Source organism: Zosterops lateralis, assembly GCF_965231275.1.
Source record: "Zosterops lateralis genome assembly, contig: HAP1_HAP1_SCAFFOLD_213, whole genome shotgun sequence".
NCBI lineage: Eukaryota > Metazoa > Chordata > Aves > Passeriformes > Zosteropidae > Zosterops > Zosterops lateralis.
The window spans coordinates 1-58227 of record NW_028154480.1 but is presented as its reverse complement, the minus strand read 5'-3'; the positions used below and the strand labels follow the sequence as shown (position 1 = coordinate 58227).

At 38.3% G+C, this 58227-nt stretch overlaps 3 protein-coding genes and 1 long non-coding RNA gene across 7 annotated transcripts; 2 read left to right on the top strand and 2 right to left on the bottom strand.

The window, feature by feature from the left end:
* The first annotated feature begins 2563 nt into the window (after window positions 1-2563).
* Window positions 2564-9033, top strand: LOC310923700. Its single transcript, XR_014592679.1, has 3 exons — window positions 2564-3544; window positions 5026-5103; window positions 8466-9033. It is a non-coding gene; the product is annotated as an uncharacterized lncRNA (long non-coding RNA).
* Window positions 6078-20275, bottom strand: LOC310923699 (vacuolar protein sorting-associated protein 37A-like). 3 transcript variants are annotated; one of them, XM_083885626.1, is made up of 12 exons: window positions 20143-20275; window positions 16648-16722; window positions 15553-15667; window positions 14578-14678; window positions 13454-13670; window positions 12379-12449; window positions 10123-10250; window positions 9973-10031; window positions 9812-9880; window positions 7730-7873; window positions 6908-6988; window positions 6078-6717 (listed from the first exon to the last, which is right to left on the bottom strand). In XM_083885626.1, exons 1-11 carry the CDS (start codon window positions 20265-20267, stop codon window positions 6908-6910), a joined length of 1185 nt encoding a protein of 394 aa, XP_083741752.1. In that variant the 5' UTR covers window positions 20268-20275; the 3' UTR covers window positions 6078-6717. The 3 variants fall into 3 exon arrangements, with proteins under 3 accessions (XP_083741752.1, XP_083741754.1, XP_083741753.1); XM_083885628.1 differs by lacking the exon at window positions 20143-20275 and adding an exon at window positions 19779-19797; XM_083885627.1 differs by lacking the exon at window positions 20143-20275 and adding an exon at window positions 18756-18871.
* A 279-nt stretch (window positions 20276-20554) lies between these two features.
* On the top strand, window positions 20555-42004 carry LOC310923702 (CCR4-NOT transcription complex subunit 7). Of its 2 annotated transcripts, XM_083885630.1 has the most exons (7): window positions 20555-20639; window positions 21232-21440; window positions 21694-21887; window positions 24758-24919; window positions 30321-30465; window positions 36133-36243; window positions 39637-42003. In XM_083885630.1, exons 2-7 carry the CDS (start codon window positions 21324-21326, stop codon window positions 39763-39765), a joined length of 858 nt encoding a protein of 285 aa, XP_083741756.1. In that variant the 5' UTR covers window positions 20555-20639; window positions 21232-21323; the 3' UTR covers window positions 39766-42003. The 2 variants fall into 2 exon arrangements, with proteins under 2 accessions (XP_083741756.1, XP_083741757.1); XM_083885631.1 differs by lacking the exon at window positions 20555-20639 and having other exon boundaries at window positions 21264-21440; window positions 39637-42004.
* A 7060-nt stretch (window positions 42005-49064) lies between these two features.
* On the bottom strand, window positions 49065-57380 carry LOC310923701 (palmitoyltransferase ZDHHC2; the record flags this gene model as incomplete). Its single annotated transcript, XM_083885629.1, has 7 exons — window positions 49065-49502; window positions 52372-52449; window positions 52891-53000; window positions 54062-54154; window positions 54318-54444; window positions 56356-56488; window positions 57260-57380. Coding segments are annotated over 6 exons (625 nt in total), but the record flags the coding sequence as incomplete, so codon positions are not given.
* Window positions 57381-58227: the final 847 nt, after the last annotated feature.

The window sequence follows — 58227 nt, the reverse complement described above, 5'->3', positions numbered from 1 at the left end:
GATTTTATTATTCAGTCTGCTTTTCTGGAATGGCTTTTTATTCTGTTCTGTAAACATGTTATTAAAAGTGAATAGGTAAACTTCAGTATTATTACTATCCTCTGAAGGGAGTTGCTGTCTTTGAACAAATAATACTTAATAGCAAGGTTTATCCTAATGTTATATTGGAAAGGCCAGATCCTCAATTTGATAAATCACTATAGCTCAATTCAAATAAAAACAACTATAAATTATATTCTGTTGAGAATCTAGCCTTGTGGTTTTTAATCTTTATGAATCTGTATTAAATTAAACCCCTGATTTTAACTGCACTTTAAAAAGTGTTTTGTATTTTAAACATACCCTGTAAACTTTATGGCATTAAAGGAAACTTTGAATGGATTTTCTCAAATAAAGAAACATGCTGCAAAGTCAGCAATGAAAAGAAAACACTCAAATATTCTGCTAAAAAAATCTTTTGAAAATGGGCAATGTTATTGTACATCTTTAAAATGTAAAATTGTATATGATGATACTGTGTACAACTAGACATGTCTAGAAATAAATGCAGAAGAGCAAGATATGTAAATTCAAAGCACTGTGTTGGTGTTGCTTATGCAACTCGTTGTAACTGGCTTTGCAATTAAAATATTAACGTACTAACATCTTCTATATTAAGCCTTCACTTAGCAGCCCTCTGTGACATGTCTTTTAGTCCTTGGAATTTTGCATTAACTGCTACTGCTTCCATTACTGTATGTATTTGTGGCATTATCAGGCTAATGAGAAACACCTTCAAATAAACACTTAGGTGTTCTTAAATGTTATTTCACACCAGAGAATGAAACAGGATTGCTTTCCTGATTTTTGTGATAGATTTCTTCATTTATCTAGAGTCACTTTGTCACTGAGATCAAGGGATTCTTATATCTTCCCTACTCTGGTACTTGAATCCAGTAGTTAAGAGTTGTGAGGAATCTACAACAGATAACTAAAAAACCTGAGACTCTCATCAATTGTGTTAATTATATGGGGGCATGTTATATCCCTGTATTTTTTTTTAGGGAAGAAAAAAAGAAAAAATACGAAAAGACTTCTTTATTAACTACATTGTTTTCTTGTATCCTTGCTGCAAATCTTTGCAAATTTGGCCCACTGCAATAAATGCACTGTAATTTGAAATAGGACACAGATGAATGTAACTAAACTGAATCACTAAGTTCAGGCTGCTCTTTACTATCAGAATGTGCCTCTAAGGCACAGTGAAGGCAGTGGGATCAAACAGCTGAAGCCTTCTTTTCAAAAGATCATCATCTGAAGCACAGAAGAAAAACTATTTGCTGGCTGCTTTTATTGGTAACTCTATACAAGAAACAAATGTGATAAACTGGTAATGGATTCTAAAAAGCTGAGAAATAAAATTAATTAGTTGGAGGGCACAACAACACAATATCATTAAAAATAAAAAAGCAGAAACAGAAAGTAAAAGGAGGAAGGCAGGGAAGGAAAGCTCTTTGTAAAATCAGCAAGTAAGGCAGGGAACCTGTTCTTTGAAGACACAGGCAAGCCACAGCACGGGTTCACAGCGTGAAAGATATTTAATGACACAAACCAACAATTAAATCACAGCAACAAAGTGGGGACAGCCTCTGCAATGAAAGTAAGAATGCCATTACTATTGACCAGCTAACTTAATGATTTTATCTGGACACTGCCCTGATCTGCAGACAAGAGTTCTCAAGAACATCACAAATACAGCCAAGGCCAGGGACTGCTTCTGGGTGCAGGCTGAAGGCTGAGTGCAACTTTTAGGTTGGCTGGTCACCCTTACACTGTAGTGCAGGGACAGGTAAACACCACAGCGACTGAAAAATCCTCCAAGGACAGGTAAGTAGCTGACAATTCATCTGGGAAGGGAGGAACATGTGCTGGGTGAGCTTGAAGCAGGTCAACTTATGACGGTACTAAGACACATGAAAATATGCCAAAAATCTAGAGCCAAGTGTACTGCAAACCCTCAATTCAGAGGGTGCAAGAGTGCGATGAAAAGAAGATAAAATAAACATTCAAATTTACTTTTATTATTTAAATTGCCAGTAAAACACCTGTAACCAGCAATTCAAATCATGTTAAATGTTAAAATAAAATGTACTAGTCTTGTAATATAAATAATTATTGTAAAGAAGCTAATGAAGCTTCATAGGTCCATCAGAAACACAACTGAATTCAGGCAAGGACTAAGTCTGTTGCTAAGGTTATTCAGATGAATTTACTCCCTTTCTGAGGACTATAAAACACGGTTATTTATGCTGAGGTATTCTATTATTATTGAAATATAGGCTCTCTTTATAGCTTATTACTGCATAGAAATGTGATGTCTACAGGTATCTGACTAAAACAAGGCATTTTCAAAAGCCATAGATGCAATACAGGTTTTTAAAACCCATTTTAGTGAAGGTAGCTCCAAGAATTACTGCTGTTGAAACGGTTAAACAGGAAAAGCTCAAACCACTGCACATGTAGATAAAAAGTTTGAGTATTGTACTGCATCCGCTTAGAACACAATTCTGTATCCCCTCAAAAAGTCCTGCAATGTCTAACTGTAAGTTAGATGAATACAAGATATATTAAAATACTAAAGCCTTTATTTTTAACACATTACAGTATTTACTGTTCAAAATAATTAAGGCTGTGATACTTGACTTTGTTGCCAGAGTTTTAACTGAGTTTTACCTGAAGGTCTCTTAAATCTCTGTTTTACAAAAATTTATTCTAGTATTTGAAGGGAGGAGTTAGAACTTGGACATGTATAAAACTGTAAGATTTCTACCTTCCGCATTTGGTCCAGGTCCTAAATGGCAAAGATGCTTGAGTATAAAGAGCAAACAACAGAATTATAGTACATACTGCTTAGAACTGACTTTATCACAGTCTCTTGTTTGCAGTGATGGCTGGCATACTGACTCCTCAGCAAGTTCACTGATGACACAAAGCTGAGAGGAGCAGCCAATACCCCAGAGTGCTGTGCAGCCCTTCAGAAGAATCTCGATGGAGTGGAGGGATCGGCAGAGGAACTTTCTGAAATTCAACAAAGGGCAAATGCAGGGCCCTGCACCTGGGGAAGAATAGTTTTGGGTTCCTCAGAAAAAGGAAGACATGGAGCTCCTGGAGTGGGTCCAGCAGAGGACAACAAAGATGAGTGGAACACCTCACTCAGGCGAAGAGGCTGAGGGAGCTGTTTAGGCTGGCAAAAACTGAGAGGGGACCCCATCAATATCTCTTAAGTATCTGAAGGAAAAGTTGTCAAAAGGATGGAGCCAGGCTTTTCTAGGTGGTGCAGAACAATATCACAAGAGGCAAATGGCAGAAACTGATGCCCAGGAAGTTCCACCTGATTATGACAAAGGTCTTTACTGTGTGGGTGACTGAGCACTGAAACAAGTTCCCCAGACAGGCTGTGGAGTCTCCCTCACTGGAGATACTCAAGAACCATCTAGACACAATCTTGTCCCATGTGCTCTAGGACGACCCTGCTTGAGCAGGGAGGTTTGACAAAAAGACCAAGGTATGGACCTTTCCAATCTGACCCATCCTGTGATTTAGAAGTAAGATCAGGTATTAAAATTAGGTAAACCCCAGATTAGCAGTTACAACACAGAATGTACACTCCCCCCCCCCCCCCTCCTCCCCCACCAAACTACTGCAATATTAGAGCCAGAGCCATCTTCTTACTCTTCTATTTCTTGTTCACTGAGTTGACTTTCCCACTGGGAGAACACCTGACCATGACATTGTGCAAAGCTCCCAAGAAACATGTCACTGTACATAGCATGTCATTCCAGATTGCTTTAAAGTTCATTTGACATATTTCAAAACTCTTTAGAATATACATCTAACAGCTTGGCCTTTATGGGAAACCGGATTTTAATCCACCCTCTGTATTTCAGCAAAAAGTGAGGTAAAGAATGTGTTTAACAGTGAACTACCAGCATGCTAGAAGCAAAAACCCCTAACTCTGATAGAGTGTTATCAGTGTTCTACCTAGTCTTCTGGAAAGTAGATCAGGGAAGGCACAACCAGTGTAGGACTAAAAGAAAAGAAAAATAAAACAACAACCCCCTCAAAAACCACCCCAACCAGCAGCACATTGGCCCTTAAAGACCAGAAACAGTCTGGACATTCTTGGACGTGACAGCATTTCTGCAGCTAATCCAGTATACACCATCACTGGATACAGACATCTGTGCTTCTTCTCCAGAGGATGGGGTTTTGACTGCAGAAGGGGCTCAACAAAAGGGAAAAATATCCAAAGAATAGTAACAATGGTATCAGAACAGAAAGGGAGAAAAGAGAACTTAACTTTCAAATTCCTGAACAACAAACACTGAAGTTGAACAGTGACATTTTCTTGTAGATTCTACTCCACTACCATCAGACAGACTCCATGGAGAAGTTGTCAACTGGAAAATCTCCTCACAAAAGTAACGTAAGAGGAAAAGCTGGTGTTCAGAACTTGTATTAGCAAATTCCCTGAAGATGACCTGGCTAAAGTGTTCAGTGACAGCAAAGCACCATAATACCTGGCAGATGAGAACAGAAACCTGTCCTCCCATGCTGTTACAAAATGTATAAAGAAGATACTAGCCCAATACAGCACGAACATCAGGTGTCGGGTCATCCATGCCTTTCTCTGTTCACAAGAAACAACAATAAAAAAAACAGCTCTGTACAGAATTGTGTGTAGTCTTGAGTGTTAATTAGATCCTCAGAAAGGGATCAGAAACAACAACTCAGCACAAAAATAGATGGGATTTTGCCAAGAAGGTAACAGTGATGACTTATATTTAACTCTTCTCAAGAGCTGCAGAAATCACACTACTCATAGACACAAGTTCAGAACCACTTGGATGCTTACATAATCTAAGGCTTTAGTTAGCACATTAGCACGAGTGCTATGTCAATATACAAGCAGCACATTTTTGGAATAAGATCCTCTAAAATTATTGCTTAACCACTCCACTTACAAAGTGCTGATTTCTTTTTCAGACACCTAAGTATCTTTGACTTGGACCACAGATCTATTTTCTTGGGACATCTAATCTCAGAATTTGGATCAGCTTTAAAGTAAGTCCTATAAAATACCAGTGAATGGTTTACTCACCCTGAAAAGCAACAGCTTAGGACAATCACACAACTGTAACAAATGGCAGGGCTGAGACTGAAGACCCACTAGCCTGTGGAACAGACTTCTTGCACTTATATGATTTTCCTCACTCACTTTTCTCCATTCAGAAGAAATATCACATTTTGCTGGAAGAATATCAAATTTAGGACTGAAGATCAGTGATAAAGAAAAGCATATGCTTGGACTGTAGTTTGAGACTCGAACCTGCCATGTTCTGTGATCTTATCTAGGTAACAGAGAGGTAGAGTCTTGGCTAAGAGGTTTATCTCCAGACTGCTTCCTGACAAGAAAGAAGCAGGATTTCTGATACATTACTTAATCAGCACTTTATCCTATTTAACTCTCAAAACTGTACAATTCCTTCTACTCCTACTTCCTCCTTGACTGTCTAATGAAAACCTAATGCATTGAGAAGGTTTAAGAATGTGTCTTCTTGCAATAGCAAGAGAAGATAGATGCATGTATTTAGGGGCTGCATTTTTCTCCTACAGAACATTGTATCCTGTCCATTTTCACCAGATATGCTCCCATCCCAAAACTGTCAGCTTACCAGAGGCAAGATTCATTAATTAAAGTGCAGAATTAGGTTTCACTTCCAAATTCGATCACTTGCCTTATCCCATGACACTATGCAACTCCAAATGAATTAGTTTTTTGCTTCTTAAAATTAGGAAAAAATAACTGTTTTCCAAAGAACTTCAGAACTAGTTTTTGTAAAGTGTTTCTGAGCTCCTCACAGGATGAACACATTTATATTGCATAAAACAGAAACGGGAAGGTGACCTGATTATTATTCCTTTATGAACAAAGAAAAAGAAAATGAAATTGTTAGATGAAAATTGTGTTTAATTAGTGGTAGGTACCAAGCCACTCTTGAAATCAGTGCATCAGTGCTACTAAGCAACATACCAAATCTATGCAGATATCATTTATTCTATTTTGATTCCAATATAATTTGTTCCAACACATCCTTTGCTTAATCCCCAATCTATTTATCCAAAACACAATACAAGCTATACTTAGTTTTCTATTATTATTTAGAAGTAAAAAAACTTGTTCTTTAATATTTTGGCTTCAAGAAAAGACGGCTTGTGAATCCACTGTCAATCTCCATTAAGAACTTCTTTAGTTTCCAAAGTCCTATCAACACTTAAAGTCTTCCACAGATTAAGCCAAATCTATGGTTAAAGTTCAAAATACAAAAGATATGAATTATGTTTTTATAAAAATGTAAAAAGCTAGTCAAAATTACATGTTTAGATATTTAATCTCTGAATAATGGAGTATAGCAGCAGGGAACTTATAATATTATAACTATCAACAATAAATACAAGAAATTAATGCAAATATTTGCAATAGAAGGATTTTTGAGTACAATGAGAATAGAAAGAGACATTCTAATTTGTACAAAAACCATCCCAACTCTGTATACAATCTCTTCTATAAATACAACCAGATAAGATGAAATGCTTATTTGCAAATAATAGTTATTAAAAAGTGTGCTTTATTGAGTTTTTCATTCGTTCTCTTGGCAGGTGTAGTTTGCAGGAAGTCTGTAAAGACAAATTTCCATAATTAGATATTTTAATTTCTCCAGAAGTTATATTTTAAATACAAGTACAAGATGCAGAACATACTTGATTTCCACAGGAAGTGTTATTAAAACACTAAACACTGTAACAAATCCATTTGCAGTTACCAGGTGGGAACAATAAGGTAAATTGTTTAATAAACCAAGTTTACCTATAGCGGAGCATGAAATTGGCTGTGCATTGCTATTGCCTGTTGAAGTTTTTCCTCTTTGGCTCGTCTGCAGTGGCAGAGCTATGAAACAAGACACACGAGACTGAATTTTAAATGCAGATTTTTATAATTCATGCTGCACTTTTTTATAATGCATTAGCTATTTTACAGGCTCTCTTTAAAGAAAGAAAACCCGCCTGACTTACATCCCTTCCAAGCTTCAGGTTGAACAATGGTCTACATTGATATAACATTATTCTATCCAAAATTGCTTACAAAAGAGGCTTGTTTTTAATGTTACAAAATGCATTTATTGAGCATCTTTAAGGAAAGGTACCCTACTTGGTAAGTTACTTTTGTCACCGCATGAGCAAGAATGGTGGTTTTCGAACCTCAGTTACTTATTTGATGATACCATCAACAGAATTTGTTTTATAGGTTTAATAAATTAAATGTTAGGGTTGTTTAATGCAACATGTTAGTTTATGTCAACCTTCCAAATTTGAAATTTATAATGTGGCTATCTTCCCCTATTATCTATACAAGATATAGAAGAAATTGGCACAAAAATATCTGCAACAACACACAGAGTCTAATTAATGCAGGAGACCTTTGCACTCCCAAATTAAAAGTATGTGCCTTTGAAATGCAGATTATAGTTTAAATAGACTGAAGCCATTTAAGGATACTTTTTTCTTCCGTCAAAGCTCACTAAATCACTGTTCTGCATCACAGAACTGCTCAAAATCTTAAAAAAAGTCCTAAATTTATTCACTATGTGTTGTACATGTCTAGAAATACAACTATTTATATATTACATACCGTTCTCTTTTCCATGAAACTGCTAAGAAAGTCATCTATCTCTGTTTTGCCTTCCAAGAAGTCTTCTGCAATAGTGTCAGACTCCTCTTCAGCTTCATGAGCAGCTACTTTAAGTCTGGCCTGCAGAGCACTTGGACTGCAACTCTAAGAAAATAAAAAGTCCAATGTAATATTAACCTGTCCATTAAAGCATACATTTCCAAGAAGACAAATGACTATATAAATATGGAATTTGTGGATAGAGCACTTTTATTACATAAAAGCCTAAGTAACCAGAGGAAGTACCATCTCCAAGTTACAGCACAGGTTGCTAAACTAGAAAGAATTCAATGGAGAAAAGTGTTTAGGTCTTGATACACAGTCATTCACACAAGCGAATAAAATTTTTCAACTTTTACCCTACACTGTAGAAAGCATCCAGCTTGGAAATCTGACAAGTTCTCAAGTGCATAATTTTTGAATAGAACTAACATTTCAAGTGTTATCAATAAATAGGGTCTACTTTTGAAAATCAGTTAACCTGAGAAGTATAAAAAGGTAAAAATGCACTTACTGTTCAGCTTTTAAATACCCTTGAAATGATTGTGGAGAAGACAGGAAAGCAGAAGGCATTTACTCGGGAAGTAGATGGGCTGCTAATCTAAATCAGTACACTCATTTTTCTGTTGTTATAAACCTCAAACCTTACTTCTGTTTATTGCATACAATTTCATTATTTTTTCTCAAACATATCTAGGCAGTTAATCAGGACATGATTCACATCCAGTAGGAGTCTGTACAGAGCCAGAACTGCAAAATTAAGGTATTTATAGATTTTAGATGCTTGGCCTAACCTTCATCTACCCCGTGAAATATCTTTTATTTATGTACTTTAAAACCTTAATGTAATCAAAAATTTCCTGTTAAATTAATCTTGTACAAAATATGGAGAGTTTGCTCTAATAAAAGATGACTAAAATTCACTCACAGTACAAGTAAAATTACTTTTCTGGAAATTTGAAGGAAAGAGAGCAGGAGATACCATGCAGCACACAGCAAACATCAATACATGATATAGCATATATGGGAAAAAAGCAGAAAAATTCAGCTGCTACTCCTCAACTCTCAGGCTCCTATCCATCATTAAATTGAATCAACAAATCTAACTTAGAAAAAAGAAAAAGGAGTACAGCAGTGGGATATTATGTCTTATTCTTAAGTGGTTTCTTGCAAAAATAGGAGGTTTATCTATGTCAACTGCCTCTGCCCACTTTAAAGTCAAAGGAGGCAGTAGGAATCACAGTATTCTGATTTTCAAGTGAGGAAACAATGAACACATTTAGACCACCTATGAAATCATTTGGTTTGCCATCACAAAACTTTTTTACCTCGTTTTTATTATTTTGAATTTTGTTATTTTTGAGGGCATTCTGAAATTCAGGTACTAATTTATGCTCATTTGATAGACTGTTGCATTCTCAGGTGACGAGTCTTGCAAATGATTAAGATTTTAGTGCAGAAAGTGGTTTATTAGAATTACATCTTCTAATGAGTACCCTGGTAAACATACCAAGAAATTATTATTTTTCTCCAATTCTTTCTCAAGTAATAACTTTCTCCCCTATCTGCGCTGTAGAATGTGCAAGATTTGACAGCACATACAACGTATTGCCTGAAGTAAGCATTCCCAGTGAATTGCAGAATTCAAGATCCTGAAGTTATTGAGCACTTTCATCTGGTACAGTTTTACAAGCTCATTATGTTAAATGAGTACCATTAATTAAACAAGCCTTCTTTAAAAATTGTTCTATTTTTAAAACTGGTTTGGACCAGGACTGTACTAAACAGCTCTAGATGCGCATCCCTCTTTTCTTCCAACTTTGCTTCTCTTGTAGCAGTAAAAAACAAAAACCCAACCAAAAACCCCATTGTTTTGCTTTCAACTTTTTGGTACATCACCCCATTTTTTTCATACTTGATGAAGTACTTAATCTACTTCATATTTAATGAGAGTTTAACCAAAAATATTCTTAATGGTTAAAGATACAAATCAAAACTTCAGATTTACTGAAGTGTTCAAAGGATGACATATAGGAATTATACCTCACTAAGTTCATGCTGTCTTTGCATCTTTTTTTCAAAGGCTGCTTTCATTTGTGTGAGTTGCTCATACTGGAAGGAAGAAGAAAAAGAACATTATCACCTTGAAAAAAATCCAGATATTACCACTAATACTTCTGAAGATGATTTTACTATTCACTTACTTTATCCAACACCACCTGTCTTTTTGCCTCGAGACTAGGCTCCAGCAGCAAGTTTTTTTCTGGAAAATAAAACCACCATTACTACTTTTTTTAAAAAAAGGATTTAGTTCACAGAACACAGGCACACATGTTAACATTTTGAGAGCTTACTTGCCAGCTCTTCAATGCTTTTCACTAACTCATCTCTATCAGAAATGACTTGCTTCAGTTGTGGAAGAGTCACAAACTGTTCCAGTAACACCTCCTCTTGCTCATTCATACTGGTCAGCTGTGATATACTGTATTCAAACAGAAGGAAAGTACAATTAAATCTAACAGGAAACACCACACATAAAGTAATTAATTTCTACCAAAGTCTGAGGCATTTTTTGGGACTTTACAAATACATGACACTTGACCACAGGTAATTTCTTCCCTTTCTCCTGGATTGTGGAATCTCTTATATGCAGCAGTGATTTTAAAAAGCAACATGTTAAAAAGTACCTCCCATTTCAAGCCTTACTTTCCATAATGCTACTGTGGTGGGTTGACTGTGTCCAGCTATCAGATGCCCACTTAGCTGCTCTCTCAGTCCCCCTCAACAGGCTGTGGAGGAGAATCTCAGGGGTTGTGATAAAAAAAATGAGATCACTTACCAATTACGATCACACAAAAAAACACACTCAAAAAAATTTCACTGAATTTACTGTCAATTACAGTAAGAGTTGGATAGTGAGAAAGAAAGGCAAAAACTACAACATTTCGCTCCATTTTTCCTCAAGCTCAACTTCATTCCTTCATTTCCAACACTACCTCCCCCTGCTTCCTGCTCCTTGGGGCAAGGGGGAATTGCAAGTGTAACAGCCAGTCTTTAACAGTTCATGTCTGCTTCTCCTTCCTTCTCACACTTCACCACTCCTGCTCCACAGACTGCAATCAGTTCCTGGCAGGAGAGTCTATTCCAATCTGGGTAATACACGGCTGCAGTTTCCTTCAGGGTATATCAGCCTGCTCCAATATGGAATCCTTTCTGGACTGCAGTCTGGTAACTGCTGCAGCATAGTCCTCTCATGGCTACAGGGTACATTTTTAAAATACCTGTTCTACTGTGGTCTTTTCCAAAACTTCTGTAGGCTGCAGAAAATAACTGCTTTGGCACTTGGTGCACCTACTTCTCCCCCTTCTTCTCTGACCTTGGTGTTTGCAGGATTATCACACTTTCCTATTCCTCTCCTCAATCCTCACTGCCTCTGCTCTTTCTAAAATGCCTTTCAGAGGCAGTGCCTGCTTTACTTATGGACTCAGTTGTCCTGCAGTGGGTTTGCTACCAAACCAGCTGTGCCTGGCACATGGGCAGCTCCTGACCCTTTCTCACAAAGGCCACTCAAAGGCCCCCCAGCTACCAAAACCATGCCACCCATACAGAACAGAACTATTCAGAACAGCTGCAATACCACTGTCATTCAACTCAACTACCAACAAAAGAATCATGGAATTTTAAACCAGTCTTCTTGAAAGGACCAGGCTTGATTAGACTGTTTTGTTTAAACAAATTACACTTCCTGCCAAAACATCTTAACTTGCTGTTATGCAACAAGGATGCTGCTAGAACTTAAAAGGTAAGACAGCTAAATTAAACAGGGTTTTTGAAAGGTGTCAAAGGAAAAGAGAAAAAAAAAAACAGTTTAAAGAACAGAGTTTTGAATTGCTTAACTACAACACCACGAGAAAGATATGAGATCTGAAGAAGTTTATAGTGAACTTGTAACCTATTCTATCCCACCTAAGTGACCCTGGAAGCTGTCTCATTAGATTTGAACAAGCTGCTGGGAGTAATAACTGATACAGTTTGTTTGAATAATGACAAGGTGATGAAAATATTTGTGTATAAAGTATTGAGATGTAGCAATGATTTGCACTGGGACAGTTGGCACATTTACCACCTGGATTTGTCTAACCTAGCCTCCCCTGAACATGCTGAGCTGCTCACAAAACAGTTCACCATTTACCTTGCACTACAGTCCTTTGGAGTTTAAGAGAATGTTAACATTTGAACCAGCCTCCAGTTGTCCCATTTCCTCCTTCAAAAGTTATGTTTATTGCATTACTAGAAATTAAGTCCTTGGCAAGGCCTCAGAAAACAGCATAACACTGATAGTTAGAAAAAGTAAAAAAAAAATACTCTTTTTTCTGGTGCTGAATCAAGTATTGCTCCTGCCGACAAAACCCTAAAGAAGCAGCACATTTGAATACAAAGAAGGGTTATTTTCTGATTCCAATATTTTAGTATGTGGTAGTTCTCCTAATTATAATTTCTCCAAAACCCTTTCAGTGATGTGTACAGACTTCTGACAAAAATCTGATACAGGCCAGCAGTAACTGCCTTTTAATAACTATGGAAAGTTCAGCTACCTTCTGAAATTTTACCTTAGTTCTGAGAGTTCTGGAAAGGTATCAGGAACATCAGGCATCTTGTATGTAAATCCATTCTGGCCAACCTGAATCAAAGTTTAGAAATGCTTAGTAGGTCTTTGAAGCGCAATTTCTTGATATCTAACCTGATTAATCGAAAACTGAAGATGAATATTTTCCGGCAACAAGAAAAGCAGGAAGAGCAGTAAGAAGCAGTAGAACTCATCTCTGAACAGAAAACAACTCAACCAGTGCAACAAAATGCTTGAAGATGTTTGTGGTAGCATGTAATAAAAGATGATTCAGTTTTGAAGGAAAATAATTGTTTTGCCACGTCCTTCATTTGAAAACAGTTGGATGTTGGATGACTGAGGAAATACACAGGAAAAGTAAAACTGAGGGAAGTGAGAACAGAGAAGGAGATTGACATTTTGATCTCCTTCATGTGGTTTTTAAAGCTTTAATCCCTCAGAAAAGAAATGCTTTAGACAAGGAAAAAACAACTGTCTCCACAGAATGTAGAAAACTTAAAATTCTACAAAGCCAGAAAAGTGCCTTCCAAGCCTAAAAAACCTTTTATTTTTATAAACATGATTTGATTAAAGACTAAACATTTAGAAAAAAGTTTTATTAAAACTAAAATTCCTTCCAGAGTTCATCAGCAATAGGGAGTTTGACTATAAAAATACAAGATAAAACTCTACATATAAAGTCTTGAGATTGCACATTGCCCTCACCTAATAGGTTCTGAGCAGGAAAGAAAGAAAAAAACATTTTCTGTGGTTGGAAATACAGCTACAGCTGCATTATGGGGGAGTGCAGCTCCAACACAAAACCCCCTATTAATCAAAGATCTTTAGCATAACACTAGTTTCATTGAAACTCAGACAAACTTGTTGCTCTGATTTTAAGTTCTAAAAAAATTCTTCATCAAAGCCAGAATGACTGTTTTGTTTCCCTAGCATCAACAAAACAATGAAGTGCACTCACTCAAGGGCTTCCTTGAGATTTACAGCAATGCCTTGTGTGCCCTTAGGGGAACTTAGAGCCGGTGTCTGACAACTTAAGCAGCAAAACTCAGCACACAGACCTGAAGCACCGCTTCTGCTGTGGGAACAGGCAGTGGCAGATCAGCAATCAAGCCATAGGAAGGAGCAGCAGGCTTGTCTGTAGTGTAGCTTGAAGAAACTGATTCAGAAACGGGCATGGCTGCCATTGTTCTGTTTGTTTCTTGAGGTGGATATGGAGGGAGAAATGGAAACCCCTGAGGAGCAAAAGGAGGCATTCCAGCTGGTTTGTTGAAAAGGCTAAAAACAAACAAAACCACAACCATGAGCAACCAACTGCTTAAAGCACATTTGTTATCATTTGAATTATAACTACCAGACCACACGTAAGATATAAGAATGACTTTTCATTCGTGTGGCCATGAACTTTGCATTTTCTGTTCTCAGTTACTTTCAATGTAGTAAGTCTGTCTAATACTGCAATATAGTATAGAGCTCTATTAACCTGCAGTTTTGTAGAACAGCCACATATACATTTACACTCTTAATTACGATAAAACTACTTCTCAAAAATTTATGACAGCGTAATTTTAAATTGTTTCCACATGAGAAGCTGTGAGAAAAGCATCTGTGGCATCCATTACTTCTTATTTATGGTATAGCATTTACTAGCTTGGGCAACACACACAAAATTACTTCTAAATTACATGAATGATTTTTTTTAAAATTCACAACTGCAGCACATCTAAACTTAGTATTACTGTCACCCAAGAGAACCACAGTTGTACTGATACAATTTGAACTTAATACAACTCTTTAAACCACACAATTTCTGCTGCACATGGTGCAACAGCAGCTGCCCTAAGCCTGGGACATTATGAACAGAATATGAAAAAACACAACTGCTCAGGTCATGAGCTACAGCAAATTCCAGATTTCATCTGATAGTGTAAAAATGTCTTTTTCAAGAAAACAGATATAAAGCTACATCAGGCCTGTTGATACAGTAACTCCAATGAAATCTAGTGTCTCTTCTCATAACAATCAGGACATCAAGCATGCACATGAAATTGTGCAAGGACAGGAAATCTAACTCTTCCAATATATCCATTACTTTACTCCTGTCCCTGCCCTCCTTATAATTGCTTTAGTCTCTTTTTAAAAAATTAATAGACATAGGTCCATTTGTTATGTTTAGATAACTTACTATGGAAATGATGTTGAGCTAGGAGCCAGAACCGGAGGATTCTTCCAAAACTCATCCAGTAAACTCTGAATAATTTTTCCAAGATCTGAATGCATTGTAAACTGGGAAAACACAAAACAAAACACAATCAAGAAGATAAATGATGTCTAGAATCCAAGAATTTCAAAATTATTGAAGTGTTCAAGTGCTGAACTTGATTGTTTATTACACCCATGTGACAATGCTGAAAAGCTATTTCAGACACACCAGCTAATCCAAACCATGTACATACAAGCACCAAATAAAGTGATAAAGCCACCCAGAACTGAACAGAAACTAAAAGTCTTTTGTATATTCCATTATCAGTGCAGAGTCAATGAAGTACCACACTTCTGTTGAACAACCAAAAAATCCCACTTTAGTTACCAAGTTACATTTGTACAAACAACAGGAAGAGAAAAAAATTTAAAATATCCGAGGACAAAGGAATTAACTGCATTCTGAAAGGAGTCAAAACCTCCATTCACTCCGAAAAAATAACACATTCTTGTTGACAAAAGAACAGCATAATAAAATCCTGAATATTCAAGCTAAAACCTCGACGCCATTCTAATAGGATTAGGCTCGAAAGAACTATGTTACAAAACCATCTTAAAGCATCCCTCTCCTTTATTTGGAATGCACTGGAATGTAGTTGGAAGAACTGTGCAATTAATAATAACCAAAAAAAAGTGATAGTAATTTTCTAAGCCTTTGTAACTTAAAACAGTTTTAGATATATGGAATACTCAAATCAGTAATGGTATCAGTAAAAGTATAACTAGAAGGATGTGGAATACTTCTGAATTTCTGCCTTCATGTCCCCAAAATACAGTTTGAAAGAGATTAGAATCTATACTAATCTTTTTTACCAGGAGTATTAACAATAATCTAGTATGACATGTATTAAAACTGGTATTAACAAAAGATCTGTGTGAAGCCACAAATTATACGTACATTACTTATTAACGGACCGGTCACATATACTCCCTGCTTGTCCATTAAATGATGTCTCACAGGTGGGAAAACACTGATGACTGGTTTTTCCTGAGGAAACTGAGGTGGAAGCAAACTGCAAATACAAGAATAATTATTACTACAGTGTCATTCCATGATAAAGTTTGCATTAGAAGGCTTCTTATGCAAAGAAAAAGTACTATTAATTACATAAACTCACTTTTCCATGAGAACAGTTATGGAGAAATTTACAATGAATGAAGCACACAAAATGATTATTCAGTTACAAAATTAGTCCAACAGATTGGAACATCAGAATTCCAGAAAACCGAAGAGAGCATTTACTGGGCAAAATTTTAGTATAACAAAGGAGCAATGATCACAGAATATTCTGAACTGGAAGGGACCTACAAGGATCACTGAGTCCAGCTCTTATATTCATGGCCCATACAGGCACCAAACCCATGGCCTTGGTGTTATTAGCACATGCTCTGACCAAATGATGGACAACAAAGAAGCTGTAGCATAACAACATTTTTGAATACAAGTGTTATTACTACAAATACAATGCCATGCAATCTGTAAGAATATCAGGCCAACTCTGCAGGCCAAAGTAAAACTTGTGAACCGTATACTAACAATATTTGTCAGAGCAAAAGCATCCCCCCCAAGTAAATTCACAGGAAATGTTACAATAAATCACTTAAGTTATGATCCAGAAGCTTCACCAGGGTAAGAGTCTGGAGTTACAGCAGACTAGTAAATTACCAGTCAAGTTTATTGTCAGTGATAGGGATCAAAGCTATCAGAAACCCTCAAGCATTTCCCCCTAATTACCTTCAACTAAAATCACAGAGTCATCTTAGGAACTGAGAATAGCAAAATATGATTTTGCGCTCAGCTGAACATCTGTATCTTGTACAGAGCCACTTCACTCCAATCACTATAATCACTAATACAAATCCAGGTTATGGCTCTTGAAATTAATTATGAGCTGGAATTCTATTGTTCTTATATTCTACTACCATGTCTTTTTTTTTTTTTTTTAAGCAATTTAAATTTTCAAGATGTGCACAGACCGCTGACTCTACTTACATGTTAATATTAATTGTCAAGTTGTTTACAGTGAATGGCAGTCGATATTCCACATCTTTCTGTATTTCTGCAATGCTGTCAAAGAAGAAATTGTTAGCATCCATTTCATGGTCATTGTAACAGCTAAAAGTCTGAAAGAAACAAGTATGACCTCAGACATTTGTATTCAGTTGAAAAGCCCTGTAAGAACAAAATTGCAAATGCTGGAATGAGTTAATAGTCTTCAGCATTCTACATTGAATATTAAGATTAAAGCAAAAAAAAAAGTTTAACATTTAAACCTCATACATCCTCACAAGCAAAGGAACTATAGTAGGAGAAATCACATTGCGCACTCTTCTGACAACAATCTGAACTTATCTTTCTCCCCTGACTTAATTTAAGACAACACATCAGTGTTTTTTTAATATACTGAATTTTATCTGATTAAACATTTACTTTGCCAAGGCATTATATCAGATTCACAACTAAGTATTGCTCTGCAACACTGCCTTTAGATCAATATGTAGAACATTTACTAGACTAGGCATTCTTCCTTAGTAGATTAGCCTAATAGTTAACAGTAGTTTTTATTATGTGCATCAAGCTCAATGCACTTGCACAAGTACTTTCAAGAACTATCTGGAGAAGAGCTACTTTCAGCAATGACAGTGACATTTAAGATCCAGGCCCTCCTGAAAGCACTGATGCTCCTTACAAAATCTGGTAAGGCCGAATCCAAATTTGTTTTTCCTGGAACAGGCAAATTACAGAGGGAAAAAATCTTGACATGAGCTACATTAATAGGAAGCTGACTTCAATACTCAAAGCATTTTACAATTTCTATGCACAGCAAGACTGTTTTAAAAGAGAGCATCCGAGAGAATGTGGAGGAGGTGGAGACAAAGTCTTAGCTTGGAAGTAGAATTTCTAGACAGTAAGAACATATCTAAGCCGAGAGTAAAAGACAGAAGGGCAGAAAATAAGTTTCATCTTATAATGAACCAACACAAACTGTAAATGCAGACTGATTGCTCTTCCATGTATTTTTTCTGCTTGCACATGGTTAATAATACTCTCCTCTGTCACCTAAGGCTTCCCTATACAGAGGAGAGAACACAGCTCCACTGGCAAATAATGGCAGATGGGTGTTCCCAGAAAACATCTTTTGATCCAGCTTCAGAAATGGTCCTCCATCCACTGCCAGGCACACTCCATACAAGCCCTTTCTCAAGAAGCCCAAAACATATTACCTGCAAATGTGTTTTAAGAGTAGTTTGCCAGTGTTTTGTGTCCTTCCAAAGCACTACTGAGGCATACAATTTAAGACTTCAAGACCAAGTCTTCAGGAGTTTGGGCAACAAATAAGACACTAACTCAGCTATGAATCTTGCTTTCTGCAATCCTATCTTATTTCTCTCATAGACAACTCAGTATTTGCTCTTTCCCTGTGAAATCACATGCTGCTTGAAGAAAATACCAAATATCTTCAGCACATGAGAATTCAAATCAAGGGTTCTACTGCGTTACACCACACATCACTATCTGCACCTTCTCATTCTTAACTGAAGGATTCTCCCCGGAACCTCTCATGCACATTCCTGTCCTGTAATTATCTGTCACACTCTTCATTAGCCTGCTACAAACTCCTTCGGAGAAGGGCATATAATTATGCTCCACTCATGGGCACAAGCTCTGGAAACTGGGGAGGAAGATGAAGACAGGGAGTGAGGAACAAGAAAGCCAGATTCTCATTGAATTGTTCACATGGTTATAACCCTGCTTAGGAAAAACCTTGAACTAATAACCTTAGTTGCCCCTTCCCTAAGTGGGAATGAGTACACTGGAAAAATTATACATTCTTAACTTTGTCTAGAACAGCAAATGTAAGAAAACTCTTTTTAAATGCAAAGGTTTTATTTCAAGCTTCTAACCTATGAGGGACTGTGTAAAGGAAAGCTAGCTGCTTTTCTGAAATAAAGGTCACACATACCTGAGTTTTTATGACCTAAGACAACACAAACCAAACTTGAATTAGTTAACTACACCTTACCAAGAATTTTGAGCATTTTGGTGAAGAGCAACAATGATACTCATAAATGAACGGTATTTGGGCAGCTACCCCTCACCTCAATTCTTGGATACAGCATCCATTCCCTCTCTGCCTGTGCTTGAGCTGGTGCCTTCACAAACAGTAGCAAACCATTTCAGCAGGCTGACTGACAAAAACTGATCCCCTTTTTGGAGACTTAATTCGGGATGAACCTATCTCACTGCTAGATAAAAAAAAAAAGCGGGTATAAACAAAAGGCCAAGTAAGGCCAGCCAAACAAAAACTTTTAAGTTAACTAAGCTCCTATACGCCCACAGGAACCTTGGCTCTGAACAGACTTAAATTTATGCAAGCAACAATAAGAATACCATCATACATGTTTCCTGACTGTGTATAATTCAAAATGCTAGGAATGCAAACTATCTGCAGTTACTAAACTTGGAAATGCATTTAATATCTCTTCCACTCTTAGTGTCAGTCTGATGTGACAGGAAACATCCTCCGTCCTTTTCCGGAGTTATTTTGGAGGCAGCTACCTTTCCAGTTCTACAGAAATCCTAGGAAGCTGTGTATCAGTAGAATGCTTACTTCACTGTAACTGTAACTTCAAATGTATGAAATGTGGATCTCCTTTTAAAATGTTAAGAGTTTTAAAAGACTAGGCAAAACAGGGCAGCATACTGCCAAGACAGAGTACCTCAGGATAAAGCAGAACATTTTTGCTTTAAAAACTGTGGATGTTGAACAGGAATAAACACGACTAGCCTCTTCTGATCATCTAAACAAAGCTAGTTTCTAAGAAGCAGACAGTTTTTAGCAAGTAGCACCTAACACTAGGAAAACTAGTTTGTAAAGCCAGTAGGGCTGCCAGGCTACTATGCCACTGCTGGCAGGCCACTGAGACACACAAGTCCTCGGTGCTCTGTTTTAGTCTCAACTTTAATAAACTACGCTATTACAAGCCGCTTCCAGAGAAGTTTTATCCCAAGAGCTAGTCGCATCTCTTTGAAGACATTCCAACCCACTAGCAGGCTTTCCTGCCACGACAGGCAGGCCAGCGACAGGCCGACCTACGCCCGATCACCCGGCCAGGCCACACCGGCGCCAGCGGGGACGCGTCCCGACAGTCAGTTTGACTTTCAGTTTCCAAATTCTTCCTGCCAGCCCACCGGAGCCCCACATCCCCCTGCCCCCCGCACTCCGGCCCGGCGGGACCCCTCGGCCTCGGGACAGCGCGGGGTTGGGCCGGCCCGGGCCGCAGCGCCGCCGGCTCGGGGCCCTGTTTACCCACACGGCCGGAGGACCCAGCCGGGCCGGGCCGCACGGTCCCGGTGTGCGCGCGCAGGGACGCACGACACGCTACGGTCACGCTACGGACACGGCGCGGCCCGACCGCGGCCCCGGGACGGCAGACCCAGCGCGGCCCTCCCGCGGCCGCCCCCGCGCCCCCCGCGGGCACTCACGAGGCGTGCGCGGCGCGCAGGGACTCGACCTGGCGCTGGCGCTGCTGCTGGAGGCCGGTGCGCGCGGGCGGCGCGGCGGAGGCGGGGGCGGCGCCGCCCTTGGCCAGCGGGAACAGCCAGTTCATGGCGCGCGCGGCGGCACCGGAGGGGCGCGAGGGCTCCCGCGGCACCGCGCGCACCCGACCGAGCGCCCGCGCGCGCCTGCGCGCGACCGCGGCCCCGCCGCCCCTGCCCCGCCCCGGAGCCGCCGCCGGCCCGGCCGCGTCAGCGCCGCGCGACCGCCGCCCCAGCGGCCCCAGGGGCGGGGCGGGAGGGGGAGAGAGGCGGCGCGGCCGGCCATTGGCCAGAGGGGAGCGGGGGAAAGGCCGCGGCGCGCGGCGATGATGTAATGGCTTTGTGCGCGCGGCGGCGGCGCCGGGGGCAGCAGCGCTTCCTGCGGCTCGCGGGGGCCGCGCGGGGCCTCCCAGACCCGCCGCGGCCCGGCCCGAGCGAGAGGGGTGAGCGGGGGCGGGGACACCGGGCGGGGACACGGCACCGAGCCCCGCGGCACCTCCGGCCTCCGCGCCTCCTCCCGCCGCTCCCGGGGCCTTTTACGCGCGCGGGGACCCGGCCGACCCTGTGTGGGTCTCGGCGCGCCGCTGGCTGGTTCAGCGCGGCCCTCGGGAGCTGGAGGAGCCGCTCCCGCCTCGGGAGGCCGCCCGCGCTGCCCCTGGGTTTGCCGTGACTCCCTTTGGCCGCTCCGTTCGCTGCCGCACGCAGCCCGGGGATCTGCGGGAGCGCGCCCTTCCGAGCCGCGGGGCAGGAGCGCCCGGGGAGCCGGGTGTCTCCGGTATCCGTGTCACCAGTGCGCCGTGCCGCGCTTGGACAGGAAACAGTCGCTAACGAAACTGGAGGGGTTTAGTTTCTGATGGTAATCTGAGCTCGCGTAGCCGAAATTCTTGTGGTTTTGGTGGCTACGTTGTTTTGCTTTTGTGAAATCTACAAGGGTAAAGCGTGGTTTAAGCACCTAGTGGTGCTTAAGCCTTTTTTTTTTCAGATAACTAAGAGTAGAAACTTACCCTTTCATGCTTTGCTTTCTGTTTCTCTTAGGCTAAAAAAAACCAAACAGTTGAAATCCTCTTTATGAAACCGATCCTCGGTCAAGTGTAACGTTTGATGTATGGTCTCTAAAGCCCCCCACTATGCCAGCAGCTACCGTAGACCATAGCCAAAGAATCTGTGAAGTTTGGGCTTGTAACTTGGATGAAGAGATGAAGAAAATTCGTCAAGTTATACGGAAGTATAACTATGTAGCTATGGTAAGTGGATGCTTGATGTCTGCCCAGCAAATTACTGCAAAAAAATCGTGACTTTAGCTGAGATCAGTAAACTTGCTCATCCTTTTAAGCTGAAAGCAGAAGGAATGTTAATGTTGAACTAATGCTGTGTGAACATCTGGATCCTAATTTTCTGTCTTTTGAAAAGTTAATTTTACACACAGTACTCTTCAGCTATGATATGGTTAGATCTCTATGCCTGTTGTGTGTTCAAGTTTTAATTCTGCTCTTGCAGGACACAGAGTTTCCAGGAGTAGTTGCAAGGCCTATTGGAGAATTCAGGAGCAACGCAGACTATCAGTACCAACTCTTACGCTGCAATGTCGACTTGCTAAAAATAATTCAGCTAGGACTGACATTTATGAATGAGCAGGGAGAATACCCTCCAGGGACTTCGACTTGGCAATTTAATTTTAAATTTAACTTAACGTAAGTATTCAATTTCTGTGCTGCTAAGTGTATGTTTCTGACTTACTGAAAATGTATAGATACTGTAGCACCTTTGTTATCTATCTGATTGTAATACTGGAATACCATAAACACTCAAGGAAAACTTTGTCAGCCAAACATGCTTTCATCCCTCATTTATGTGCTGTCTGTCTTACTGTTGGTAATTTGGTCAAAAATGCGAAACAGTTTAAAAAAAAAAATTGTGAAAGGCATTTTATACTTAGTGCAAGAGTTAGCTCTGTGTTTTCATGTTTAGCATTTCAGAGTGCTTCTGCCCTAACTTAGTTTAACTCTCACTAGTTATTATAGAAATCACATATTGTTTCTTTATATACTTTAAACGGAAAATACCAGCACTTGAAAAAATACAAAGTAAAGTTACTGAAGTGACCAAAAAAGTATGTCAGATGTTATCGTTCTGAATTATTCTGTCTAAAGTGTTGGTTAAAAAGCAAGCTGGCTTTTACTTCCTTGGAAAAATACCATGAACTTTACTTCAAGTTGTGTTTTTTATCAGTAATAAAACTTTTCAAGCATAAACCTCACTTTTTCAGGAGGATCAAACGCTTATCCAGTGCTTTAATTATATCTTTAGCTGGTGGTTGACAAAGTTACTAGTATCTTGATTTTGTTTTTTCTGAAGTAAACATAATTGGTCTAATAGATTTTCATATGTTGATTATCTATTGAATTGAATGTCAGTGCAAACACTTCTAGGACATTTAAGTGCATTCAAGCCTTGGGGTTTTTGGCAGTTGTGTTATAAGTTGAGAACTGGACAACTTTATATACATGAGTTAATTTCACAGCCTACAAAGGAGGTTTAGAGAACAGACCTTTGTTTTTTCTGCAGATGAAAAGACTTGTTTTCAAAGTAGTTGGAGTTCTTAACAGGAAAGGTGCTGCTGCCTCTCTTGATCTGTGTATTCTTTTAAACAAGTAGTGCTGTGGATTGTCACAAATCAGTTTAATCTGAACAATGACATGCTCTGTTTAGTCTTGTGTGAATTGTCTCTTGAAAGAAAAGCACAGATTCAGTGTTTTGGTATCTCTAAGCTTACCTGGCCATATGAATTATGGATAAAAGTTACCTATTTTCTTAAATAGAAGAATATACTAAACCTACTAATTATGAGAGAAAGAGGAGTGAATTAATAACTTCCAAACTGGGATCTATGAAGAGGGGCCTGTGCTACACTTCATTTACGTTATGAGCTTCAAAGGTCTACTTAATATCAAACAACTGAAACCAAAAGTAGTTTTCCATCTATTTGTGCCAAAGGCTGCAGAGATAAGACAGCTTAGTAAGGCAAGATATAGGTAATCACCAAATTACCTTGCTACTAGTTGATGAGGGGGTTATAAAAAAATATAAACTTGGTAAGTACTGTGTGAGAAATTACTATATATATTTTTTACATGGATGGACAGCTTAGTTATTTTTGTCTGTTTCTAAACATCCTTTTGGGAAGTGACACTGTGCCAAGTGTTTTCCTCCTAAAGCAAAACAGCTGTTGGTTTTTCCTAGAAGGTAATTTTTTGTGTGTGTGGTTTGTTTTAGTCTTGTTTTAGTGTGCTTTTAAAGAGTATAAATATTTCTCTAATCGTACTATGCACCTGATTAGTACAGACCAGCAACTAGAATGAAACCCCCTTTTGGTTAAATGGTTTGTTTTCAGTGGGTTTTTTAATGTATTATGGAGATAAACAGGTATTGAGAAGCTGATGCCTCAAAGCTGGAGAACTAATGAGCAGCTGTGTGGGAGGGAGGAAAAAAGATGTAACACATCTCAAGGATGTATATGTATGTTCTAAAGAATGATCACTTGCTATTAGGAATAAGGAATACAGGTCTGTGAACCTAATAGTCAACTTTGATAGATTGGTTGTCTTGTCTGGGTTTTTTTGTGTTTTGTTTTGATTGTTTTTTATTAAAACTTAAAACTGTACACTGAAGAGACTTTGTGGAGTAGTATATTGTGGACAGTAGAATGAATTTCATTCTTTAAATAGATACATGCTTGCATTATTTTTTTTTCCTCATTTAACCATTCCATGTTTTTGTAACGATGGTACAGTTAAAACTTTAGGCAGAAAATTATCTCCAAAACATGAATTTCAGCATGAAATCATTAAGGCATTGCCAAAAAAATAATTAGTGTTAAAGAGAATAAACACAGAGGTAGGAGGGGATGAAACAAATCATAGAGGACTTAATATTTCATCCTCTAAAATTTTAGGTCCAAAATAGGCTTTTGAAATTGAAACATTATTTAGAAAGAAAAAGTTAGGATACCTGAATTCTAAGGATTGACTAGATGGAGTAAGTACTCCATTTCCAATTTTATTGAGAAACAAGTTTTGATGAACAAGTCTAAACATTTACATAAGCTTAAATCACAAAAACCTTTCGGAAATATTATCTAGAGAACTAGTTCAGTACTTGGATCTGGAGTGTATTTCTCATAGTTCTGTAATGTAATGTATTAGTGCTTCAACTGTTGCATTTAATTTGTCACAATTTGAGTGATTTATACAGGTACTTTATCAAATAAGTTCTATAGATGCACTTTCATCTGTAGGCTTGCAAAAGAGTGGTTATAGGTAACTGGAAGAGGAGCAGGAACTATTTTTTTTCTGAAGATTGTAAGTATGGAAGTGCTGGGAATGGTGAAATGATGAAGGTTAAAAAAAAACTTTGAAAAGTTTGGTTTTGTAATTAATTAACCTGGAACAAAGTCAAATTGCTCCTGTTCTGTGCTAGTGAAGTCTGTGGAATAGCAAAAAAGAAATGTTACCTCGTTGAGGCTTGTAGATTTTGGAAATTTACTTTTCCTCTTTGTTTTTAGAGAAGATATGTATGCTCAGGACTCTATTGAACTGTTGACGACATCTGGAATTCAGTTTAAAAAGCATGAAGAAGAAGGAATTGAGACACAGTACTTTGCAGAACTGCTTATGACATCAGGAGTTGTATTGTGTGAAGGAGTCAAGTGGCTTTCCTTTCATAGGTAAATGCTGCATGTTAATTATTTGAGGTTTCATCATCTGGTGTTGGAATTCTAGAGCTTGGATTTCACATCTCCTGACTTTTAGGTGCTGTGCATGTAGCCCATATCTTGGTTGGTAAGACTGAGGAAATATTTCTGCTGTAATACTCCTAACACCATTTTGTATTGGAAAAATAGAGGGCCCAGGGGTTTTACTGGTGTTTTTGGCTTTGGTGTTTATGCAATAACCAGAAAATTGTAAAGCTGAAAACCACAAAATTGCTAAACCAGCAGGTGGCGCTGTACACGTGCAAGTAATAACAGGAACATTACTAAAAGCAAACTATTCCTAAGCAATTCTTGAGGAAATAGTGTTTGTTTCATGGGAGAGAGTTATCAGTGAAGAAGTCTATAAAGCACTCTTAAATTTGTTGTAAATCTGCTAATCTAGGCAGAAGAAATTACTCAGCTTGGAAGCAGATCTCTGATAAGCCTTATGCATGTATTTTACTGCTTATTCCATCAATGGAGTCAGTCTCTCAAGTAGAAATAGAAAGATGAATGATAATTCTCTATGAATCTGTCACGATACAAAAGATTTTTGAGTGTTAATAAGATTTAACACTTTAAAAACATACACAGTAATTGTTTTTTAGCTAACTACATGCCAAAATTTTTGCAAGCAACAGTGTCTTTTAGGACTTATTCCTATGGTATGCCCTTGAGTTGATGCCTTAAATACCGTCTTGTAAGGAAGTCAGTGAATGAACAAGGCTAAAAGTAAATTAGTCTCAGCTAAAACATGTTTATCTTTCATGCTGTATTGGTGGATGGTATGTAAATGATGAAAATAGAAAAAAAATCTTCATCAGTATTAATAGTTGGAAAAGACAAAGTCAAATGGAATTAGAGATGTACTTATTCAATAAACAAACTCAAGAATTGTTTTGGCAAGGAATGTGTAACAGTAGTAGAAGGGTGCATGTTGCAGAAGTTGTGGTTTTGATTTGTTTTGAAGAAAGAAGTGCTAGGCTGAGTTTCCAAAGCAGAAAGATTTAAAAGAAAAGACAATTAAACAAAGAAGGATCCTGTGAGCACAGTTGTCACTTCCATCTTCCACTTAACAGCTGTTTCAACTCACAGTATGACTCTAAAATAATCTTACTCTTGCTAGTTTGCTTCTAGAATAGCACCTTGGGGAAGAATACTGTAACAAGAATGGCTTAAATTGTGCCTGAATAACTACAAAAGCCAAATGAGTATTAAGTTTTTCTCAGCTTCCTAAACACAGTGTTATGGACTCTTATGTATGTATTTGTGATTTACACTTGACTACTGTAATATTGGATGATTCAAGAGAAGGGGAGGCAAGTTACACGTGTAACTGGTGCCTCAGCAGAGGATGCCATGTAGAAGCAGCTTCAGCCTCAAACTGGTGTTTTTTAAATGGCTTTATTAATAGAAGTCTTCCAGTTTCATCTGTGCTAAAATGAGTTTCTGTTGTGGATTTCACTGAACGTGTCTTTAGAAATTCTCTTAAGACAGTTGTTCAGCAAATGTTTGTCAAACACAATATAATATATTAATTATTATATTTAAAGCTTTAGTGCTTTTCCAGACCTTGTTGATATTATCTTGAGCACAAAACCTTGGAGTAAGTGGGTTAAGTTCTGAGGAAACCAAAATTACGCAAAGCTATAAAAGAGCATGAGTCGTATAAACTGTGCCTCAAAGAATAGTGAACAGCTGTTTCTAAATCCATCTTTTATTGTGATTATGTTCTGTCAGTGGAAACTTAGGCAGCTCAGTTGAAAATTTGCTCCATTTAGGCTCTCCATGCAGTAGTTCTTTGACAACTGATAAAGCTGTGCCTGGTAGTTGCTGACTGTGCTATTGCCTCTGTTTCCTTAAAATGCTTAGATTACTACTAACTCTTAAAAATTGAGTCCCATATTAAGTGGGAGAAGAGAATTACTCCTTTCTCAGAGTATAAAGTTTGGTTTTAATTTTCTAGTCTTTGATTTCCTTGAACTTTTATGCAGCTCATTTCTAAGCTCTTTGCTTGTCAAGTAGTTCTCTCCATATGCTTTCATTCTCCACATTTGATGTAACTCCTTGGCATCCTGACATGTTGACAAATCTGTGTGGACCTGCAGTTCTGTCAGATATGAGTGAAGAAATACTTGCACTGTCATATCACCAATTCTTGTGTATTGCAACTTCATGGACAACTTCATCAAATCTGATGTGTGTGCGCATTAAAATGTGTTTGAGTCAATGAGAGAGGAGGGGGAAGCCCTGAATTTGGGAATTTTAGCACCATCAAAAGAGCTGTGAGTGCTTGACAGTCTAGCAAGTTAGGAAGGAACAGCTCAAATGCTGATTTTGGGGATGTTCAAGCATCTGCTCTGCTGAAGCTTTGAGTGTCCAGTTGTGTGCAACCTCCTTTGTCTGCCTCTGGAGAGTCTGTGAAAATACACTTTTTTGAAAGAAAAACCCAGATGACCTTGGGATGCTGCAAAGTTCCAAGCTAATGTGTTTCAATAATCATTTGTGTCTAACTAATTTCAGTAAAATTTAATCTGTTGGCTCATTTCTGTTGGTGTTATAAAATGAACCAAAGCTTTCTCAACTCTTGCAAGTTTTTATTTCAGAGGCTTGGTGCTTGAGTAGAATTCATTGTTAATTGGCTATCTGGATTCTTCCTTTGATAGTAAGAGAAAGAAATTGAGGCGTGTTTGATCTTTACTCTTATTGCCTAGAGCTGTCCATGTTCACTGGAAAAACAAAACAAAGGTCTGTAAGAGTAAGTGCTTGTGTTGTATAGCTCCATAGATTGTGGCTTGTTGTGCTAAGCAATTTCAGGTGATTATATTAGAAATGGTGCAAGTTTTTTAAGGCAAGGAACCCTGTGTGCTTCAGGGTATAAACCAACCACTAATCACTGCTAGAGGATTAGAAGAAAACTTCTTTAATGAGCAGGTAATTACATAATTGCTTACCATGGACTTTCTTTGCCTTCTCTTAGCATTCAGCAGTGGCCACTTAAAATTTGTTTTACTGGATCTGTCTTAGTCTCAGAGTGACAGTTCTTGTGTCTGTAAGCTTGGATTTGCTACAGTCTCCAGGTGAAAAAATGTGTAATTCTCAATCAAAATTGCTATTTGTAATAGCCTGCTCCCTCTCAATATGAAGAGTAAAAGAATGTTAACTTTTCTTTTCTTGAAGTACTTCCTTCTTTAAAGAAATCATAAGTGTTTAAGAGCATCTCTTTTCTATTATTTTATTCAAATACTGTTTTTTGAAGACAAGTAAAAAAAGCTTTTTTTGAAGAGGAGTAGCACAAATACGTTCCTTTCACTTTAAAAGTTTTAATATGACTGTTACATTTGAGCCTTGAGGGTGATCAGTGTCAGGAATTCAGTCAGCTAATAAATTGTAAACACTAAAGGAGTAAGTCACCATAATCCTGAACAGTGCTTTTTGCGTCTTTTTGAACAGCCTTTTTTGCTCATGTGACTTTTTCTTTTCTTCTTCTATAGAACTCTTTATGCTGATATGGGCTTTCCCACCACTTCCCTCCCCCTTCAAATGATCTAATAAAATTAAGTCTTCCAAGCTACTGTTTTGCCAAGTTTACTACAGTTTTTACTTTGTAAGCATCAACTGAAATCCTTCTTTATCTTTGACTCCTTTGCTCCCTGGCCAGTGGTTGTTACTGTGGAGATTGGAGGGTGGCCAGCACAGCTTCAAAGTATCAGATGCAGTGCAGGATTTGTTAAACATGAAATTTCTGCTTAGAGCACTGGAAACCCCCATGGGAGATGTGCAATAGTCTATAGCTGTTGTATATCTTGTATTAATGGACTTGTAGGGAACAGTCCCTTTAGCTCCAGTTTGTTCAAGGTTTTTCTACCCTCTGTCTAGAAACTCGTAGTATAAAGATGACAGAGATAACCTTATTGTATGCAAAAGGTTCAAAAAGTAAATTTATTTACATTGAGTGCGCAAGCTGGAGCCTTGAGCCTGCATCAGAAGTCACCGCTCTTTGTGGGTCCAAAATCCTCACAGGATCAGTGGTATAGTGCTGATTGGTCTTTTCTGTTGTTTATCTCGCAGTTAAAGATCCTGACCAGTATTTATCAAATTGAAAAATTCTTGGTTTTGAGTATGACCCTTGTGTAATCAAGAATGAACACAAAGTCTTAAACTACAAATTTGGAGTCTGTGGTGGCCACCTGCTCACTTGAATCATCCCTCAGCTCTACACTGAAGTTCCTTAAATAGCAAAACTGATAAAGCCTTCAGTAGAAGCAGCCCTGCTATGTGTTTTCATCTTCTGTTAGTACAGGCATCTTTTAAATTGTATGTCAGTGAAAGCTAGGAACTGATCTGCTTCAATGCAAACTTAATAACATGGAAGAGAAAGTATCCCTCCTCCATTTAGTTTAGTGCATAAGCAGTCCTGCAGGTACAAGGGATCAGAACAGATGAGTTTCATGATCAGGTCATGAATAATCCGGTTTTTTAATCACTGTCCTCCTAGGGAAAAACATAACTAGTCTTCACTGCTTTTCGTTGTGTTGTGTCCTTCTTTATTACCTGCCATCTGTCTTTTCCTGAACTTACACCTCTTGTTTCCTCTCATAACTCTTTGTAAAAGTACATGGTTTCCCTGTTACTGCCATGCCTCATTCCTGCATCCTCTTTTGTTCTCTCAAGGTGCAGAGGAGGAAGCCTTCCCAAACTCTTCCCTCTCCCATGTACACACTATAATACCACCGTTTCTTCTAATGAATAAGCACTGCTCAGTTATCTTGCTGCCTTCTGCAGACTTTCATGTACACACAAAAATTTTTCCAGCTTACTCTGTCGTTGCCTCCAGAAAGAGTAATAGTCTACAAGCTATTAAAGTTTTTAGTTGTCTGTGTGCTGATTTAATTGGAAAAGTTGAAAGACAGTTCCTCTTTGTTGCTAAGGGTTAGACTTTCCTCCAGGCATAAACATGCATTGGCTCTGGAAACTCATTAATCTTTTGGATTTCAAGAACTGTAGAAGTCTCTGTCTGTCTCAGTTTGTAGTGAGAAACTCCAGTCTATGTGAAAGAAACCAGCTTAGGAGTCTTTCTGGTGGAAATGCTTGTTATCAGATGAAGACCCAGCAGCCTTACCTTATCTTGAGATTTAGAGAGACTCCTGTAGACAGATCTTCTTGCGTCTTTACTTTGCCTCATTCAGAATAAATTAAACTGTTTTCTCTGGAATCTGCAATGGGGCCATTTGTATTGAAGGTTATAGAAGTTAGTCTTAGTTGCATTGAATTTAAACAGAATATCCTGTCAATGTGCAGTGAAGACTTGATGTTGGAAGTCAGAAGGATGCTTCTAAGTCTTGCTTATATTGTTTTTGTTATTAATTTGCAGCGGATATGACTTTGGCTATCTAATCAAGATCCTGACAAACTCTAACTTACCTGAGGAAGAGCTGGACTTCTTTGAGATACTGCGGTTGTTTTTCCCTGTCATCTATGATGTAAAATATCTCATGAAGAGTTGCAAAAATCTGAAGGTAAGTAATCTGTTAATGGTTTGGAAGAAGTTTTGCATTTGGAGACAGAGTACGTCATGCTTAAAAATACTTTATTTTCATTGTCTGCTATTTCTTCAATGGTGCATATTAAGCATTTTTATCTCAGGCTTTATATATTCAATGTTAAAGGCATTGTTAGAAGCAAGCAAGAGCACAAATCAATTTTTGTAACGGCTTACCAGTTAAAAATATGTTGAAACTGTATTTACAATACTTTGTTGATAGATGGTAAACCCATGGAATTAATTCTTCATTTCCTTAGCCGTAAGAATTGATGGGTCTCATATACTCTTATTTCTCACTGTACAGTCCACTTAAGGACTGCAGTCATCTAGGCAGAAGTAATTGCAAGATGATAATGTGAAAGTGTCTTGGGAAGAGAAATGAAGAATGTTTCAGATGGCCCCATAAGCAATGATAAAAAGCAACATATGTTCAGGGACAACATATGACTTCTAGGAAAAAAAAATGAGCTAGGAACTAATCTCTCATGTCAGGCCAGCGGGGCTACTAATTGGCTTACTCTATCAGGCATAAAATTTGGATACCTTATTGGATTGGAGAACGAATGGGAGCTGGAGCTAAGTGTGTGAAGGGGAAAACAGCAAGTGAAAGAAAGATACTAAAGGCACTGTTACTGTTAACAGCTTGACTTGCCAAAGAGCTGTTAAGAGTCTGGACTGCTGCTGGAGTGAGGTGCATCACTCATCTGAGGCAGTTGATGATTTGTTGCTTTTATGGAAGGTAATTTAACTCTCTAGGATTTCTTAATGATAACCTGCAGGAGGAAGAGAACACTCACCTTAGTAACATCAAACCTAACTAAGGAATGGCTTGCCAGTTTGTTGTGCTGAACTACTGCTCTGTGTGCTGCTCAGTCCTGTTTCTTTCTGAGATGAACTAGCAGAGTGTGTCACTTTGAGTAGTAGCCTGCTTTTGTGGGAGGTAAATTGTGTGAATCCTTTGTTAATCAAATTAGTGTTGAAAATGTAGATCACCCTTCCAGTTAGTAAGAAATGTATACTTATCTGTGTTCATACAGAATTGTAAGTGGTATAATCATCTGGGCAAATGGCTGTGTGTTAGGGAACATCTTAAAAGCACTTCTTCTCCACAGAGGCCAGGAGTAAAAATTAAATGCTCCTAAACTTCAGGAGTCTTAAATTAGGCAGGGTGGGGGGATGGGGGCGGAAACCTGCCCCAAAAGTCCTCACTTTCTCACTCCCAGTGAAGCAAAGCAGAGCATCTGGTGCCTATCTGGTGACACACTTTGGAAGAACAGAATGTATATTCCAAATTTAGTGACATAGAAAAGGTGACAAATGGATGTTCCATGTCACCATTCAGAGATGCCATTCCCAGTGGGCTTGGGTAAAGAGGGTATTGTAGTTTCTGGCATAATCAAGGCATAGTTGTGTGTAACCTGCATTGTTTATAGACACTAATATTTTTTTGTCAGACAAGAAAAACCTTCACAGGTCTCATTTTAGCAAACCATAAGAACAAGGGTGATTCTTTTTTTCGGAGCTGAATATGTAGGTCAGCTTTCCTACAGTAGATTTTGATCCACTCACCTAACCTACAGACTGATAGGGACATCAGGGGAAGGGAAATGGACTATCTTACCCCTCCAAATTTACCAGTGATGAAATGATGGTGAATTTGAACTGTACTAAGAGAAGCTGCCTGAAAAAACATTTAGTATTGTGACTCTAAAAATGCATGTGCTGTCTCCTAACGTGTCACTTTTGATCTTCATTAAATTGCAGCGAATTGAACAGCTGTGCAGTTGTCTTCTGTTGACTTGTCTAAGTTATTTTTTGTATGATAGTCACTGATCTGGTATAGGTCCCCCACTCTCTGCCCCCACACACCCAAAAAAGATTCTTGGCATTGGAAAGAGAAATAGTCTTCAAAAATGGAAATCTGTTTGATGCTTTATTTGTGGAATTAAGTACTCTGTAAATTTAGTCTGTTATTATGACTTTACTGGCATGCAGATTGAGAGTTGACTTGGGATAGTAATGTATTATACGTTAAACTCTTGCTTACAGTCTAAAAAGCTTTTTATGTAGATAATTCCAAACCTTTTGATAGTAGTGGCAATCCTAAGTAAAGTAGATCGTAGATCTTGTTGGAAAGTTGCTTTTTATTTGGGGTTTTGTACAGAACAATAAGCTCTAAGACTGTGCCGTGAAATGATAGTTTGAAGTAGATTTGCTGCTGACCATGGTTGTAATTATGTAAATTATTCTGTAGCCTTTTTTTTGGAAGGTTGATAACTCTGAAAATCTAGGAAGAATTTGTCCTTCTCCAAGAGTGAAGCATACCTATCTGGAGTGCAAAAGTCTTACCTGAAAGAGAATCTCAGTAGTCTTATAGTTTTCTGTTCTGGTTCCATCCAAGACAGGGTGAATTTTTGCAGTAGCCAGGATGGGGCATGGCAAGGACATGGAGGTTATTCTGTGACACCTCACATCATTTTCTGGGCATGGGAGAAGGGCGTGCTTCTGAGTCAGGGTAGTGTGTTGGAAGGATTGATCAGGTATTATTGTCAGGTGTTTCTGTGGGTGAGCAATAATGTTTCTTTTCTTGCACAATCTGTCACTAGTATTGTTGCTATTTCTGTTTGTTTTCTTATCTCGCTGCTATTTTCCAGCAAGTAGTTCATATCTCAACCTGTGATCTTCACTTTTTGTACCTCCAGTTCTCCTCTGCAGTTGGCCATGGGAGAATGAGTGAGCAACAGCGTAGTTTGGAGTGGTTTTAGTAGAAGCACTAAATTAGAGAATACCATTCCTAAACCATGACAGCCTTACTTGGCACCCAGTGTGGGGCGTGGAGGGTTGAGATCTGATCAGAGTAGGTCGGAAACAAATTTCATCTAAGCAGTTGCCCTATTAGATCCAGAGCCAATGGTCACAATGTCTCTTGCTCTATTTGTGTGAGTGTGGTACTTAACCCTGTGTATGTTGCTATATATGTACTGTGTGCCCGTCTGGGTTCTCTTTTTCAGACCAGGATTGCTTTGTTGGTGTATGTTGATTGTATGAACTAGAGTCATGTTTATGACATCGTAACATCAACGGCAATGAGGATCATTTGGGATATTCAGTGTATTCAGTGCTGCTCTCCTACCCTTACCTTGGGTGCTACCTCTGGGAGTCCATTGCTAATCATACCTAGTTTGTGGAGAGAATGGGGAGGATAGCTTTCCCCAGCTTTTTGTTACCTTTTTCTCCTTCAGGCCTGTTAGAATAGCTTCTGATAATTTTGAATTTCCTTTGGATGTTGAGGAAAATGTGTTCTTGCTCCTGTGTTGGCTATGTCTCCTCAGTGTGGTCTACACCATGTTTAGAGTCACTACAGTCAATGGTGTGTCTAGAATCAGGACAGAGATTTCTAGGAAGTTAGAGACCTGTCCAAGGGAGGATAGTCATGAGTAGCATGGAATGTGGGAAAAAATGGGCCATATTTTTTTGAAAATTCTCTGCTCCAATCTTTTGAGAGTGTCACTACAAGACCTTGATAAAGTGACAGAATATTTACAAGAAGAATGCTGTGGCAACTCCATAAAGAATCATCTTACTGAAGTGTGCTAGGCCCTGGCTGCTCTTTATTGGATACAGTCCAATGCTAGACAGAACCCTGAAGGGAAGAGGAGGAAAGCAGATCAACAGGTGCTGTGACCATCAAACTGCAGCTGAACCAGAAGAATAACTCATGCCAGTAACAGTCACACCTACACAGAAGAAGGAATCCAGGACCAAATCAGTTTGCATAGTGAGGGATAAAGAGGAAGTAGTGCTCTCACAGCAGGAGGAAGAAGCAGGGTTAGAGATAATCACCCAGTTCCTGTCCCTGGGTGAGTTAAGTGAAAAGATTTCAGCTGTTAGTCATGAAAGCCCCAGATGAGCTGGCTGCTCTGATGTTGGAATATCATGGCTCAAATATGAAACCAGATGGTAGTGAAGCCAAGCAACTGGTATCCCAATCCTGGTGGGGATTTGAGAAGAGGACAGAAACTCTCAGCCTCTGGAGGTGACCCCTGTCAAGTGTGAGAGAAATCCATAACTGCTGTGGCCAGTGAGTCTGGAGTGGTCCACACATACCACTCATGAGCTCCTGATGCAGATTACAATGAGCTGACAGCACACTAGCCCTCCTGCCTTGGAAGACATTTGGATAAATAAAACCTACAGTAGTGGACTAAATTAACAGACTTCTCAGAGGGAAGGCCATTGACTAAAGAAATTATATCTGTGCTTGTGTGGGAATATATGCATAAAGTTTTGGAAGTTACAAGATTTGGATATGACATAGATAGTATGGAATAAGAAATGGATAATGTTCTGGTTCCAGCCAGGACAAGGTGATTTTTTGCAGTAGCCAGGATGGGGCATGGCTAGGACATGGAGGTTATTCTTTGACATCTCACATCATTTTTTGGGCATGGGGGAAGGGCTCACTTCTGGGTCAGGGTAGTGTGGTGGAGGAAGCGATCAGGTATTGTTAGGTGTTTTTCTGATGCTTAAGAAAGACTAAAAGTAGTAATAGCAGTACCAGGTTTTCATGTTAGTTTGTAGGTATTTGGGAATTGTAGGTTATTTGGGAATTGTATTATTGAAGCTTCCATCTTTTTAAACAAAAACCTGGACCCAAACATGTTGCCCTAAGATTCAAAGGAATTTTCATAATGTTTGATCTGATTTTCAGTTTGGAGTCCTTTATAGCTCCCTGAGTTTTAATTTTGACTGTTACACTTTTGCCTCTTACTGCTTCACTCCCTGTACTTGAAACAGGTTGAGAGTGCATGGGAAGGTGAACTCTAGGCATTCTTTATTTAAAAGCATTGCCTCTGCAATGTTTTTGCCTTTCAATGCGTATGGCAGCACTAAACAGTCTCTCTTTTTTTTTTCCCTTTTTAATCTTTTTAGAGCTTTAAGAATGTTCATGTGCTTAAGTCTTGCCAGTTGCTTTATAGCTTAATGAATTTAAAAAAAAGTCTTTGTACAATCATGTGCTCACAGTATTAAAAGACTGCCGTTACAGTATTACACATCTGTCGTTCAGCCGATCAGTGTTATCTGTGTGAAACCAAACCAAATTTTGACAGATTTGCTCTCACATGTAGAAGCTACTGTTTTAGAGAGGACACTAAAATTATGTTTATTTAGTCACTTTGCAGTTAAGGGGATAATTTTTCACATAAACTTACTGAGAAGAAAATAGCCTTCAAAACTGGAGAAGTCTTACCTTTTAGAGAAGATAGATTGGCAGCTTTGGTGTGTTCTCTACAGCCTTGTAGTCTCTCCTTTTAAATCATTGTATCAACAGTCATCTTGAAGGAATTGCTAAGTAATGACATCTGGTTACTGAAGAAGCTGGAACATAAGGACTACTAGTTTTGTTGGGTGCAGATGCTACTTTTAGTCAATACTGACAGAGACTATTAATCCTGTTTGATATGGAAAGTTTGATTCTCCTGGTGTGCATTTTCTGGTATAATGGCTGTTTCAGCTACTATGCAGATATTAAAATATGCCTGAGGTTATATGGCCTGTGTAATAGATTTTCCCAAATATAGCTGTTCCATGTTCTAATTTAACTTTTTTCAGCGTTTAACAAAAATGTTTTGTTTTTCAGGGTGGATTACAGGAAGTGGCTGAGCAATTGGAGCTGGAAAGGATAGGACCACAGCATCAGGCAGGATCCGATTCGTTACTCACAGGAATGGCCTTTTTCAAAATGAGAGAAGTAGGTGGACATACTGTTTTATTTTCATTATAATAATGTAATGTGCCGTGAGTCACATGGAATTGCTGATTCTGATAAGTCTGTGGTATTTTAAAGAAGTTTCTGAAGGGCTTCAGGGGTCAATCCTTTCTTGACAAATATGAGAACATCTGTATTTTTCCCTGAGTAAGTGTGAACCACCCTTACTGATTTCTTGCTTTCCTGCTGTGAGTGAGTATTTCTTCCCAATTCCAGCCTAGGCCTGACTTTTGGATTTTTTGTTAAGTTTTGTTTTGGGGTGTTTTTTCCTCACCTGTTCTGCAGGCTGCCCTTTTTTAGGTGGCTGCTGCAGTGATTTATGAACTGCTGAAGCCGGACGCATTTCTGGGCGACTGTACTCAAGCCAGTTTGTTTTTTTACTTTTGAGCTTTTGTTCAGTGCAATATCCAGCTGGTGTGTACTGCTCTGTGTGGCAGGCTGAAAGATGGGGAAGGAATGTGTATGAACCACTTCTAGCTAAACTTTCAGGTTAGAGGTGTATTAAATAATGACTTTGAGGCTGCTTAGGAGAATTTCCATGCATTTTGTTTTCCTTGCCATTGAGCGAAGCACAGTTTAACTAAGGTTCTAAAGGTCAGTTAATTCAAGGTTTTCAGCAAGAACAGTCAGGTCTTACAAGCTTCACATTTCCGTGGTACTTGTCTGCATACAACAGGAAAATATTAGGATATTTTGCATTAGCAGAACAATCAAATGTCAAACAGGCCTCTTCTGGAAAGCAGTTGCACTGAACAAATGCCAGTGCATCAGAACATGGCATTCTTCCAGCAATTCAATGTCATTTACCATGTCAAAACAGATGGCAATATCAAACCTCATCATTTAATCATGTTAAGTACTATATGCTGAAGTCTGCCTTCTGAAGTCCAGCCTCTTGTATGAGGGAGAAAATGACCACGAGATTGTGGCAAATATTAGGGACACAGCAACTGAACAATGAAGAATGATGGTTTAAGCTGGTTTGCTCATCCTAGCACTCTGTTCTGCCTCTGCTGGAACTGTTGGAGCTGTCAAGCAGGTCACGGGCTCCAGGTGCAATAAAAAGGATTATGTTAGGTAATACGTAAACCATACGATCTGAGCACAGCTATGATCTGAGCACAGTGCAGCTACCTGCTGTCTGCCTGGTATTGTTAAACTTCCACTCTTGAATTTGAAGCAAAATCCAAAGCAAAGAAAGGGAAGCATATGATAATCATGCTTAAGATACAGCCTTTCAAGTTAGTTTTCTAGAGTAAAGGTTCAAACTCATGATAGTTTCTTTAATGAGATGCAGTTTGTGTTAGGTGGCAAACTAGCTGATTGAATTTATTTACTAAAAGCTTTTACCAGAAGTAGCAATCCCAAATTAAGCAATTACAACACACTTACTTAAGCCAACAGATATGGACTGATAATGAATTTTTTCCCCAGTACTTCTAAATACTCTTTGCAAATACAGCATTTCTAAATAAGAACACAGTAGTAAGCAGAGAGAAATACATTTAATGTAGATTTTAAAAGTTTGTCAGCAGAGTTCAGTGTTTAAAAATGTATTTTTGATTAAAAAGATTTCACTTTACAATGCTTTTTGAAGCACAGAGTTTTGTTACTAATTGCTGTAAAGGAGATGCAACTTGCTTGCTGGGTGTGCCAGCCAGAAAAGTTACTGATCCTTTTCTTTCCATCAGGAATACTTAAATAATTAAACTACAAGAGTAGAATTGTTATTTTGGGCTTTTCCTACCTGTTTTATTTCATTAAGAACTGTTGGGGGTTGTAAAACTTTTAATTAAAGTCTCTGATTCCTACAGTTCCATCCTGACTGTGCTGCTAAAAACAAAGCTTGAAGGGAGAAGTTTTGAACTGTGTGGTATATACAGGCCTCCATGTTTAGATTGTGTATTGCATCCATTCTGTTCCTGCATACTTCCGCCTGTCTTAGATTTCTGATATTGATGATGATTCAGAATGTGATCCACTGGGGTGTCCAGGATTGCTGTGAAGGTTTTAGGGTGGAAAATGTTTGTATATATGTGTGTCTTCATGTTTTTGCAAGATAATTTGTGATTTTGTGCTTGAAAACCCAAGTCTGAAAGGCAGAGTATCAGAATATCATGGGCTTTATTTTGTCTTCCACTGAAAGGTTCCATTTGCAATCTAGACTTGTAAAGTGTAAATGCAGTCTTGGTATAAAATTTCGCTGTTCCTCATTAAATGAAGTTCCCCTCTGTGAGGAGCTGAAAATGCATCTTTCTGCATTTCTCTCAACTCTATAATGGTGTCCTGGTTTAGGGCAAATTTTGGGAGGTAATCTCCGAATCTCTCGAAAAGCAAATTCAAGCAGCCCTTCCCCCAATTGGTTCAGGAAAAAATTTCCTTGGAGAAAAGTGGAAAAAAATGTTTATTTAACAAGCAAAGTATTCACAAGCATGAAAAACAAACAAACAACAACAACAACAAAAAAAACGATAAAACCTCTAATTGTTCTGAGGACATGGCAAATTCAGAAACTCCGTTTGTAGGGGGTAGCTTGGCTCGCTCAGTCTCTTATCAGTCCTTCTTGGGCTGGAAAATGCCACATCCTGGGCCCCATTGGGCCACAGGTGTGAGCTCCTGGTTCTCCTCTGGGTTTTCAGTCCAGAGCTAGCTAACAAAAACCTAACTAAAAGCAAAGGAGAGCTCTCTCCAGCATGTCTGTGTTGCAGACAGCAGCTGTCTGTGAGAAGGAGTGCAGGGAGCAAGTGCAGGTTCTGCAAACAAACTGTGCCCTCCTTCTCTCCCCTCACTCTTGGAGCCAGACTTAAAAGTGCAGAACTCAATATCCAGCATAAACAGAATGGACAGTTGGGGATACAAGCATCATAAATCACCCCAGGACAAGTGGGTTTTGTGCTCATCCTCCCCACCCCCAAACCTATATAATATAAATCAGGATATCTCTATTCCAAGACAGAGTATGGTGAAAACACACTGAGGAGAGGTAAGGGAACAGGCACTGATGATGCTAAGTATATGCCTGTTGTAAGAAGCGCCACAGAAATCAGATGGAGAAATATCTTTGTTGCTCTTGCAGATATGTTGAATAATGACTAATAATACAAAATTGTGAAAACATTGCATTTGGCCATTTAATTGGGAGAAGTGCACAGGAAGACTGATTGTATTTCTGACAGATTTAAATAATTGTGTCATATAGCACATTGTGATAATGTGTTGACATTAAGTGTCTTATTATACTAATTATATCATCTTTTGCACCTTGGGATTTGATATCTTATTTAAAAATAAAGTAATTTTTAAGCCTTTCTACAGTTCTGTTGAAAGTGAACCTTTTCTTTAGCAATAATTCATGTCTCCCTTTTAACTTTTTAGATGTTCTTTGAAGATCACATTGATGATGCCAAGTATTGTGGCCACTTATACGGTCTTGGTTCGGGGTCATCTTATGTACAAAATGGCACAGGAAACGCTTATGAAGAAGAAGCCAACAAACAGTCATGACATGAAATGAAAGGCCGTCTTTTTGACCTCCACATGCTTGTATATAGGTTTTATCTCTGGTTGAACCCCTTGGACAATTAAGGCTTTTTTCCCTCCTTTCTCAGCACACTTTCTTTTCTGCCTTTCTATGTACTAAACTTGACTGTTCCTATCACAGATTTTGATCTTAATATTGATACGTAAAATTTTCTGGGTTACATTTTGGCCTCTTATAACAAGCCCATTTGTAAAGAAGCATGTATAGGATCAGTGTGGCAGAGAGAAGGGGAAAGCTGAATGATAATGAATATTCTGGTAAACTTGCCTACATCGTTCTTCCAGTTTTTTGTCTTTCCCTTCCCTTCTCTAAATTAATTGGCTCTGATTATAACTAACTTCCCCCTTCGTGTCTGTTCTTTCCAGTATGCAGGCGTTTTAGCTATTCAAGATTGTGGACCATCAAATTTGCACTTTAGAGAGCGACTCTGACTCAGATCCTCTGTTTTATTTGAAGTTTGTTTTGGTTTTTTCTTTTGCCCTCAGCTAGAAAACAATCATCTGCCAAGTTCAGCAGCTTCAGGCTGTATTTCCTTGGTATCTCAACCCACACAACGGACTTATTTGCTGCATAATCTCTGTTTGTTCAAGCAAAACAAACTACTGAAATCATAGTAATTGCTCTTACTTTACTAGTGTTTGGTCATCTTCCAACATATCCTGCACATGTCAACTGCTGGTTGGCCTGCTGCTTTAAAACCGCTCTGTGATGGGGAAAAGAGGCTTGAAAAAACAGCTTTACACGCTTCAGGAAAAGAACAGCTATGACTTTAGCCTTTTTGCCATTAAGCTGAGAGTTCAAGGATAATGGAAAAGTAGGAGTCTTGTAATGGCACATTTCCCTTGATTAACCTTGTGGCTTTTATCTTAGCAATGTACACCTCAGATATTTTTTATGAAGTCATATTTATTATGTACTTGATTTCCTGATTTTTGTAAGTCAGTTTAGTTGAAGATAAACCCCAAAGATCTGAAAAAATACTATTTAATTGAATTATTGAATTAGAAGGACAATTAAATCATGCTTTTTTGTAGTTGTTACAAAGACAGATGTTACAGATACTTGTTGTAATACAACAAAATATAAATAACTTCCAGCTAATAAAGTTACCTGAGGAGTGTAATGCTAGTTTATTTTTGAGTATATCTTACAATATATTTTAGATATACTGTTTTCAAGGACCCTAAAGTATGTTCTTAACTGCATAGCATGTATACAGAGCAGTTGTGCAGGAAGGATTTTTTGGTATTGAATAGCTAAATACTAGCCTGGAATGATGGAATGCGTGACATTGTGTGTCTGTGCGTGTGCGCGCGCGTATGTGTGCTTGACACGGAAATCAACGGCAGAAAAATCTCCAAATGTTCACCAATTACTCTGTTTTATCTTGTACTTAAAAGCAAAAAATCAAACAATTTTTTCTCATTGAATTATGATGATGTAACTGGGCGGTCCTTTTTAAACAAGTAATTTGCATAACAGAGGGTATTTGTTTTTAAAGCTTTTGTAAATAAAGGCCTAAGAAATGTTTTCTTACATAACAACAGACTGGTGGTTTTGTTGCGAAATTTTTCATGGAATGTGTTTATTTAGTCAGTTCAGCTGTTTTGTTAGGCATGATAGTTCTTTTCTACATGCTGATATAGAGTGATCTAACTTGCTGCTCCCTGACTGATTTCACATTCAGAGCAGAATTATGTTCAGGGGTTTCCAGTAATTTATTTCTTAGTGTCCTGAGTTGGAAGAGGGGTGATTGCAATTTACTTCTGAGACATCCTAATCCCATTAGTACTTTTATACCATTATGCTTTAGATGATGGTGACTTGTTTTAACTTCAGTTGTCTTTGGCTTTAAGATAGTGATAGTGAAAGCAGGATAAATTCTTACTGTGACCTCCAGGGGAAGTTTGCACAGACAGGGAATGAAGAACTCCTGAAGTTTGATGCATTTGCTTTAAAGTAGTAGCTTTGCCTAAAGCATATGGATACAGCTATCTGGTTAACTTGAGCAGAATGGCTTTTTGAAGAACTTTAATGGGTTTTTGTTTTGAAGTAGGTTTTTAATCGATGATCAAAAGAAGTTTTTAGAGCCTTCTGAATGTGTGCCTACAGTAAAAGTTCTAGTGCCGATGGGGATGTGCTTTTGAAGTGACTGGTGAGCATCCCATATGCTGTGCTGTGCTTTTCTTTGCTTCCTGTCATAGAATCATAGAATGGTTTGGGTTGAAAGGAACCTGAAAAAGATAATCTAGTTCCAGCCCCTCTGCTGTGCAGAGGGTCACCTTCCACTAAACCAGTATTTCACTTCAAAGAATTCTACTCTTGAGTTTTCTTCTAGTAACAAAAGAGTTTCTCAAAAGCCACTGGTCAGCATGAAACAGATTATGCTTTATTCTGTGAGAGAACTCTTGGTCTGATTACTGTGATCTGTCTGTTGGAGAGTTGATTGCAGCTGGGGAGACATCTGTGCATCATTCATTTCCTTGGCAAAATTAGATTTAGTTTCCATTAAGGAGTGATTTAAATTGTGAATTGTAGAGATTATGAAAAAAGTGATTTCTTATTTGTAGGATCATTACGTGTAAATTTCAGAGCCTGAATTCTGTTTCCAAAGTGGCCAGCTTTAATTGCTTTTGCAAAAAATAATGTGCAGGCACTGTTCCAGCTGTCTAGACGTTCACCTTTTTGTTCAGAGACAAGAATTCTCTTTCTAGGCCTCTGCTTTTCTCAATCCATTTAAAATACACTGTTGTTGAGTAGGTTTGTCAGGAGAAATGCAATATCAAAACCTGTTATATTTGATCTATTTTTAATCCACTTGTATTTTTGGCTTCTGGAGTCAGATGAGTGTTCCAGGAACCTTATGTTCTCTGTCACTATTTTTTTATATATATATATATATATATTTATTTTAAGCATTTAGTTCCTTTCCTCATTAAAACTAGGCAAGAAACATCCTTGAGGTGGAGGAAAGTAGGTCTGGAACACATTCAGAGTATTTAAGGCTTTCTCCCACATGAATTTACTGATGACCTATAAACTCTGACATCCAAGAAACTTCTCTTACCTTATCTGACTGGTTAGTCCATGCTCAAGAATGGTTCATTCCCTTACTCTGAAAATCCAAGAAAAGCAGCAGGGAACCTGAACAAGGTGCTTCTGATTCAACTCAAAACACAGAAAGGTGGAAGCAGGATATGTGACATTGAAGTGTGAATGAAGGGGTTGGCTTAAGAAAAGCAAAGCCTATCTGAAGTTAGTTCTGGTGTGGGACAAGAAAAGCTTGTACAGGGACAGCAGGAGCAATGTGACACTACTGCTAAAGGGGGGGCAGGAGACTAACTTGTAAAGGACATGGAAAAGGCCAAGCTACTCTAATGCCTTCTTTGCTTTGGTTTTTACTCTTAGGACCTCTCTTTAGGCATCCCAGGTCCCTGAGATGCCTAGCAAAGTCGCTTATCCTTGGTGGAGGAAGATCAGATTAGAAATGTAAAAACAAACTGGACATAAAGAAGTTCTGTTTAAACACCTAATTGGTTTTTCAACCTTGAATTAACTAATAACTTACTTAAACCAACATGCACTGAAAGAAAACCCTTCTATACTGAAGCAATTTTTAGAACTTCCCTGGAAGTTTAATAGTCACATGTCAGTGGATGGTGGTGTGGGTTCATTGCAGTTTATTAACCTGTAAAATAATTAAGTGAAATTTTAAATAAAACAGACTTCTCACGATTTTTATTTTACACCACCATGTCAGTGATGGCAAAAAAAGCCAAAAGACTCCAGTAGAATTGTGGATATTTGTCTAACTACTTTAAATTGTTGAGTTTGAATAAATCCCTATTTTTACATAGAGTAAAATCAGTTATCTCTGTGTGCTTTTCTATTACATACCATGAAGTTATTTTCCTGGTCTATCTGATGTTTAGTGCACCTTGATTGGTTCATGGGAGATTGTTTTATTTCCCTCTTCCATGAGGGTGCTTCTTTGGCGTTTATTTCCCTCTTGCACTACCCTCACACAGGTAGTGAAATGAGGATGATTCTCCTGCATTATTTTAGCTGTCTTGGGTTTGGACTAAATCTGCCCATTCATGCCAGCTGTGAAGATCTGATTACTGCAGAGGCTGGTGTTGTCCTTCTGCCAGCACAGATGAGATATTATTTCCTGCCTCTGTTAAGTAGGAGAATCATTTTGCCCAACAGTTCTCTTTCCCATGCTCCTAAGAGACTTGCCTCAGCTAACTGTGTTGGATAATGTGAGGGAGAACTGGAGAAAGTAGAAGAGAAGCCTTTTCCCTTCTCCGTGTATCAGGTAGAAGTTTGGCAGCAGGTGAACTTTTTAAGCTGCGTTACAGAAAATGCTTTATCTTTTGTAGGACAGCGAAGCAGAGCTGGGGTTGCACTGGCAATACCCTTTCTTCTCATCAAATAATAGCTGAGCTTGGCAGGCTCCCTGTTTACTTCATTCTTGTCCCTCTGCATGCTCTGGGGAGCAGCTGTAGTATTTATGATAGTGTTTTATATGAAGGTGCTGATTTTTACTATTGTATCTATTTGAAATACAGGCCAGTTACATCTCTTAAGGGGATGGAGAAAATAACTGGAAACAAATTCCTGTTGTTCGGGCTGTAATCCGTGTGTGTTGTCTATTTTGCCTTTATAACAGGAATTCTTTCTTAAGTGAACTAAGAATTACCCTATTTTCAGATTAAAAAAAGGAAAGTGACTTCAGAAAGTGATGACTGTCAGGAAGTGTTGGGTCTGTTCCAGTTATGCCAATCAGTTAAACTGCGAGCATGCAGAGGGCGAGAAAGGGGAGACGGCTCACAGCACATTCTTCCAACTGCTGCACTCAAAACTATTGGGACCATCTGCTTGAGATTACCGTGGTCTAGGATGGAGGATGTGATCAATGCCTCAAATACTGGATTTCCAGATGACTGAGTTACTGTATTTCAGTGATGAGTGACAACTTGGAGAAATAAAGGAATTACCTATCTAGGGAGATATTATTCTCTAGGGAGAATAAGAGGATGTAAGTAGTGATTGTACATTTCATATTAAACACTTTTAATCTAGACTTCTAGGGAAGGAGAGAAAGAAAGGTGATAAAAAAATTTAAAGAAGGAACAATTGAAAAACTGCTGAGGCTTTCCTTCAGTTATGTCAGATAGCACTTGCTCAAAGTTTGATCCCAGAGGGCTGCTGCTTTTCCCATCCTACTACAAGGTCACAGATAAGCAGGTGATAGATGCAAGTAAAGTAGCAACAGAGAATTCCCACTGCTCAGCAGCACATTCTTTTTTTAATCTTGTTTTGGATGAGAATGTTTGTGTATGGTTCAATACCAATATTTTTGGAAGGGTTTTAAAAACAGGATGAGCTTGGATCATATACTGCAGGTTATGTCTGAAGTGGAAGAGGTAAAAGCTGCTTTCATCTTTATATAACTGTCCCTGCAGTTTTAGAGGTCCCTGAGCCTCACTCCTCTCTGCACAGGAGGTGGATCCGGCACTTTCCTAAGGAAGACTGTTAGGAAAGGGGAAAGTCAGGCAGCTCTGAAGAATCTGGCCTGGCAGGGAGGAGAAAACCCTCATGAAGCAAAGCTGCTGTGGGTGACAATCCTGGGTAGCAGCGATCTTTCTTGTACCTTCTCACTTCTATAAAGTATAGGGGGTTTAAGACACTCTCTTCCCTCCTGCCCACCCTTTTCTGGGGGACAAAATTCCACCTTTTTGACCATCAACAGTACTCAAAGGAATACTCAAAGCTCTGTCTGCTCTGCCCATATAAAGGCATGGAGTGTTTCACCCATGAAAGATGCTAAAAGAACTGGTTCCCTCTCAACCTCTTTCAGTGTCAGTGCATTGTGAGATGAAGTTTGGAGAAGGGAAATACACCTATAAAATCCAAGACTCCTGGTGAAGGGGAACATTTACAGCAACTGTGTTGTTAGTGAGGCCCCAGCAGAGATGGTGTTCTGCTGCTCAGCTACACCATCAGTAAAACTGATGGTAATGTGTCAATGACTACTACGTACATGGCATGCTGAACATGAAGCATTTATTTATGTGAGCAATGCATCAACAAGTGGTAACGTTATACACTGAATTTATGTAGGAATATATTTCCCCCCACCCATCCACATACCAGTCAACTGAACCAGAGGAAGAATTCTCAGTCCCAATAATGATGAACACCAGCTACAGCATTCCAGACACTGAAACAAACTTGTTTCCTTTCTGGAGTGTCCCTCACAAGAGATACTTGAGAACCATCTGTATTTCATACTCTGCAATGTGCTCTGGGATGATCCTGCTTGAACAGGGACCAGATAACCCCAGTGGTGGTCCGTTCCAACCTTTGCCACTCCGTGATTTTGTGTTCCATTCCTTACCTACCCAGCCACAGTCTACTAAAGAACTTTCAGTCTGTAATCTAAACAGGACCATGTTTTTTCTCTCCAGTTAAAGAATTAAAGTGCATAACAGCAGCTGTATCTTAACTGCTCACAAAGATTGTTTTCTGTTTTCTTAACAAAAATAGTTCTCTGTGAAGACTTTGAGTACTCTATCACCAGTACGTCTACTGATATAGAGTATGTGTGGACTACTTCTGGTACAGATGTTTTGGATTCGTTCTAACCTACAAATAAAAGAAATTTTTTACACATGTAAGGGAGCTATGGTTCATATGACTGTTTACATATATACAAAATAAATTTAATTCTGTTGTCATTTGGGACTCAGGCCCATCTGAGGAGTCTGCAGAACTCATCCAGTTTCCACTAAAGCTTGAAATGCAGTCATACCTCTAGACAAATATCAGGGATATTATTTTCTTTTTAGCAAAAAAGTAGATTAGTAACTGTACATACAGCAGGTAAAAAGCACTCCTTAAAAAAATACAGGAATTACACAAAAGGCTGTAGTAAAGTGCCTAGCAAGAATATAAAGGACAGGAGAATCAGTGTAGGCAGACAAACAACAGTGCATCCTTGCTACCCTGACTTGTTCACAGATTCTCCTGTATGCATTGTAACACTGACAATGGTCATTATGTCAAAAAGAGAATTTTCACTTTGTTATAGAAAGTATTAGAGAGTTTAAAGCCAAGAGTACAGTCATATCATCAGAAATTATACTTTGGAGCATGATTAGCTGGATTTTGTCCATACTCTACACAGGGAGAACTGCCAGGAACCCCCAAAGCCTGCTGACAGTGCTCTTCATGGAGACACAGCTCTTGCCCATCCAGAGAGCACATGTAGCTACAGCCCTCTGGCTCAGCTCTGCTCAATGTTTACCTCTGAGCTACCATCCTTTCTTTCCCTTTCTCCTCCCTTCATCAGTGTCTGTTTCCCATGCCTCTATCAGTTTTCTGTGAGGGAGACAGCCTCTGGCTGCAACAAAACTGCAGATTATTTAGGGGTATTGTGCTTTCCAAGTGTGAGTTCTGAGACATGGAGAAACCAGGCATTTCTTGATCCCTTATCCCTGTCCTTTGTCTACACTGATCTCCAGCCTTACTGAGAGATCTCAGAGCCCTGGACACAGAGAGACTGACATCTGCATTAGAGAGATCCATTTCCATGATGTGTTTTGCTGGGGAAGAAATCTTTTGTCTTCACAGAAAATTACGGTGCAAAATACACTGAAGCTGAATTTCAACTTTCTACTCAGTATTTTTAAATGCATGCTCCATGACAAACCACCCTGTGACTAACTGCATAAAAAACAGACTCTACAGATAGAGAACCTGAAGTGTTAAAAATATATATTTTCCCTTTCCCCCTTATCCCTTGACAAGTTTGCCTTTAAACAAACATGAATATGAGGTAAGCTGACAGAACAACACTGAATAAAGAACTGCAAAAAATCTTTTGGTAACTAGATCTCTGCAGGCATCATGTAAACTGTATGCTACCTTCATGCTAGTTTAAAAAAGATGTTCTACATCAAGGGATCCACACTGGCACTTCTGGCAATAAACAGATGTTTTCAGGCTGGTAAAATTTTTAGATTAAAAAAAGAAGTAAAATAAATACATTTTCCCCTCACTAGAGAAAAAAAAAAAAAGCCCCACATTTTGCTACACCAGCTATCATTTAAGTTGCAAACCCAAGAAAGACAAATTTTGAAGTTACCTGCTGGTAGAAGAGTTGATAGTATCTTTTGCTTTCAGAATAATATCACTTAGTCCTGCTGCCAGTTTCCTAAACAAATGACTGGCATCTCTACACTGTGAACCAACCAAGTAACTCAGGTTTGATAATAGCAGCACTTTCCTGTTTCAACTGAACTCAGCGCAGTCTGAGAGGTTTTCACCTTTCTTTTTTACTTGTCTTTTTATCTAGCCCCCTAGAAAGCATAACTAAGTTCCTCCTAAAGTTGTTTTCATTTGCATTTAAATGTAAACACTAATACCATAAATGTAGTGTATACAAAAGGCACAAGACAATTAGATTTGTGTTGCTGAAACTTCCTTGACTTTGAAAGTCAAAAATGCCTTCTTAGGATCAGTAAACTCTGATCTTAAGAAAGCTGCTAGCTCCTAACTTAACTGAATGGGATTTCCTATGTGCAGCAGCTTGGCTTTTTGGTATTGCAATCCAAAGTCCATTGTCCTGTAAATGCAAATATCACAAGTTATAACAGTAAGTCTCTTTGACTGTACATGGTATTCATTAAGTTATGCAGTAAGAAAGGCAGTGTCTTGAAGAAAAAGTGAAAAAAGAAATCTGAGACAAATATTGATTAACAGGAAATTGGGAGCTTGAACGACAGTGGCCCTCAGTAACTAACACAGGTTGGTAAACAACCTTTTGGATCAAAGTTCAGGGCCAACATTTGCTTCCCAAAGGGGTAAGAGCTCCAAATGGGACAATAAAATCCCATTTCATAGAACTATTTGGTGAGGCTTCTTCCATCAAAATCCCCAGCTGGCCAGTTTCATTCACACGTTCCCCATCTGAACACAGGCTTTTTATCACATCACTGAGCAGTGGCCTACTGTAGCATTCAATTAGCCAAAGGATTTTTTCCCCCCCCCCTCAACAACTTTTCAAACTATTGGTAGAGCAGACCTGAGGGAAACAGAGCTTTTACAATAATGTTTTCCAAAAAAAGTTCCAAAAATAGTCAGAAACTTCACTTAGGTCTTCTTTATCTTCAAAAATTGCTTATCAGGGGCTCAAGAGAAAATACAGTCCACCAAGCCACTAAACTATTCCTAATCAACACTGGCTGTTCTCCCAGTTCATAAAGCCAGTAGTGCAAAAATTTGATTTTAAAGTCAACTACTTAAAACAATTTGAATTAAAAGATAAACTTTCAAAACCAAGCCAAGAATGTGAACTGATAGTAAGGAGGTCACATTTTTCTTATGCTGAATATCAAAGTAAAACCAGCCATTGAATTTTTACAATTGTAAACGCAGACAGTTCTTTTTTCCACTTTCTAGTACTCAATCATCCTTCACCATTCAAACCCAGTAATTTTAAGTTGAAGCATCCTTTATATGGTTCAGAAGTAGTATGTTTAGTTTCGTGTTTCAAGCAGTGACATGGAGACAGCTAATCATCTGTCAGTTTGTTTTCTGAGCACATCCATAGAGGAGCAGACAGGAGCAGCTGGCCAACAGGGCTGATATTTGGAAGAATGCATCTTGCTTCCAACAACAGCTTGATCTTAAACTGGAACAGAATATTAATCACAAAACACATTATTGGAATCAAAGAATATGTAAAAATTATGTTATTGTAACAAGTCTCATCAACTTGAAGGGGAAAGTGACTAACAGCAGAAGAAAAATCCCACCCTGAAGAGGAACCCAATAAGACTGTTCACAGATATGTTATTAATCTACTTCAGGATGACAGTGATAAGTACTAACTACACAGCAAGCAGGCCACCAGTTTATAAGATGACACGAGCTATTTTTACAGTACTTCCAGATACTGACATAATTAAAAAACAATTCTCTGTTACATTAGTGTAAACTACATCCGGCACTTTTGGTAATTAGTCCTCTGCTGAAATATGAAGGATTATGGGATACAGGATATTGAACAGATCCTTCAGTGGGACAGAAATTATAATTCTAACACATTGGCAGGGGCTGCGGGCTGTATTTTTCATATCTAAGATGGAATTACTTGGTTTGTTTTTTGTTGTGGTGACTTCAGCAGTTTTACTAAAAGTATTCTATTCAATCTCTAGGAAAAAAATATAGCTTAGATATTGACAATAATGTAACAAACTTAAATGTAAAGTAGCTAAAAGAAGTTTTTATATAAGGGCTCTTATTCCAGTAAGTGTCTGTCACATAAATGTAGACAGTAACTATCTTTTTTGTTACTTCTCCAGAAAGTTTTAACTGCCACACAGAAATATCTCAGAGCTAAGGGTACAACCAATCTGGTGCTTATGCTCATGCCAAAGAATTACCAGTCCTTACTACCCTTCTGAAAGTGCATGAATCCAAGCAAGGCAAAACCAACTTCCACGAGCCCCTTTACGTGACTTCAGACTTACTCTTTGGAACATAACCTCCTCTAAAAGTAGTCTCTCTTTAAGAAGCCATGTTTTAAAATGGATGCTTCCAAAAAGAAAAAACACCAAAACAAAGCCCTCAAACCCCACAGAGTGAAATAATCAGACTGCAAACACAACTCTTTCTCAGATGGGACTAAAAGAAGAAAATGTTTAAGAAAGAGTACAAGACATTTATGAAGCTAAACTGATGGAAAACCTGCCCACTTCTAGTATCTTTAGAAGAGTCATAGACTGTGTTCGATATTCAGAGTAATCTGAATGACAAAGTTCCAATAAAATGTACACACTCTTCAAATAAAGATTAAAGTTTAAAAGCTATTACTTAAGTAAATGAAGTGTTAGGACTTTGGAAAGTAGAACTGCAAGCCGAGAAAACTAGTTGCAATTAATGGTATTTTTGTAACAATCCAAGAATCTATTCCTTTAAAGTCTGTCTCCAATATTTTACTCTTGATTAGTGATGACATGTAAGACATTAAACTAACTGAAGGTAAGTAATTTAGTCTTTTCCAGAAGTTGTTGTTTTGTTGAAAGAACTGACAGATTAAAGAGAGCAGAAATGCAACGTTTTACATTTTGAACAAATGGTTAGAAATGAGGGGTTTATATTCCATTAAAATATCATACACAGAGCAGTGAAAATTGCAGTCACCATCTGAGTTTCCTTCACTCATCTCTTTAACTCTGCTCTTCTGACACCCACATTTTCAACACCTCTAACACTTCACATCATCATCAGATGTACCTATATCTGGAACTGTGTCTTCATGACTGAACACAAAACCAGAATGCAAGGGCCAAGAGGTTTTTAAATTTCTCTTATGAACCAAACTGAACTTTCAAGAACTTTTTGGTACAAGCTATGGGCCCATCTGTTGGTATGTGCACACCTACTAGTTTAGTAATCTGCCTTGACAGTGCAATACCATTCCTTAATGGGTTTAGTAAGAATCACTGCAGTTCCCTGATGACTTTCCATGCCTTTTTATTTCTTCCATGAAGGACCACGAGCAACCTCACAGTCATGACAACATGTCCAAGAGTCATATCCCACATAAATGAAGGACATTCACTTTAGACACATTATCAGGATGACTGAAAGGTTCTTCCAACAGCTGAGAAGAAATTACCTTGCTGGAACAACTCCTCTGTACCAATCATTTGGTATGCAGAAATTCTTAGGGTTGAAGTCAAGGTTTTTTTCAGTTTTTAAATACAAAATAATTTAATTCCATAAGTTTTGGTGGAGTTAGCTATATTCAAGTACTAGAATGAGTGTGATGATTGTGTTCATTCTCCACAACCCAGGGTAAAGGTCAGCTTCTGTTATGTACCTAACAGAATTTACTAGCTGCTTCTCAAACTTGCTTTCTGGGAAGTCTGTGTTGCAAGATATTAATGCAAGAACTCAAGAAAATCTCAGCTGTTTTTGACAACAGATGATTAAATGCTCAGGAAGTCATACGGACACCTTTTGTCTTCAGTAGGCAGTATGTTTTTACTATTAAATAGGATGGAGCTCAGTTCCTGACTCAGAGCAAGACACTTATTTATACTAATATAATAATAGCTTATATATTAGACTATCTTTTTTGCTTCATCATTTGATAGACTTTTACCTGTTTTAGCAGACAAAGCTATGATCTTTGCATTCAGTATTAAGAACCAGCCTAATTTTCAAATTCAGTGTTACAAATATTGGCTGAACAGCTTGAATACTCACAATTTCAGTATTTTTCTTAAGAAAGGGAATAATAATAATAATAATATTATATTGGACTATTACCTAAAACCCAATGAGTATAAGGACCAAACTAATTTGCAAACATGACACATCAAGAAATAGGAGGTTTAGTTTAAAGTTATGAATTCATGTGCTACTACACATGGTAAAAAAATTAATTGAAGAAAACAGATAGGATGTGTTTTAGTAATTTTCTTTAGTGCATTCTTCAAATAGTACGGAATAATCAAATAAAATACTAAATACATAGAATATTAACATACCTTTCCTTATATATTCAGATGTTTCTTTTAAGGGAAATTAGGTTTCATTTTCCATGGTTAATGCAGGATTGCTCATACCTTAAAAGACAAAAAATAGTATTCTCCTAGGAAAAAGTCTCATGTCTATTTCAGCAAATAATACAACCTTGAATTAACAATGATTTTAATGTCATTACTCTATTACCAGGTCTAGTCCTGTCCTGTGTCTATCACACAGCTTTTCATTGGTTGCAAATAGCTGTCAACTCATTTATAGCCAATTTGTTGGCAAAGGTGCTCTCAGGCCTAACTTAAAAAATAATTAACACCTACTGGTATCAGTGTTCTGATATCCCTTGGTGAGGTTTAACTGGGAAAGGCACAGCAGCCTGACACACAGAACTTCCTACAAGCATGTATTTAAGAAAAGCTTCATGAATTTTGGTTCATGGATACAAACCACGTCACCGTGGTCATTGTTGGACTATATCCTCCAAAACTATATAACACAAATATTGCAGCATTAAGTCAACTCCTTACCAACTCTGCCCTTTTCAGCCTTTGCAGTAGTTTCTGACCAAGACGGTGTATCTGTAAGTAGGTGGCTCTGGGAATCACGCAACGGCTTTGCAGGAAACAGATGGTTCTCACTGTAGTGCCGATAAAAAGAACATTAGTGAACTGCAGTAATTTTTCATCATCTTACCACACAATACAAACAGTTTGTCACACACAGTATTTTCCTTACCCCACTGTGCTTCTTGTCTGATGAATCACTACTTTTTTTATCATTACATACATTACATGTAGTTGCCACAAGTGCAAACACAATCTAATAAGTACAGGGATTTTTAATTTGCTATTTTATATTAATGCATGTACTTCAGCCCCAAATACACTCTATATACCTATATATTCTTCACTACAACAAACTTGACATGATAAATAGTGGAGAGAACCACTCCAAAATCTCTTTCCTAACATAAGCTACAGAATGCTGGGGTAAGATAAAATGTCAGTAAACAGCTAGCTGAAATGTCATATATTTCTTTTATGAATAAAAGATTATCAGTATGATTCCATTATCATTTCTTAGCCACATATTCACTATACTTATCATACTTACATAAATGTTTCAAAAAACATGCAATATGAATTTATTTAAAGGAGAATATGCATACTTTTCACACTTTAAATATGTCATGTCCATCAAGGATAAGAATTAATAAAACATGTTCTGTTATCAGCAGAAACAACACTTAATATTCAGCTTGCTGTGCTTTGGCCCAAGTGCCATTAGGGACAATTCCCTTACATGAAACAGCTTTCAGAAAAAGCAGGCATCCCCCAAAAGCCATACAAGGCAATGGATTTGTATCAGAGGCAGACTGACTAACCACCTCATACCTATGCATAAAGAATACTGCTGATAATGATGGTTAGGCAGGTGTGAAAAATTCAAGTCCTGGGATGCCACTGAACTGAGACAAAGCATGTCAGGAGAAAAACCCACCCCACCTCACTTCCATAAATTTAAATATAAATCTGAGGATTTTCTGATTTACAGCTTAACTGCTAAAATATGACCCGGATTTACTAAAAGGATAGTCTTCATTTGCTTACCACTTTTAAGTATATCATACATCATTCTGTTTATGTGTACATAGTGAAAAAAAAATCTATTTGAAATGGGCAACAAAAAGCAGATTACCTTTTGGATGTTGAATTAAGTCCACCAGGTGTGGAAGCTTGCTCAGGATCCTGATTAACAAGGCAAGTTGGAAAGGAGCAACCATCCCCTAAACTGAAAAATTCAGAATTAGTGTCATACGTACAAAGAACTCTCAACTTAGAAAAACTTTTTTAGTTAAAGTATTACTATATCTTATTTCCAAAAACTAACTATCCCCCAAACTCACTGTGATTATTCAACAGTTTAAACAAATGAAGCATTAGGAACAGCATACCTTGAAAACACAGGCAGCAACCAGTATTTCTTCTCATCACCAAACACCTGCCTTAGGTTTTTGCTGAAGCCCAGGCTAAAGCCATTCTTATCTGTTCTGTGACGAAATATGGGAGCTCTGAATACCTCTTAAAAGAAAAAAATTAATTAGATAGACCTCTTTGCAGGTTAGCACGTTTAAGTCTCCCACCAGTACTTAGGCAATTGCACTGCAGGTGCCATCACCCAACAGGAAAGGCTGTACTGCCCAAATGACTGAGAAAGAGACCAAGTGCACTCTTGGAAGCCAAAGTCAGTGCTACACAGGCACTGTGTGTGTGGAGCAAGTGCAATGGCTGGGGAAGGGTGGAGGCCTCCTTCACCCTCCTCTCCCATCAAGACAAGGAAGAGTGAGGAACTCAGTTTTTAAGAAGGCATGTATGTTTACATGAAGATTTCAGCATGCAACTATACCACAGACAGTGTTCAAAAAAGAAAAACCTAAACAAAGGGTTTATTACAGAAAACGTAATGGAAAACAAGAAAAAGTTAACTTACTTTAGTAGTAAGACTAGCTTTTCACACACTGGGGTATGAAAATACAGTGTGTTTTTGCCACTGCATAAAGAAACGTCTTTGCTCATAGACCCAGATTATTCCCCCTAGCCATCCAACCTAAATTTCTGGAGAAGAGCTAAATATAGCTTCAAGTGTTGCAAAGTGCCTGAAGCAGAAAATTCATTCAGTTTCCACCAAGTGACTGATAGCCATTTAATTCCCTTAATTTGCTATACATAGCAGGCAAGCTCTGATGTCCTGACAGTACATCTCCCACAAACCATGTCATTGCCATGCTCAGACTGCCCTTCTGCAGTCAAACCTCAGCTATCAACTGCTGGAAATGACCTTCCACATGCAGTGTGCATTAATTACAGTGGGTTTTAAAGAAGGGGGAAGGGAAAATGGGGCACCCTTTTAGATGCCCATATTAAGCTAGGAAAAGAACTCCCAGGATAATTTAAGCACAGTCACACTTAAAGCTATCATGGCTTCATTACTAAATTACCACATTTTTAAGGCTTCACATATCAAGAAATTTCCCAAAGTAAAATGGAGAGAGACACTAAGATCTTTTGGAGTAATTTAAGTATGCAGGAAACATGTTATATTACCAGTATGGATTTCCATTTGTTTTGAAACCACAGAATGTTGAATTAGAAGTGTAATTATGATTATCTCTGAAGAAAATTTTTGCACTAAAATTATAAGATCAGTTTATAAACAGAACACTAATTTATTTCTGTTCAAATAAGTAGCTTTAATAAAACCTTTCTCTACTTATAACTAGATAGAAATTAATGCCAGTAAAAAATTATTCAAAGTCAATGAATTGTTAGAATATTGAAGAAACTCAAAAATCCCAGAGGAAATCTTGAAGTAAACAGGCTCTCTTCCATTGATACAGATACCTATTTTCACACTAAAATCATCATTAATCATCATGAACAAATCCAAAGAGGACTGGAAAAAACAGGTCAATTCATTGGCCTGACGTAAATCAGGTTACGTCAACAGGAAAGCATTTAGAGATTTAGAAACTGTAGTGACCATATTGCAAATTTGCATTATTACAGTTCAGCATGCATTATTACAGTGCAGCATGCAGAACAGGCACTCAAGTCTTCCACACTTTATTTATTAAGTTTTGTGATCAGACACATGTGCATTCAAGCATTACGTGTGCAAGCATGCAGTAGTCCTTCTAACATTTATTAGAAATTTATCTTGATTTTATTTTAATTTTTTTAGTTTATTCAGTTTCTGTTAACAAACTAGGTGGAAAGCAGTGAGAGCAAGAATATTAAGTCTATTAACAACTTTGCCCTTTGGGGCAAGAAAGAGTCAAAATTTCCAGGCAGCAGAAGAACTTGGGAGACTTCTAACCAAGATCCAAGGAGCTTCTGTAGAATTGACCACTTCCTCCATTACCCCCATGCATATAATATACATTTATTATTTATTTTTTCGCTGTCAAACACAGAAGCATTAAATCTACTTACCTAAGGTAGATTTGTTCTTGCTGACAAGCCAACAGTGATACCCAAAGAGAGAAGACAAACTGACAGAAAACATTGCCGCAGCAAAGAATAAAAACATGATGTGGAACTTGGCTTGAGTATCAGGAAGGCCATTCTAAGAATTAAAAAAAAAAAAAAAAAAAAAGCCATTAGAATTGGGGAAATAGCTGTTTCATTTGATTATTTATAATCCTCTATTCAGCCAAATCAAATTCAGCACACAGACAAATACGCCACACAACAAGAATATCAATACAGGGATGATACACCTTCTATGTACAGACAGCCATGCAAATAGGTTGGTGACAGCATCTAAGTTAAAGAAACAGGCCCTTTTTTGGGAAATTTTAACTACTGAGAGCAAGAATCTGAAATTTAGATCTGAACTTTGAAATGTCTTTTAGAGAACTGTCATTTGGAAAAGTGAAGGCTATGATTGTATACATAGGCTATACTTTTGCCCATGACATTAGGAGATCCTAGTTTACAATGTAATGCCTTGGAATCACAGAATGCCTTGGCTTGGAAGAGACCTTAATGATTATCTAGTTCCCAATGCCCCGCCATGGACAGGGTCACCTTCAACTACACTAGGTTGCTCAAAACCCCATCCAAAGTGGCCTGGAACACTTCCAGAAATGGGGAATCAGTAACTTCTCTGGGCAACCTGTTCCAGTGCCTCACCACCCTCACAGTAAAGAATTTCTTCCTAATACCTAGTCAATATCTGCCCTCTTTCAGCTTAAAGCCACTTCTCTTTGTCCCATCACTACATGTCCTTGTAAAAATGTCTACCTTTGGCTTTTTTGTAGGTCCCGTTAGAATCTTAGATTTCTTGCACAGCAGTAGCTTAACACAATTAAAGACAGTAGATTAGAGTACTTACTGTCCAAAACTTGATAAAGTACTGCAAATCTGTTGCAGCAATGAAAAGACAATACAGTAGCGAGTAAGCCAAGAAGAGAAGAAAAAATTTGTAATTGGAGAATCCTACACAGTTGTTCACCCTGATAAAAACCAACAAAAAAAGACATAAAAATTAAATGTCATGAAAGTATTCTTTGCTTTCATCCAATTAAAATTAAGCTTACTTACTCTAAAAACATTTATACCAGCATGTAAACCAAGTTTTGCTTCTCATCTCTGCTGCCTCAGGCTACTGGAATGGATTTAGCTTCAAGTCTTGAATTAGTGTAGTAACCCAAATCAAAACACCACCACCATCACCACCACAAAAAAGCCCAAAGAACTTTACCAGGTAACACCACTTTCAACAGCTTACTGAAATTAAATTTTCACTTATGGTATGAAATTTGTTCTCAGCACATCTGATGGAAGTGTGATTGCAGTTAGCTATTTTTTTTTAGTTTGCAGGTAAGTATCCATGTTATACCATTAAGCATAGGCCATTGACTGCATGTCAGTTGGGACAAGTAACAAGCCAGAAACTGAAACTTCACTGAATTTTGTGAGATAAAAACAGTCTTATTTAATCCAGATCCTCCTTCATCAATCATACTATACACTTAAAACTTCTCATACTATAAAACTTCTTAGTAAGATTCTTAAACATAAGAGCACTCAAAGGAGATTCCAAAAAAATATTTATATTTACATAAAATAATGAGAGAAATGCTACTCTGGAATAGAAAACATTCCGTATCAGTGACAACATGACAGGGAATAAGACATTAGAAACACATATTTATGTTAAAATATACCTCATTATATAATTTTCACTTATTGGCTTTAAGATCACCTGTTTTCCCATTTGTAAAGATTTTTATACATGATAATGAGCAACTAGTATACACCATGATGATGAGAGTGCATTTAGTATCATAGCAGCTTCCC

Coding starts and splice junctions, on each gene's coding strand:
- LOC310923699 (XM_083885626.1), bottom strand. CDS start 20,267: ATGAACTGGCTGTTCCCGCTGGCCAAGGGCGGCGCCGCCCCCGCCTCC. Junction 13,671..14,577: donor AGCTCAACATCATTTCCATA/GTAAGTTATCTA, acceptor GTTTGTTTTTAG/CCTTTTCAACAAACCAGCTG. Junction 6,989..7,729: donor GTTTCATGGAAAAGAGAACG/GTATGTAATATA, acceptor CTTGTTTCATAG/CTCTGCCACTGCAGACGAGC.
- LOC310923702 (XM_083885631.1), top strand. CDS start 21,324: ATGCCAGCAGCTACCGTAGACCATAGCCAAAGAATCTGTGAAGTTTGG. Junction 21,441..21,693: donor AGTATAACTATGTAGCTATG/GTAAGTGGATGC, acceptor CTGCTCTTGCAG/GACACAGAGTTTCCAGGAGT. Junction 24,920..30,320: donor AAGTGGCTTTCCTTTCATAG/GTAAATGCTGCA, acceptor ATTAATTTGCAG/CGGATATGACTTTGGCTATC.